The 72,089-nt window shown below is 35.4% G+C and overlaps 2 protein-coding genes and 3 pseudogenes across 4 annotated transcripts; 3 read left to right on the forward strand and 2 right to left on the reverse strand.

Moving 5' to 3' along the window:
* The first annotated feature begins 6,734 nt into the window (after positions 1 to 6,734).
* Positions 6,735 to 9,301, forward strand: LOC143578048 (uncharacterized). The gene is made up of 3 exons (XM_077061725.1): positions 6,735 to 6,947; positions 7,959 to 8,230; positions 8,317 to 9,301. Exons 1-3 carry the CDS (start codon positions 6,745 to 6,747, stop codon positions 9,261 to 9,263), a joined length of 1,422 nt encoding a protein of 473 aa, XP_076917840.1. The 5' UTR covers positions 6,735 to 6,744; the 3' UTR covers positions 9,264 to 9,301.
* A 2,808-nt stretch (positions 9,302 to 12,109) lies between these two features.
* Positions 12,110 to 15,241, reverse strand: LOC143578052 (1-aminocyclopropane-1-carboxylate oxidase 1-like). Its single transcript, XM_077061728.1, has 3 exons — positions 14,792 to 15,241; positions 13,770 to 13,993; positions 12,110 to 12,735 (listed from the first exon to the last, which is right to left on the reverse strand). The coding sequence occupies exons 1-3, from the start codon at positions 14,993 to 14,995 to the stop codon at positions 12,156 to 12,158; spliced, it is 1,008 nt and encodes a 335-aa protein (XP_076917843.1). The 5' UTR covers positions 14,996 to 15,241; the 3' UTR covers positions 12,110 to 12,155.
* Positions 15,242 to 20,960: 5,719 nt separating this feature from the next.
* On the forward strand, positions 20,961 to 31,188 carry LOC143578047 (K(+) efflux antiporter 4-like; annotated as a pseudogene). Its single transcript, XR_013143207.1, has 20 exons — positions 20,961 to 21,227; positions 23,135 to 23,178; positions 24,009 to 24,067; positions 24,210 to 24,291; positions 24,398 to 24,459; positions 24,547 to 24,622; positions 24,723 to 24,797; positions 25,178 to 25,249; positions 25,410 to 25,493; positions 25,803 to 25,871; positions 26,117 to 26,194; positions 26,933 to 27,021; positions 27,646 to 27,743; positions 27,836 to 27,889; positions 28,565 to 28,660; positions 28,915 to 29,103; positions 30,042 to 30,119; positions 30,468 to 30,512; positions 30,637 to 30,726; positions 31,059 to 31,188. The product of XR_013143207.1 is annotated as a K(+) efflux antiporter 4-like (transcript).
* Positions 31,189 to 31,193: 5 nt separating this feature from the next.
* LOC143578049 (K(+) efflux antiporter 4-like) lies at positions 31,194 to 41,440 on the forward strand (annotated as a pseudogene).
* A 789-nt stretch (positions 41,441 to 42,229) lies between these two features.
* On the reverse strand, positions 42,230 to 44,180 carry LOC143578055 (glucosamine 6-phosphate N-acetyltransferase pseudogene; annotated as a pseudogene). Its single transcript, XR_013143208.1, has 2 exons — positions 44,101 to 44,180; positions 42,230 to 42,755 (listed from the first exon to the last, which is right to left on the reverse strand). The product of XR_013143208.1 is annotated as a glucosamine 6-phosphate N-acetyltransferase pseudogene (transcript).
* Positions 44,181 to 72,089: the final 27,909 nt, after the last annotated feature.

Here is a 72,089-nt window from a genome sequence, read left to right on the forward strand (position 1 = left end):
CATAAGATCATGTGTGGTGGATGGAGCTAAGAATAAGATCGGGACCGTACAAGTCCCGGTCCCGAAAATCGGTTCGGGACCGGTACGAGACCGGGACGGTACCAGTATTTAAGGTAAAATTTCAGGAAATACCGGTCCCGTACCGTACCGGTACCGAAACTCAAAACGTTGGTACCGATTCGGTACCGACAGTACCAAATAGGTACCGATTTCGGTACCGGTACCAATCGGTACCAGTCCCGAATTTGCCCATCCTTAGATGGAGCCCTCTATGAAAGTGTTTTGTGTCATGTGACGCCACGTTACCATAGGAACATTTTACAACAAAGTGGTGTAATGGATGGAGCTCTTTCAAATAATTATCTTATTATTATACTAAAAAACAAATAAATAAAGCAACCAATTATCTTCCTCTCTACTACCCCTTTCAGCGTTATGTGGGAAGCGCCCCCCCACATCAAAACACCCCATGACGGCCCGGGGGTGGTGTTCCCGACGCTTAGGTTAGGGGGGGGTGAGGAAGCGTCCCACTACGCATGGTTTAAAAGAACTTTCTAATCGTTGCACAGTCTTATTCTTTCATCGTTAATTTTCAACAAATATACAACATTGAGTGATAACTCGGGTCGAGAGCCATCTTCGACATTATATATATTGTTTGAGTTGTAGCCAGCTTTCAAACTCAATCCCAAACATACTTGTAATCAGTGTTGCAAAAATCGCTAGTCGGTGGTCGGGCGGTGGGGTGGGGGCTAGCGATTAATCGGGATTAGTCGAGATTAATCGGGATTAATCGGATCAGACTTTAATGTATGCTTTTCAGTTTTATACATACGCACACACATTTTTATATGTAATTTTCAATTTTATACATACACAAACATATTTTGGCCGGAAATTGGCTGGAATCTCGCTAGAAACCACTAGTTTTTGCTGTAACTCGCCGAAAATAGTTGATATGGGTCGGAATCTCGCCGGAAACCACTGATTTTGGTCGGAATCTCGCCGGAAACCACTGATTTTGGTCGGAATCTCGCCGAAAGTCGTCGATTTTGGCCGGATTTGACCGTTAACCGATTAATTGGCCGACTAGCCCAAAATTAATCAGTGAAGTGGGGACTAGCGATTAATCGGTGACTAGTCGGGATTTTTGCAACACTGCTTGTAATATAGATTTCGGTTTTTCAACTAACCCCAAAATATTTTAGCACTCACTCCTAGAATTTTTAAAATTAGTTAGAAAAGTTCAATCAGTTGCACATGAGGAACCAAGTGAAAAGAAAAAAACGAATATCAAATTCGATTAATTACTTAGGGTCAGTTGCGAAGCTTGGATGGGAACATCGGGGGGGGGGGGGGGGGTTCTCAAAATGCATCAAAAAATCGTAAACTAGGGGGCGAGCTTAAATTTTATGTCGAAAGCGGGTAAATTTACACGACGTATAAAAATTTTCCAGCGAAAAACAGATAAATTTACACTATCACGCAATAAAACAGGGATTGGGGCAACCCCGGCTCTCACCCTGCTTCGCTCATGCTTAAGTTATTCTTCTTTAAATAGTTATTGAACGATATATTACTTTTTTATGGTTTTGATTACTTCAAAAAAAAAACTCATTATAGCTATTAGTAAACGGCCCTGCGCATTCGCTGCGGGTTTTACGTCTGAAGTGTATAGTTAATTAAATAAACATATGTATATACACACTTAACTCCATGAACACGCGTTGTGGCGTTCCATAAGCTGTATACATTAATAAAATACAAAGTTGGCATTGCATACTGTCAAATATAAGAAAATAAGAAAAATAACCCATAATACATACACCTTTAAAACTAACATTTATCCTAAGCCTTCAAAAACTTCAGCCTCTAGTGACTTCAAAATGCCCATATGAACTCAATTCTGCATTCAAAAGATCATCTTCAAGCTTTACCTTGAGTCAAATCAATGCTCATTGTTGCTCAAATCGATGGTAGCGACAGAGACATCGTTCTTGCTCATCGATTCGTACGGTGAGATTGAGTCGTGGATCGAGATAATGTAACGGATTGAAGTAAAGAGAAAAACAAACACCAGTGGATAAAACTTAATCCTTATGAATACTATCCATATATCATATCCATGATATATTTTATTTTCTTCTAGTGTTAACTTATGTTGCATCCTTATCGAGATAACTGTCACCTTCCATATGCATTATTAAATTATTAAAAGTAGATAACGTGGGTAAATGAGAACCACAAAACTATGAATAGTAAACTTTTGTGTGTAAACTAAGTCTTTACCTTTTAGTATATATATAATTATAATAGAAGAAATTATTATTTAATAAGACCAGCCTGGCCTGAATCTTAAATTTACATGTCAGATTTGATGTCATGAGATATCCGAGCACATAAAACAACCTTAATTATAGATTTAACCACAACTTTACTAACGATTCAAAATATTATCATACATATATTAATTCTCTTACGTTCATTTATCATAAAAATTATCATAACATATCCAAATAACCCATTAACAACGACTTTTTGAGTCACAAATTCATACAAATACAATGAACAACTCTACACTAGTCATATCCTAACGTCACAACTATAATATCATCCCATATATATATATATATATACTCATGCCTTCTTAAGATTAGCAAGACAATCTCCAGTGACCCCTTGAATCCACTCATCAAAGGCTTTCACTTCCCGATCCTCGGTCTTCAAATCCGCAAAGCACGTGTTACACGTATCAACATTGGTTGCTATAGCACTAACATCCACATTCGCCTTTGCAAGATCGTTGTTACGTATGCTTTCAATGCTTGTCTTGACACCATCAAACGCGCTGTCTAAATTTTCCTGACACTGAGTTTAACATGTTTGTGTTGGTTTGGCTATCGTGGGGTCCGCTAGTCGTTTTTGAACTACGGCCTTGAACTCGTTGATTTTACGTTCGACCCCTTTAAGTTGTTTGCTTGCAACTTTAGACCCCTCGGTCTCGGACGAAGCTGCTTTATTTTGTACGCCTATTTCAGGTAATGAAAGTTCGAAAAGTTCAGAAAGGGAAAGAGATATTGGGGCTTCGGCCGCGAGCCCGCTCTTGAAATTTGGGGATGGAGATGGGGATGAGGAAGAGGTGACGTCGTGACACGACGAAAAGACGAAAAGGGCAAAAATGAAAAGGAAAGTTAATGTTTGCCTTGTAAGGACCATTGTCTCTAATCAATGGTTTGTTTTGGGGTTGTGATTTTGAGACAATGGTATGAATGTCAAGGGGTTCCTTAAAATGATTTTAAGGATTGTGGATTCTTATTTATAGATGATGTTTTCATAAATGGAAATGTTATGGTTAAGGTTGTGAGGTGGTGGTTCTTTTTATTTTACACCATAAAAATAAAAAATAAAAAGTAAAAAAAGTAAATACAAAAAGGTCCAAGTTTATTATGTGCATTCACTTTATTAGCTCGGGTGCAAATGAGCTGAGACACTTATGAGCTATTAAATTAGCTCGTGTATAGATCTTGATCAAGCCGAGTCTATAAGGGCCTGTTATTTTTATAATTTTTATAATATATGTTCAATAATTATTAATTAACATGATGTATAATGTTATGAAAAACAACTAAACATTATATATATCAATCAATCAATCAATCATACCCAGTAAAATCCCACCGACAGCAGAGCTATAGGTAGGGTCTGGGGAGGGTGGGATGTAGGCACACCGTACCTCTATCCAAAGGAATAAAGAGGTGGCTTCCAGAGAGACCCTCGGCTCTAAGAACATGTGTATGAAGCAAAAGAAGGAAATCAAAGTTTAACAGTTATATAAAAAACTACTACTAATTATAATAATATTAATAATAAGGTCACAGTTTAACCGCAATATAAAAGCTAATAATAATTATAATAATAATAATATATGTAAGGGAAATACCATTATGGTATGTGACCTAAATAAGTTAAGTCTAAGCCCTAAGGTATTCAATTCTCTCTAAAAATCCTTAACTTTAATTCTACTTCTCCACGAATTCCTATCCTCAACCATGTCCTCGGAGAGGTTTAGGTCTATCAAATCATGCCTAATCCTCTCATCCCAAGTCAATTTCGGTCGTCCTCTACCCCTCCTCCCCTCTATAGTAATGTTTTCTACGGATCTAACAGGATTCGTCGTCTGTCTTCTCTTTACATGTCCAAACCATCTCAATCTCCATTCTCTTATCTTGTCTGCTATGTTCGCCACCCCTAATCTCTCGCGAAGCACAACGTTTCTTATTCTGTCTAGCCTTGTGTGCCCACACATCCAACGTAGCATTCTCATTTCTGCTACCTCCATCTTCCGCACTTGTGCCTTCTTAATGGCCCAACAATCTGTTCCATATAGCATTGCAGGTCTAACTGCCACCCTATAGAATTTTCCCTTCAGATTAGTCGGGAAACTCTTGTCGCATAATATACCTGTGGCTGCTTTCCATCTACACCATCCTACCTGAACTCGGTGGGTCACATCACTGTCTAATTCCCCATCGCTCTGTACAAATGATCCTAAATACTTGAACTTCGTTACCTGCGGGACCACCTGCCCTTCAATTGTGATGTGTGCGTCTTCACTGTCGTTTATCTCACCAAAATCACAGTGTAGGTACTCCGTCTTAGATCGGCTAATCTTTAAACCTTTTGTCTCTAAGGTTGTTCGCCACTCCTCAAGCCTCATGTTTAGATCTTGTTTTTTCTCAGCAAGTAACACAATATCGTCTGCGAACATCATGCACCACGGGAGAGTCCCTTGAATCGACTTTGACAACTCATCCAAGACTACTGCAAAAAGAAACGGGCTCAACGCTGACCCCTGGTGAAGACCTACCTCTACAGGAAAGAAATCAGTATCCCCCACTGGCGCACGGACACTTGTTTCACTCCTGGTATACATATCCATAATTATCTCTATGTATTTCCTGGGCACTCTTCTACCCTCCAAGCACTCCCAGAGCACCTGTCGTGGCACACTGTCGTAGGCCTTTTCTAGGTCAATAAACACCATATGTAGATCACGCTTCTTCTCCCTATACTTTTCCATTAATCTTCTTATAAGGTGTATTGCCTCTGTGGTGGAACGCCCCGGCATGAAGCCAAATTGGTTGACCGTAACCTGAGTTTCTCGTCTAAGTCTAACCTCAATCACTCTTTCCCATAGCTTCATAGTATGACTTAGTAGTTTGATTCCTCGGTAGTTACCACAACATTGGGCGTCTCCTTTGTTACCACAACTAAACATTATATATTATATAATATATAATATATAAAATTATAATTGAAAAGAATAAAAATAATTATAAATATATAAACATTAATTAATAAATAGTAAATGGGGCGAGCTCGAGCGTGAAAACTACTCACAGCCTGAGTTTGAGCTCGGCTCGTTTGCACCGCTTTATTCCTTTTGTTATAACCATCCTTGATGCTCATTTCTTTGTTGTTGATGTGGGCTAGACCACATAATCTTTGAAGTCGTTGGGACTTTGGTGGCTTGATGACCCGATTGCTTCTTCCGATGCTCATGTAACCCATTTCGTGCGAATTGGGTTGGGTCTGGTGCCTTGTGTTCATAACATAAAAAAAATATTCTCAATTTGAAATGATATTGAAAGTCATGTAACATGTTAATTGTTTCTTATTTTTCCCAAACTAGAAATAAGGGTGTAAATAACCATATAAACCCGTTAGAATGCGTATTAAAGTTATAGCATAGAGAGTAGAGACCACTAGTATCACCCATATGCATATGTGCATCATAAATCATAATTATATAAGTTAAATTAATTGTGTATCGTGTTGGAATCAAACCCGAAACTTTCTGGTTATACTGAGCGATATCAAAATCACACCTATATTTAAACTACAAAACAGAACCGACTTGTGTTCATAGGTCTAACACAACACGAACCCGGAAATTTGACATGACCCGAACACGAAAATCGTGTCATACATGTGAACCGACCCGAACATGACTCATTTAACTCAAAGTTTTTTTAGACATCAATAGTTTAATTATACATTTACGACAAAAATTACAAATTTATTTAAAAGAATTACATTTTAGTTATAAAATCTTGTGCTACTTCTCTTTATATTTTGTTTAAATTTGGATATAACTATATAAGATACCAACCAATTTATTTTATTCAATAAAACAGTTTTCTTTTAAAAATAAAAACAACCACTAGCTTAATCTAGTAGTAAAAGTTTATGACGGAAATATTAGTTGTTCAAAGAAAAAGTTATACAGATTAGCCCACAAACATACCGGATTGATTCAAACCCAACCCGTTTATCTAAACATGTATACATGCCAGTGTTGCAAAAATCCCGACTATAAACTGATTAATCCCGATTAATCGCTGGTCTCCACTCTCCGCATCACTGATTAATTGTGGGCTAGTCGACCCATTAATCATAATAAATCGGACTTAGTCTGCGTTTTCTGACGAGATTCCGTTCAGAATCGGCAGTTACCGATGAGAGTGTATATATATAACTGAAAACTGCATATAAAATGTGTGTGCATAAAACTGAAAACTATACATTAAAGTCCGATCTGATTAATTCTGATCGGTCCCGATTAATCGCTAATTCTCACTTCGTTATCCGACTAACGATTAGCAATTTCTACAAAATACCAAACCCAAAACCGTAAACTTTGTCGTGGTAGAAATTCACACCCGGGTTCATTCGGTAGAGAGAATGGAATCATGGGTTCCATTGATGAAGATATTCATCAACTCTGTTACCCCTGAAACTGAAGCAGCTTTATGGCTTCAATCTTCATTTAATTCAAATTCATCTTCAATTAATAATATCTCATTTGCTTCGTTTTTAGCTCTTCTAATGCAACCCATTGAAGCCAATGTTATTAATACTTCATCTTCAATCCCATCTAAACAAAGGTAAAATACCCAATTCCAGTTTATTATTATTATTATTATTATTATTATTATTATTATTATTATTATTATTATTATTATTATGCTAGAAATTTTGTGTTTTTAGACTTATTATTATTACTATTTTGTATATTATGCTAGAAATTTTGTTTTTTTAGACAATACTTAAAATATAAATTCTGGCCTGTTTGAATATTTTATTAAACTGGTTTTGTTGTAAAGTTTATTAATTTTTAATCTCATCTAAACAAAGGTAAAAGTAAAACCCTCAATTTTGTTGTAAAGTTTATTAATTTTTGACACAGTAATTAATTTATGTGAATTGTTGGGGGGGGGGGGGGGGGGGGGTTGTAAGATTAAACTGGGTTTTAGTGTTTGGGTTATGATTATATTTTGTGAACCGTTTGCCAGGAAGTTCGGTTATTTAATAAACGAACATGAACAATTGTTCATTTATTTTAACGCACGTTGTTCGTTCATTTATGTTCGTGAACGCCCGTTTACGCTTGTTTGTGTACATTCGTTTATGTTTGCTCGTTATGTTCGTTTGTTTACGTCATTTATGTTTTTTTAAATTTAAATAAATACACAAGTAATTATATTTATACAAATATAAAGGGGCTCGTTTGTTGGTATTATGATGGATATTTTGAGTGAATCATGTATATTTAAAAACACTAATTTAGAATTGTGATGTATTAGACGTGTTCTTTTGTGTTCTTTAACGCTAACTTATGTTCGTTTATGTTTTGTCAATTAAGTTAGTTTGTGTTTGTTCTTTTGTTTTTTTAGGTTCGTGAATTGTTCGTTTAGGTTTTAAACGAACGAACATGAACAATTTTTTTTTACAGATTATATGTTTGTGCTCGTGTTCGGTTAAAGTTATATGAATGAACACGAACATGCCCCCGTTCGTGTTCGTTCGTTTTGTTTACAAGCCTAGTTACAGAGCCTCAATTTGAAGTTTCGAGCAATTTGGGATCAAAACTCACATTCAAACACCTTAAATTTCAGGTTTATGTGGCTGCAAACATTACCAAACACAGTTCAGGCTCGGATTCTATCGTTTCTTACTTACGAGCACACAAAGTTTAACAAACAAGACTTATCTAAACTTGCACGCGAACTACTGTTTAATGCTACCGAGGTCGATTTTTGGGTTAAAAGAGCTGCAAACCAACTTTTTGATATTGTGTCGGACTCCAACTTCAAATGGGTTACTTCCTTGAATCTTGATTCCGAAGAAGAAAAGTTCGAAGAGAAGTCGGAATCGGAAGCATGCCCGCGTGGCTTAACGTTAATGACTCGATTCCCATTCTTCCATGGCTTCCGGTTTCGGTAGACGATATGAATATGAACACGAGATTGCCAGACGTCACACGTGAAGACAAAGACGATGAAGATTTAAACGTTGAAGATATCGAAGATGTTAAAGATGTAAACCTTGAAACGAGTGGCACTCGACACGAGTTCGTTAATCTTGAAAGTCGTTTAATCGACAATGAAATAAAAGAGTCGGCTTTGCGGTTAAAGACGAGAATACTTAACATGGAATCGAGTCTAAAAGCTGCTGAGTTGGCGGATGAGATTCGGGTTCTTGTTTTCGAAAAGAAAAAAGATTCTTTAATGGTTTTAAGTTTGATCGAACCGTGGAATGCAGATGATGAAATCATTCCAATATTATTATCTCGTCTTTCGGAAGGTAACGAGGGCGATTTCGTAATTACGTCCAACGTCTTATGCTCGGTTTTGCTTCCGAAGTTTTTTGAACTCGAAAAACCGGCTTCGCGCGTGTTATTATTAGCGACAATCGACTACTGCAAGGTGCATAATAAGCCTGCAAAGTATGCATTATTAATCCCGTTAATCCTTCACAAAGATGGTATTAACAACTCGATATGTGACGTGCTTACACGGATTATTAAAGAATGTTTACACCCTGCTCATGTTTCCGCCGTCTGTCAGAAGCTGCTTTGTGAAGAAACTACAAACGGGAACGAATACATATGTCTACCATGTTATCAACATCTGGTTTCTAAATCACTGGTATGGACCGAATCTTTGTTTAATCTGTTTCAGATTATCTTGAACCATGATGTTCGGTTGACTCAAGATTCGGTCAACCGACTCGTGGTTCATGTTCGAGAATCGGCTGCACGGTTCTCAAAGTCGTTAAAGTTTGCAAATTTCTTGTTGTGTTTTGTTAGTAAATGTGGTCCTTTGTTAGGGATTCATAAGGTGGCATTATCTGAAGCTGTTGGGAACACTTCTAGTTTTTTGACGAAATCTATATTATCGAAACTCGATAGTATTGATTGATTTTGATTACAATTTTGAATTGTTAATGGCGAAAGCTAGGTTCCTGAAGTTATTGCAATATTTAGCGAGTCTCGCGTATTTTTAGTTTTATTTTTTTGTGCAATTTTACATACATCTTATTAATTTTATAACACCATATTTACGCTTGAGGTGCGCACATATGATGTATATATGTGTGAACCCTCGGGTGGGCAAAAGTGAAATTGCACTAATTTTGACGTTATTTTACTAATCTCGTGAAAATAACGTTAAAAGTGACGGACGGTTAATCAGGCATCATGTAGTGGCGTTGATAGCTGAAAGATAAGGGTACATGCACCGATCAGCCGGTGTCCCGATGATTGAGTGCTATGTGCCTTATGTCTAAGGCTTGATGCAAAACTACTATCGAGCCGGGGGTCTCGCCGGAAGCAGCCTCTCTATCCCTATGGGGTAGAGGTAAGGCTGCCTACTTCTTACCCTCCTCAGACCCTACCATAGCTTTGCTATTGGTGGGATATACTGAGTACGATGATGATGATGATGATATTTACGCTTTCGAAACACTAGACATATCATACATGCATAATTCATATATACCCTTAGAAAACACTTAAAACAAAACAAATGCACCCAATATAATCACATGAGATACAAAGACTGCTCCCGCTGAGACCCTCGGACCCAAGAACATTTTTGTAAATTTATTTTTTTCTTATACGTTTACAGGTTTCGAACAACCATACTAAAGTACTAATAACGAAAGTTGTAAGCGACAATTAGCATGCAAATAAAAAGTAAACAATGATTAGTAAACTATATTAGCTACAGATAGAACCAACAAACGGGCACGAAAAGGAAGCACTAACCCCTACACTAGTTTCTATTCATTCCCCTAAAAAGGGCTTTACGCTCCCGAATTATGTTATAGAGAGGTGCAAGTCTAGCAAATTTTGTTTAATCTGCTCGTCCCACGTCATTTTGGGTCTACTTCTGCTCACCCCTCCACAGTGAGGGTTTCCAACGGTTTAACTAGAGTCGTCATTTGTCTTCTCTTCACATGCCTAAGGCCACCCGTAGTGGGCGCAAGAGTTGGGCGATTTTGGGCGAGAACACCCCCCCCCCCCCCGACGATTTTAGGGGCAATAGGGGGGGGAGGGGGGGTTATCGTCTGCGATGTGTGTGTGTATATATTATTATTATATATGTTTGTGTGTGGTATATATATATTAGGCTACAACACCATTACACCCCAAAAACAAATTCATACCCTTTGCTGACTGGACGCCACATGGCGCAAAACAGTCATTTTGTAGCCCCTCCACTAAACATAGCCTAAACCATCTGAACAACCCCTCACCCCACCCACAAAAATAAATAAATAAATAAATAATAACAATAATAATAATCTTATGTGAGATACATGTCACTCCCAATTTCTCTTGGAAAACCTCATTTTTATTCGGTCCAACTTTTTGTGCCCACATATCCACCTCAGCATCCTCATCTCTACTACCTCCATCTTTCATGCTTGAGTTTTCTTGACGATCGAACGACATCCGTCTAAATTTTCCTTTACTATTTTGATGTGACCTTCATATTTTTTTTCTGTTTTGAAAGGGTGAAAATGTATTTAAGAAATTTTAAAGGATGCATATGTAATTATCTCTATATTCTTATACTAACTTGTTGAAAGTTACTGAATTTAAAACATGTTGGGCACTGAAAAACAAACGAAAACGCAGTGTTGCTGCAAATTTGATACAGTTTTGTTTAGATCACATGCATCAGAAGAATAAAATAGAATAATGTCACGCCCCAACACCAGGGCGCGTGACTTTGGTTGGATTTACACATTCACTTAACACAACGGAAGACTTCTAAATCATTTCATAAACATTTTACTGATATAAACTTTAGTAAGCTTTAAATTACTTTAGGTTAAATTAATACATAACATAAGCTAGCACATCACACACACTAGATTACATTTAAATCATTCACTAACTTATACATGTCACACATTAGTTATTAGTTAGCTTGACCCTTTATGCAGTATGCACACACCATAGCCATTGACTAGTCAAACTGACCTCTAACCAAGTCAATTAACCAGGATTATATATAGGGGTGGCAAATATGACCCATTGGGTTGAATGGGTTGTATTCAAATGTATATAATGGGTCACACTGGGTCAAACTAAAAAAAGAATTTGATTGAAACGGGTCAAAACGAGAAATTTCTCCAGTTTTTTTTTATTGGAACAAGAAAAACGGAGGAAACTTTTTAGTACTTTTACTTTTTTAGTTTTTTATTTATATTTCGAGTTATGATTTTTTAATTATTTTTTTTAATTTTTATTGAGGGGTTTTTGAAATGGGTCAAAATGGGTTTGAGATTTAGAAAACCCCTCGTTAAAATATTCAAAAAAATAAATAAATAAAAAAATAACTCGAAATATAAATTAAAAACAAAAAAAGTAAAAGTACTAAAATTTTCCTCCGTTTTTCTTGTTCCATTAAAAAAAACTCGAGTTTTGACCCGTTTCAATCATTTCCTTTTTTTAGTTGACCCATTGTCACCCATTATATACATTTTAATACAACCCAACGGGCCACATTTGCCACCCCTAGATACAGGTTTACAAGTTCACCTCTAAGATGAAATAAACATAACCATAGGCTGTTTAAACGAGCAACCTCAAAACACCCGTGACATATATAAAGCGAGCCTGTGTATATTGAAATATGCTGGCAACTTTCTATGTATTATATTCTCAAACAACAAACATAAACATGAAGTAAAGGAAACATGTTAAAAACAAAAAAAACGCACGAGTAGTATCAGTAAAAGTTTACACCAAGTAAAACACACACAGTAGGAGACCATTGACTTTTATTTGTTATTGTTTATCAGTGACCGTTGACCATCGTCTTCATGGACTCAAATCTCGGCCCTTTATCGTCAAACTTAGTAGACGAGTAAAGTTTCAGATAATCTTGAAACGTATATTGACTCGGGTACAACAGTTTCTTAGCTGGCGAGATCACAGCATCGCCAGCTGGATTATAAAAGGTAGCAATCGAAAGCCTGCTTCCGTCTTTATCGGTCATAACTCGGTGAAGGGCACTTTTGTAAATTCCATTGCTCAAAACCTCCACTTGATCACCTGTGTTAATAAATATAGTATTATTCTTTGAAGGCGGAATGTTGACCCATTGACCGTCTTTGAAAAACTCAAGGCCCGGGACTTTATCGTCCTGGAGCAGCAGGATGATGCCGCCTGCGTCCGTGTGTTCACGCAGACCTCTAACGAGTTCTGGGTGAGGGCATTTTGGGTATTTTGCCACTTTTGTTCCGACTGCAGGACCTTTGCTTCCTGTAAATGATTCTTTGATGTGTTCTTTTTGTAGACCGAGATTTTCGCACATGAGTTCGGAAAGCTTTTCTGCTACCTTTATTAGTTGATCAATATACTCATCCACTGTTTTACTGCATTAAATAAATAAATAAATTATTTGTTGAAATTATGTTATTTTTTTCGTTTAGGAATATTGGTTTTAAATAATCCAAATTATGTCCTATTGGCAAATAACAGTATACTAAAGTTGTATTTTTTACTAACGGAGTTAACGATCAGTTAGTCTCTGCTTACGTGGCATGCCTAGTTGTTAAATAACATCTATGTGGCAACATTACGTGGCAATAATCATCTGTTTCTTTTTAAGAAAATTGGTTTTAAATAATCCCAACTATACCCTGTTGGCAAATAACAGTCCCAACTAAAGGTGTATTTTTTTCCTTACGGTCTGCTAGGCGTGCCGCGTAAGCAACAGACTAACGGAGTTAACCATCCGTTAGTAATAATCATCTGTTTCTTTTTAAGAAAATTGGTTTTAAATATGCCCTGTTGGCAAATAACAGTTCCCAACTAAAGGTGTATTTTTTTCCAACGATCCGCTAGGCGTGCCACGTAAGCAACAGACTAACGGAGTTAACCATTCATTAGACCCGGACCATTGGAAAAAAATACACTTTGGTTGTGACAGCCACCAGCCAAGTGTGAAGTTGGGAATTGGGACTGTTATTTGCCAATAGAACATAATTGAGATTATTTAAAACCAATTTTCCTTTTGTTTATCAAGAAAACAATGGTGGATCTAGGAATTCAAAGCAGGTATTTGGTACTATAACATTGTTTTTGTCGTAAAGTCAGGTAACGTGTCAAAAAATGTAAAACTTTGTTTAGTTTGAAACGGGTCGGGTCAGATTGACCTAAATAACCTTTTTTCATCCGAAAGTTTTGATTTTTTATATAAATGGTTAGTGCGTCAAATATGAATGTTTATAGTATATTACCGTAATAATAATCTTGTTATTTGAAAAACAAATGTTTTTAAGAGAGGTTTTATGCATTAAAAATCAGTTTTTGTTTTCTCTCTTAATAAATAACCAGTCTTAATAAGTTTGAAGCGACCCGTTTAAGACAAACGGGCCAAGTATGAGAAATGATATTGCAGACTCACCGAAGCTCCTCAGAAAGATCAGCACACTCGTTGATCTTGTTATCCGGACGATGCCAGATAAAAAAAGTGGTTTCCCAGTCGGTATTAGTTAATTTATTTTTATCTTCAACGGTTTTTACTATCTCCGAGCTGTAAAACTTTGGCTTCATGTTGTTTTCATAATGCTTGTTCACTAAGTTCTTAACCTTGTCCATCAGTTCCTTATCAACTCCATGGTTTTCAATCTGCATATCATAAAATATCATCAAAATTCAAAACATAAAAAAACTCGCAGCTCGCTCGAGATTGGCTCGTTTGTAAACGAGTTGAGCTTGGGCCAAGGTAAGCTCGGCTTGTTGCCTCGCTTGTTAGGCCCATTTAGCTGGCTCGTTTAAATTAAAGCCCACATTTTAATATACGATAAATTTTATTTTCATAGATTCTGCATTATTTGTTTATTAAAAAAATTACTTTTTTCTTTTTATATGCTTCCATATGTGTAAAAACATAAATTCTTTTTTTAGCAAAATGAGCTAGCTCGAGCTTTTTACGAGCTGAGCTGGAGCTAAACATTTCAGCTCGTAAAGATAAACAAGTTAAGCCAGTTCCGCTCGGTTTGTAAACGAGCCAAGCCTAATGTCACTCGACTTGCCTGATAAGTCCAGATAGGACGGAACCAGTCGGCCCTAATCATAAACGGGACAGATTGGCTGGCCCTAGTGCAACACTGGGCCTCGAAACGTGACACACCAAGCTAGCTTGGCTTTTAGCTTGTTTACAGATAAAATTATTTTTTTGTTTCTATATGTATCCATGTGTTTAAAAATATAAAGTATTTAATGAAAGAGTTGGCTTGACGAGCCTGAGCCCGCTCGTGATAAACATTTTAGCCCGTCTAGATAAACTAACCCAACCTGATCTGGCTCGACTCGACTTGTTTACAGATTCAAAACTACTGATTTTGTTTTTATATTATTCTCTCACAGCGACTTCTTATTTATTAAGAACGCGATAAACAGATAAACACCGAAAACAAATATTACCTGAAAAAAACCCCATTTCTCACAAGCATCATGGAGAAGTGCCATTGTTTTGCTTCTATCTTCACCATCCAACTTGCTAAAATCTATCATAGGAATCTCCATTGTATTTCTTAATATTCTCAAAATATATATTTTTTTCTTTTTTGATGTATGTTTTGGTGGTGAGTTACTGGTTAGTTTAGTTAGGTATTTATAGGCACCCATAGGTGGAACAAACTATTTTTTTAATCAATAATTTAATCATTATAACTAAAAACTGCAACTGCAAGGAAAGGTATTTGCAGATTTACAATGACCTGAATGTTGGGCAGTATTTAATGCGTATTCGGTTCATAGTCTTCGCTATTCGGATCCGGATACATTTGACTTTTCGGTCAACTTGTTTAAGTTCGACGAAAACAAGATTAGATTTGAAGTTAAATATCCAACTTTTAGATTCAAAGATCTTTCGAGTTGACTTGTTATTATGGATGGTGTAATATGTACTTTGCGATAACCAATAATATGTTGATAACCACATGATATAATTGTACATATTGCTTTATATGTGACACACACATGGCGGTTATGCAATTGCGTTTGCCTTTGTTTCTCTCCCAGTCGAGCGGTGGGGTAGGGACCATCAATTAATCGAGATTAACAGGGATTAATCGTAGAGTTTTTGAAAAATTATATATAAAAGTTCACCTAAATACTTCAAAGTTCAAATGGTATAGATCAAGCATATATAATTAAACGTAAATATAAAAAATCTATGAGAAAAACCAATAACTGGTGTTAATGGGTTAAATTCAACGTCCGATTGCCTTTCGAAAAAAAAAACAATTATATTTTTTTAAATATTCGATTTGGCCTGACTAAGTCTGACCACTAACTAATGAGACTAATTAGCTAAAATTCATCGGCCTAGGGCGCCTAGCAATTAATCCCAAATTAGCCTGTGTCTAGGCTTTCTTATTATCTTTTACGTATTATGATGTATAACTGTATTATACGGTTTGTGAATGTTAAACATATTACTGGTTTTGAAACACACTGTTAAATTTGAGTGGATGACTTTATTTACTTTGATTGTTCCTTTGGTCTAGGTGCTATGCCAGTTGATTATTCTTGCCTTTAAATAGTAATATTTGTACATCAACTATGGTTATAAATTATAATATTATGGTTTGTTTATGTGGGAAATTGAACTTTTACTCATAATTGATAGTCCAGTTTCATCAGTTTTGCAGAAAACTGGGTGCGGTTTTGACCTATATTTTACTCATAAGACTCAACCATTTTTTTTTAATTTAAAAACATATATAATAGAGGTTTCATTTTCCAATGGGCTGTTTTAGATGATGTGATGTGACATATTATATTCTAGTTATCACTTTCAATCATGGTGTTTTTATGCAAATCTTGCTTAGATTTTAACTCACTAAAAAAGTAGTTGTTCTTGTCTTGATTTAATGTACTGATCTTGGTTTTTAAATATAGTTATAAATAGTTAAGTTGATTAGGGGTGTGTGGTGCGATTTTGAGCTAAAACCAAACCAAAAACTAAAACTTCGGGTTTTGGATTTTGAAGCCATTCGGTTTTGGTTTCGCTTTTTCGGTTTTCATTTTGGTTTCGGTTTTTTTAATTTTTTTCATTTTAGCTTGAAGATTTTAGGCTTGAAAAGAAAGTTTTGGTCCAAAAAAATGAATTTAGGTATAACAATTTAGTTAAATGTTAACTAATAGACTATTATACATTTGGCTAAAAGTATTTGAGTTACATATTTATTAAATTTTTATAAATTACTTAAAATAAAATAAAATAAAATCTAGAAATTCGGTGTGGCGAATAGATAACGTTTGACGCGTGTGGCACTTTATCATAACATTTTAAAGTTAAACAAGTAGAGTTCAAAATGAGTATTTATATCCCTATTTATAAGCCAATGGTTGTCATTAGATTATGTGTCATGGTAGGGCTTTCAAGAAGGTTGACTGACTAAGCTCTTAAATTGGTGTAATGGTTTTAATGAAACATTTAATTAAAAGAAAAAAAAAGAGAAAAAAAATGAAAATATTTGATTGGTTGGTTTGTAAGTGGCCCCGCCTCAATTGTGTCTACTGTCTATCACCCGCCAATGCCTTGGCATTTGGCACTCTACCCCTTTGGCGCTCTCTTTGGCTTTGTATGTAATGGTGTTCATCAAGTTATAGGATGATATGATATGGATCACATGGTGATAACGCCCCTTAGAGTCATCACAATACATGGTCTTAACAGTGGTTTGCAACATCAAAATCTGGCGAACATTCCAAGTAATTTTCAAATTGTGTGATTATCTTTTTTCTTGCCGTAATAAAATTTTATTTTGTTACCAATTTCTTTACTTTTTTTTTTAATCTAAGAAGAGATGTAGACAACTAAACATGGGGCGTTATATTCATATTAGGTATAAAATAAATGAAATGTTGTAATATTTTTTTTTTTATTTCACACCAAATAGGTTATTTGTATACCAAGCGTGCCTATACAGTCGTATAGAATGCAAGCCGTATGTGTGCAGAATTTCGTCATTTTACATAGGAGAGTGTCAGGTTTCTGAAGCTTATACAACTCGTATAGGGGCTATATGGCCCGTATAGACTGAAAAAGTTGTCATCATGTCCCCTCCAGACATTAGTCAGTCATGTGATGACTATATGACTCGTATAACTCCTATATGACTGTATAAAGTTGTTCAGAAACCAGAGGGGTGGTGTTAAAATATAAAGACTCTTTTCTTTAGGACAAAACATGCACATTTTAAATGGAATATCAAATCTTTTGTCGGAATGACTAGTCCTTATTGGTAATCTAGTCAATCAAAGTCCCCATACAAAAACATTAACTTTTTTTTAAGAATGCTTCTATTCCATATAGTTCGTAGTGGCCGTCGTGAAGCATTTTCTTTTCTATAGATTTCCTTATATATTCTTTAATCACGTTTGATTTTCAAGCTCCAAAGACCATGAATCATTATTTTTATCAGCAACACGTTTAGAAATGACACAAATCATTCCTCTTCCACTCACCCTCTAATATTCGCGTGTTGATCCCAGACCAACATATTATTTTTCCCATCCTTGGCAAGACAATTTTATTCTTTTCTAGGGCATATAATCTTGGATAAATCAAGCTCAACGTATCTTTACTAATTTAATGATCCAACCAGAAATGAAAAGAATCTTTTATCATTTTAGTGTAAACTTTTCACGATTAGGTTCCATTCTCCCACACCTTTTGCCACTTTGTATTTGTTTAACACATGAAAAATATCGCTAGCATCTTCGTGAATCGAGTGAAAAATCCTTAAATATATTTCTGACAATTATAATTTATAAAATCTTCATTTCCACAACATATACTTTTATGTATTTTTTATTTTTCTTAAAAAGTATGTTGGGTATGTATCTTTCAAAACATAAAAATGGATACTACAAGTTTATTGGTTTATCTTAACATTATAAACATAAAAGTAATTTATGATAGATATGAACATTATCATGCAAATATACCTAAAAATAACTGAAATGATTTTCTATATAAAATTATGATGAAGTCACTTGACTCCATTAATCCTGTTGTATGTATGCCCATGATTTGAGACACCTACGCATTATTGGCACCTATTGGATGATGAACGAAATAATTGAGCAAAAAAAAAGATAATAATAACTTGGGTTTTAAAAGGAATACTAAACTTTGGTGGCAACCTTTTAGGTTTTTCGATAGTTACAAATTATATTCATTAATGTATACAATTTTTTTAAAAAAAAATTGTGAAAAGCTCGCATATAAGGAAAGCAAAGGGAACCTTCTAGCCAGGATAGAAGCCCGAACAACAAGAAGAAAGAAAACACAAACCGGAACCAAAACAGAAAAAGAAAAATAAACATGAAACAAAAAACTACAACGAGAAAATTTTAAAGTATAACCTAACCACAAGATTGACAATAATATAGTGTTTAGCATTGAGATTAGTTGTTTATTCACAGGTGGTAAACTGTGTTAAAGAAACAATTAGTGATGACGAATAAGAATAAAAGAGAGTTCTCTAACCATTAGAAGTTCTTAAATCATTAGTAACTTTGATTATGAATATGATTTTAAGTAGCTCTGTTACAGTCAATCTATCGAGAAAGTACTTACAATAAGATGCACCTTACCACTTAAGGTGTGGTCACGTTGTACGATATCCATCCCACCATTCTATAAACGTTTTCATACCAACCTTTAGAAAGAAAATATGGTTCGTGGCGATACGAAGAGCAAAGGGCGTCATATTGTGGTCATGTCTTGTGTGCATGTGCTATTTAACTATACCCTTCAGGGTCCTGCTAGCGCTAGCCTAAGAGAAAACTATAACCTTCAAGTGCTCCCACATTTAGACGACTTTATGTTTTTTCTCGACATCAATGTGGGACAAGTTCTCATTTATTCCCTTTCAATTAATTGAGCTCACTTCAAAAACACAACTTTGAGCAACAACATTTTATTCATTTTAGCCCCTTTTAGGCGAGGCGTGGTTCGTGGAAGCCCTCACATCATAAAACACAAACCAAAGAATAATATTTATATTAACAGAAATATAATATGAACAGGGAACATACACTTTTAATACTTAGTTAAACACCCCCCCTCCCCCACACCCCACACACACACACACTATTTTTTTCCATAGAAACTAAAGTCTGATTCATATTTACCACTGAAGTTATTTTATGTTTAAAAATTTCCCCGGCTACAAGATACAAGTTTCAGGTGAATACATTGAAGTTTCATGTATGGTTAGCAGTTTCACTCACGTGTTTATCTCCAGCTATAATAACTACTCTGCATATTGTAGCATGGAAAACAGACGTGTTTGTTTTAAGAAATCTGTGTCTAAGACAAATAAACATGTTCTCTTGTAAGAGTTATAAACACTCAACAGTATCCAGTCTCAGAATTCCGATGTTTTATTTTCGCACTCTATGTTTTATAAAAATAAATCGTATCTATTAAAGTGACTACATATTACTGATGTATTTCTCATAAATTAGGACATATAAAAATTCCATAAAATTAGGGATGTTAATGAGCCGAGCCATGCCCGAGCTCAGGCTCATTTTGACTTACAAGGGCTTGAGTTCGAGCTCAACTTGTTATGAGCTCTTTTCCTAAAGCTCGAGCTCGGCTCGTAAGTTGTTTTTTTAAGCTCGAGCTCGCCTCATTTATTAATTATTAACTAATTTATATTTTTTCAAAAATTATTTTGAAATATTTTTAGTAAAACCTTAAACAAGTTTAAACTCGGTTCGAGCTCGTTTAGTACCTTAAACAACCCAAAGCTAGGCTATAAAGTGTTAATACATAGAAATATTAAAGAGGTAAACTAAAAAAATACACAAGGCTTGAGCTTGAACTCAAAAAAGCTTGGCTCATACGTTTTTTATCGACTTGAGCTCGGGTAGCTCATGAGCAAGCTCTGCTCATTTGCACCCCTACGCTAAATTTGAGTTTATAAATTTGTAATTTTAATTTTATTACATTAAATTTGATTGTGTTTCACATAACCCCAACTAGAGATGCGGAAAAAAAACCGAACTCTGAATCGGAATCGGTTTTTTTTATACTTGGCTTTTTACTACCCGAACCCGTGCCCAAAATCTGACCCGATTTGTACTAGGTAATACCCGAAACTGGAACTGGACCCAGTTTGTACTCAATAATACCCAAAACAAGGTTTTTCAAATACCTGAAAAATACCCTAAAAAATTCAGCCCCGAAAAATAACCGAATCTATACCCAGAAAAATACACAAAAAAACCCTCTAAAACTGAATATAGAGTATTCAGATCCCCGGTTCCATACCTGACCCGAACCGGATGCATATGATATGGATTTTGAAGACATTTCCGAACCTGAACCCCACTCGGGTATGACCAATATCCGATAATTTGTGAACCTGATTCTTATCCGAAACCATATATTTGAAAAACCTGATTTTTTCGCCTCTAACCCCAACCCTTTACTTTACCTACACAACAGGGGCCAACCAAACCCTATACGTTGATTGTGAACAACTGTCTAATCTATCACTGTTGTCATAATAATATTATTAACACCCACTTCACCCCAACTAACGACAGCAAGCACTGTACTCCAGCGCACGTTTTCATCTATCCATCCGCCTCAACCACCACACAATGTTGCGAAAACAAGTTCTCCGTCAATTATTATTATTATTATTATTCGTCGCCGTCTGCTTTGCATGTTTACTTGCCGTTACAGATTCGGTTATTTTAAACGACGCCGTTAATGTGACGGTTACTGGATCATCAAAGGAAGAGAGTGTTGCAGATATGTTTGATCGTGCGCTTCAGAAGGAGTTTAACGAGAATGATGATGATGATGATGATCAACAGTCTGACGGTTAGTTAGTTAGTTAATTTTGATTTATTTAGTTTGAAACTGTTTGTTTGAGAATTAGAGGTTGATGTTGTGTTCGGTTAGGGCTTGGCTTGCAATTAGGTAGGTGCATTTAGGAATTGAGTGTTTATTTAGTTGAATTAGTAATGTTATTGTTGCTAGGAACTGTTAATCTGAGAATCAGACGCTATTGTGTTCATTTAAGGCTTCCGATTAGGTACATTTGCTATTGCTGCTAATTACTGAGACCGATGAGCAGTCTGACTGACGGTTAGTTAGTTAGTTAGTTAGTTAGATCTGGTTTTTGTTTAGGTTTTGTTTATTGTGGTTATGAATTAGTTTGAAATTGTTAATATGATGCGTATTGTGTTCAGTTATGAAATTAGGTTTTTACTTGAATTAATAATGTTATTGTTGCTAGGTTTAGTTGAAACTGTTAATCTGAGAATCAGTTGTTACTGTGTTCATTTAGAGCTTGCGATTAGGTAAAGTTATGCTATTGTTATGTTTGATCGCTCGCTTGAAATGGAGTTTACGGAGAACGATGGCAGTCTGACGGCTAGTTAGTTAGTTAGATCTGAAATTTGTTTCGGTTTAGTTTATTGTGGTTTATGAATCAGTTCGAAACTGTTAATTTGATAATTAGACGTTGATGTTGTGTTGTGTTTGGTTATGGCTTGCAGTTAGGTACATTGTGAAATTAAGTGTTTATTTACTCAAATTAATCATGCTATTGCTTCTAGTTTTAGTTGATTGTGATTTTTGATTTAGTTTGATATTGCAGACTGGATGATCATGCGTTCCTGATTTCTGACCTAATTAGGTACATTTAGAAATTGTGTCCTTTTTGCATAATTGATTTAGTTTGACATTATAGACTAGATGATGATATGCTTATTGAGTTGATTTAGGTCTTGCAGTTAGGTACATTTTGAAATTAAGTGTTTATTTAATCAACTTAATCATGCTAATGCTACTAGGTTTAGTGGATTGTGATCAAATAGATCTAAGGAAGATAGTGTGGTTGACATATTTGATTGCGCTTTTGAAAAGGAGTTTACCGAGAACGATGAACAGTCTGATTGTTAGTTAGATCTGAAAATCAGACGTTGATATGTAGACTGTGTTCAATTAGGGCATGCAATTAGGTACATTAAGAAATAAAGTCTTTATTTACTCAAATTAATCTTGTTATTGCTGCTAGGTTTAGTTGATTGTGAGTTATAATTTAGTTTGGCACTATAGACTAGATGATCATGCATTTCCAATTTCTTACCTAACCAGGTACATTCAGAAATTAAGTGCTTATTTAGTCTATTTAGTCATGCTATTGCTGCTAGGTCTAGTTGTTGATTGTGATTTCTGATTTAGTTTGAAACTGTTAACATGAGAATCAGATGTTTATATGCATATTGTGTTCAATTAGGGCATGCAATTAGGTACATTTTGAAATTAAGTGTTTATTTACTCAAATTAATCATGCTATTGCTTCTAGGTTTAGTTGATTGTGATTTCTAATCTAGTTTGACATTGTAGACTAGATGATCAGACATTTCTAAATTTTGAGCTAATTAGGACATCCAATTAGGTATGTTTACTGTTTAGGAATTGGGTTATTATTTACTCAAAACTAATCATGCTATTACTTTTAGGTTTAGTTGATTGTGATTTCTAATTTAGTTTGACATTGTAAACTAGATGATATGATATTCCTAATTTCTGACCTAATTAGGAGTTTAGGACACACAATTAGGTGCATTTGGGGCATGAAATCATTTTATTAATTTACTCACACTAGGAATTACATGTGTGAAATTATTTGAATTGTGAAATCTTACTTGTAAACCGGTGCTATGCAATATGCATGAATAAAATGTAACTTACTTTGCATTGTTATATGTCTTACTCAGCTACCGATCCTGGGAGCTTCAATAATAGTGTGGCAGGACAACAGGTATGTCACATTGTCATGTAATCTTTAGATTAGGGGGTTTTGTATGTAAGTTTCAAACTTGTTGGCTAGAAAAGCCCGTGGACATAAAATGCCATTGATTATCATCAAGTATCATTATATTTAGAGATAAAGATAACATGGTCCAGTTAGGTCTTATGTTCTGACATATCTTATGCACAACACCAACTATAGGGTTAAGAGGTGTACTAACTTGTCAGTTAGCTTTTACGTGTTTTAGAATTTAGAGACCCTTAAATGTTTCAGTTAGGTCTTATGTTGTGACATATCTTATGCACAACACCAACCATAGGGTTAAGAGGTGTACTAACTTGTCAGTTAGCTTTTACGTGTTTTAGAATTTAGATTTTAGAGACCCTTAAATGTTTAATTATTGTTGAATCTCACTGACATTAATGTGTATGTATCATATATGTCAAAGTTTGACCTTTGCTGAGATTTAAAGCTTTTAAAACATTTCATGATATTCTATGATTCATTTTTCCTGTGGGCACCTAATTGGCCGCTGCTTATTCATTATGAAAAAAGGGATTTACGTGAAATCCAAAGTTTTATACTTTTATTCATATACATAATTTTTTCACTTTGTACCAAATAAATACACTGACAATCGTATTCTGAAAATGTTAAATAAACAAAAAGGAATACGACCTGAGCTTCATCTAAGGATGATGCAACTTCAAAGTATTAACAAAATCTATATATATTTCTAATTGAAAACTCTCGGGTTGCATAATACTTGTATATTTTGTTTTCTAGGAACAGGGTCAGTAGTGTTTTGTCATAATTCTCTGACATGTTTGACATACCAGGCAGTTCTGGAAACTGTTGCTAGAGTGAAGTCAAAGAGAAATGAAACCAAAGAGGAGAAGCATGTTCTGCTCATTGTATTGACTTTCCTTAATGTATATAAACAAATTTACGCTATGCACAAATGTGATACATATAGCTCTTATGTAAGTTTGTTTTCAAAAGTCTAATATACATATTGTTTAAAATTACTTGTATTTTAGGTCATCATTTCAGCTTCATGATGTTTTCAATTTGGAAAATGAGAACCGTCCTGAAGATACACCACGACTGATAGATAGCAAGGTAATCTTTTATACTTTTAAGCACAGTGATTAGAGTGAAATGTTCTTTTCAGTTATATGTTTGCTTGTGCATGTGAATAGAATCTTATATTGCAATCTTTACTCAGAGCAATGTCTTTATCATGTCAAATCCCAAATCTAAGTATCCTGTGCTACAGTTAGACATTAGGTATGTCTCACTCCCGTCCAACCAAAACCCAAGTAGTTACAAAGTTTTCTGAAATTTCGTATCTAATTCTTATTTTATTATTAACAGATTGATATCTGATTTGGTGGTTGTCATTGTTTCTGCAACATGTGGTGGGATTGCATTTGCTTGTGCTGGGCAGCCGGTCTGTTAATTATTACATTATCTGTTAATTTATTAACGGGATCGTCCTATTTTTTTAAGTCATATTAAGCTAGAATCCATTTCTTTTTAAAACCATGCAGGTTATTACAGGATATTTGCTAGCAGGATCTTTGATTGGACCAGGTGGATTTAGCTTTGTTAATGAGCTGGTTCAGGTAATGTCCTGGATTGTTATAACTTATCAGATTAAATGACATTTTACGCCTCCCGAATTCGTCGAAATATACAAAACCTATTCCTGACATGACATGGCATAATTACTGTGCATGTTCCTGCTTTTTACTGTTTCGTTACGGTTTTGGTCATCTTACTCTGACCAGGGATCAATATGGAATGAAACAGTAAAATGAAGGACATGCAGTGTAATCATGTCACATTGGGGACGATTTTCATAAACTTTGTGAAACTAAGGGGATGAAAAATTGCAGTTTATTTTATTTATATATTTATATGAGCATCCTATTATGTTTCCATGGAATCTTGACATGTACTTCATGTTGATCTTAATCACTTGTGGATATATATAATTATGCAGGTGGAAACTTTTGCTCAGTTTGGTGTCATTTTTCTTCTTTTTGCATTGGGATTGGAGTTCTCAGCAGCAAAGGTTTCTCAACTTCCTACTTGTGTTTCTGCACGTACACGCAGAGATTAGGAATCACATAACTTGCATAAAGAAAAAGAAATGTTTAAAACTCTATATCTACAAATTCTTTTGTGTGTGTGACACCCTCTCATAATCAAGTTTTCACTTTTTTGTATTGTAGCTTCGTGTTGTCAGAACAGTTGCTATCCTAGGAGGTTTGCTCCAGATACTTCTTTTTATGTGTTTGGCTGGAGTAATTGCTGTGGTATGTATCTCTTTTATAAATTTCTCTGTTCTTTTTACAAGACTTTTTAATGACACAAAACGGAAAATTCTCTCATTTTAGGTCAATGCTCGTAACCTTGTTACATTTTTTATAATGTACATGGATAGTTATCGTATTTTTTTTTTTTCGTTATTCATCAAACAACACAAGGAATGAGAATAAAATTACAAAGTATCCAACTTTTTTCATTAAGGGCACATATTGTATTGAAACTAGTTTACAGGCCACCCAAATTTAATGCGATTTTAGCTAAAACAATCTGAATGACGAAAATGCCCTTTTTTGCAGTTATGTGGTGGTGAAGCTTCTGAAGGTGTATTTGTCGGGGCCTTTCTTTCCATGTCATCAACAGCAGTGGTAGGTATATATTTCACAATTGAATATTACAACTTACAAGTCATTTATGATTTTATTTAGTAGCATTATGATGCACAAGTTTGTTAATAAAAATCTTTCTTCCATATCATTTTCTTTTTTCAAATTTCTCTTTGTTAATCTTTATCAATCAGTCATGGGCACGAAGTAACAATCTCAACTTAGATTTATCATCTATCCTTTTTGTTTTTGGTGATGCTGACTCTCATTGTTTTGGTATACCACAGGTTTTGAAGTTTCTTATGGAAAAGAATAGTATTAGTACTCTGTATGGGCAAGTCACTGTTGGGACCCTAATTTTGCAAGTATGTTTTTTCTTTCTTATCTTGATCCACTTATAATTGGTTAAATCGGGTTATGCTTTATCTTAAAGGGTCAAACATGCTTTATAGCCTAAAAGGGAAACATACCAATTGCCGAATGGGTTGAACTGGGTCAATCAGGCTGAAAGTTAACATTTATGTCTAATACTCTAACGCACACGACCTCTTAAATGGCTTTATTTAACAAAATCTGACTAATAATGTAATAATATACTTGTAATTATACTTTACAAACTTGGGTGGTGTATGGTTTAGCCTGTAAGGAGCTTGATACATTATTGTCCATATTACTATTTTAGTTTTTTTGCAAATTTATCTTCCACCTATTTAAAAAAAGGGATAGTTACTAGTTTCTCATTTTCCTTTCTTTATCATATTGCAATTTAATGATATTTTACTATCTTAAATGCATTAAGGGTAAAAATGTAAAAAAGGCTTTCTGTTAACTAAAATTTGCATTAATTGCAAATATATAAATTTCTATATTGTTTATGAGCAAATAAAAGTGTTTTGGGTCAACCTGGCCTGATCCATTTCAACATGAATAAAGAATTACCCATTTGATGCAAACACATTGTGACCCGTTACCCCAACCGCCCAACCCACCTATTTTGCCACATCTACAACTGTGGATGACCTCTATTTTAAAAACAATTAGTGAAGATTACTAAACCTTTGAAATTATGTGAAACTTATTATTAATGTATCTTAATGTGACAGGATTGTGCAGTGGGTTTATTATTTGCACTACTTCCAATCCTTGGTGGCACTTCTGGAATTTTTGAAGGCCTCTTATCTATGACAAAGATGTAAGTAAATTAGCCTGAATCTCCATGAATATAATGAACTGATGATTATTTCCAGATTTTACTAAACACATGCATAACTGCAAATAAATATTGCATTTTTAGTTTTTAAACAGCTTCATCAGATAAAGCGAACAGATATAATATGGTGCACTATGCTTAAGTTAATCTTGATGAAGCACATATGAATTTTAATTGGACCTGGGTTTTTAACGCCTTTTCAGTTAACTTTTGTACCAGATACAAAACAAAATGGATTGGTTGGGTCTAACTGAAACATCTTTTGTTCTTGATTTTTAAAAATTCTGTAATAAATTATTTGTGTCATAGGGTTACAGAAAGTTATATTACGTCAACGATGATCTATCTTTTTTAATAAAACACTTTAGGAGGGTTTGCGCTTTAAAATACACATTGAATGAGTTTTTTTTTTTTAATTCTACATGTTTGACACATTAGAAATCAACTTATCCTGTATTGGCATTTTCTTTTTTATTATATAAAAACGTGTCAAAACGCCCCCCCCCCCCCACCCCCAACTAATTATATGTATATAAACTATAAAGTTACTTATATTTTATGAAGTCTCTCTTCGAATGTACATTCCCTAATGACTTCTGTTATCAGGTTGGTGACTTTAGTTTTATTTTTGGCTGTTTTATCGGGTATTCTCCCGCACTTGTATACCTTGGTTTTTCAATCTTATGATACGCCTCTCATCTCAGGTTATATCATCTATGTTCTGACACCGAAAATGATTAATATTGCCTTCATTATGTTTCATATGTTTTAATGTTACTTTGTTGACAATTTGCAGACCAATGAACTTTATCAGCTGGCATCTGTCGCTTTCTGCTTGATAGTTGCATCGGTTAGCTACTTAGCTCCACTGTTCTATTTACACTTTGGAATAATGTTTTTTAAAGGTGGAAATCATGACCAGTTTACTTATGAGTGCATTAATTTGTGTTGTGTTTTATTTCAAACGGGTCAAATGGGTCGAACGTGTTTTTAGCTAAAAGGGGAACGGGTCATACCTGCTCAAAGCCACTAACTGTAAATGAACTGAACAAATACGGAGTATCTTCGTGTTTGTTCGTAAAGAAAATGGTTATGTTCGTGTTAGTTCGTAAAGAAAATGGTTATGTTTGTGTTAGTTCGTTAAGGAAATTGACATGTTCGTGTTCATGTATAGTATAAATGAACAGTTCACGAACGTAAACGAATGAGCATAACTGAACATAGATGAATGGACATAATTGAGCTAATTAAAAGTAGGTGTGAACAAACTTTAACAAATGTAAACAAATGAACATAAATGAACGGAAACGAATGAACATATACGAATTTAAATAAACGAAAGTAAACAAACATAGATGAACAAACAAGACATATGTTCATGTCTTGACCCGTTACCTGACCTACCCGTGTCTACCTTGCAACCATAAATGCTTTTGCATCCTATTTGGCATAATTTCTTATACATACTGTCTGATGATACACTATATTGATAATATCAATAAAAAAACCTTATTTTTGATTTCAGTGTAGTGACAAGTTGGGTCTAAGCCTTGAACTGGGTAGCTTTGCTGCTGGAGTGATGATATCAACAACTGATCTTGCTCACCATACGCTTGAACAAGTAATATTCATTTTGTTTAACTTATTATATTCATTGGGCCTAACTTATTATATTCATTTTGTTTAATCCTTATCAAGAACCAAAATTGTAAAAAAATTATGTGGAAAGTAGCTGAAAATTGAGGCAACCTTGTAAAAATCATTGTTTGATAAAGGTGTCAAAATGGCGGGTTGGATAACGGACTAACGCTTTCAAATGAACAGTGAATAGTCTCATTGTTTCTGTTAATCTAAATAAATCATTTCTTGTTTTAGGTGGAACCGATTCGCAATTTCTTTGCTGCACTTTTCCTTGTGAGCATTGGGATGTTTATTCATGTTCAGTTTCTATGGATCCACATTGATATCTTACTAGCATCAGTTATACTGGTGGTCGTAATCAAGACCTTTGTAGTTGCCACTGTAGTCAAAGGATTTAGATACAATACCAAGACCGCTCTTCTTGTAAGTGTGTCTGCTACTTTTCTCATTTTTTTCCCCTAAGAGGTGGCCAAATGGTTCGGGTCGGGATACTGGTAAAAATGAATAGTTTTCTCTATGAATCAAAATGGGTCGGGTTGGGTTGATCATAGGCTTTTAAACGAACCAAATGAACATGAATTGAGCATGTTTGTGTTCTTTTAGTTAACTTTAACCAAACAAACAATCAAACATGAACAATTGAACAAACAGGATTTTCTTGTTCGTGTTCGTACATTAAGAAAATGAAAATGTTTGTGTTTGTATATGTTCGTTCGTCAATGATATAAATGAACGGTTCACGAACATAAACGCACGAACATAACTGAACATAGATGAACGAACATAACTGTGCTAAACCAATTAAAAATAAATGTGATCATGTGAACAACAATGTGTTGGGCCTAAAAAGTTATTAAAACCAAACTAATTCGTAATGAGCCTAAAAATCTAAATGAACATATTAAAGAACGTAAATTAGCAAAAATAAATGAATGTATAGAACGAATATAAATGAATTTAAATGAACGAATGTAAACGAACGTTCACGAACATAAATAAACAAACAAGACATATCTTCATGTTCATTTGTTTATTGAATAAACGAACGTAAACTAACTTCTTGGCGAGCAGTTCACTGAACGTTCGGTTCATTGACAGGCCTACCACTTATATTTAACGAGATTTAGGTTTGTTGTATTTTAAAAAATTACTCTTTGGAGACTTTTGGCCCGATCAGTTCGTTTACCATCTAGCTTAACTCTGATTTGAGCCGTAAGAGATAAAACGCAACTGAAATTGAAATTGATCGGAATTGCCAGCTCTACTTCAAATGGTTTCTGTTTTTCAATGTGTGTATAACTATATATATAGTATTTATCTTTATTTAAAAATGAGTGTCGGTTAATAATATCTTGATGTAGTTTGGAATGTCCCTTGCCCAAATTGGGGAATTTGCATTTGTTCTTTTAAGCCGTGCCTCCAATCTTCATCTAATTGAGGTAATATCTATGTTCAGCGTATTATGTACCACTTTTCGCTTAACACATTACTTAAAGGATGCATTTTTAAACCATTTGCTTCTGAATGAGTCAATTTGGACTGTGTTTCATCTCAATCGGGTCAAAGTAAGGCAGATTTCAAAATAACCTCCTAAATTATATTCAGTTATTATTAATATTACCATTTTTGTAATAAAAGAAGGGAAAACAGTGTTTATGGGTCAACCTGGACCGCTCTGTTTCACCCTCGCTATAATGACATGGCCCGTTTTAACCTTATGGTTTCAAAATTTGAACATAACATTGTGTTGTTACTGTGACTCAACTAGTCAACTGTCTGTTTAACAGGGAAAGTTGTATCTACTGCTTCTGGGCACAACAGCTCTCAGCTTGGTATGTAAATCATTATTCATTTCTTAAACATACCACAGGTTGACTTTTGAAGTCAATCTTTCAGTTTTTACGTTAAAAACAAAAACAAAAACAGTGGCATGATATTCTAAGTTATTTTATGCAGGTGACGACGCCGTTTCTTTTTAAACTGATTCCAGCCGTTGTACATCTTGGAGCATTATTGCGTTGGTTCACGCCCGATGTCCCCACAGAGGTAATGGTTCTTTCTCAAAGAAGTTTTCCAGGAAAATTATATAGGTTGTACACCACACCTTCATAATAATATTATACAATATAATAACGTGACAATTTCGGCTCTTTTTTAATCATATTTGACACTAATTGTATTTTAAAATATTTAAAATTTGGTAGAAAGTTTCTTGGGCCATCCTGACCTGACCCGTTTCTGCCACGTTTATTACACAGTCCACTTGACCCTCCCATTTAGACACCTGTATACCGTAACATTGTTCATCTACAGAAGTTATTGGTATATATTTTCTTATTATTTGCTAAAGTATGACTTTATAATTTTTTCCATTCCAGAAACTATTTAAAGGAGAACTGATGCGTTCAGACACCGCGAAACGTATTAGTGTAATCATCGACAACTCTCATGATTTATAACATCTCGTTAATTGTGAATTACAAAAGGATGTTACTCAAAACGGAAAGAGGTGAATGCAGACAGAGTTGACCGATCTTAAAGTCAAACCTGATCAACAGTCTGACGGTTAGTTAGTTAGTTAATTTTGATTTATTTAGTTTGAAACTGTTTGTTTGAGAATTAGAGGTTGATGTTGTGTTCGGTTAGGGCTTGGCTTGCAATTAGGTAGGTGCATTTAGGAATTGAGTGTTTATTTAGTTGAATTAGTAATGTTATTGTTGCTAGGAACTGTTAATCTGAGAATCAGACGCTATTGTGTTCATTTAAGGCTTCCGATTAGGTACATTTGCTATTGCTGCTAATTACTGAGACCGATGAGCAGTCTGACTGACGGTTAGTTAGTTAGTTAGTTAGTTAGATCTGGTTTTTGTTTAGGTTTAGTTTATTGTGGTTTATGAATTAGTTTGAAATTGTTAATATGATGCGTATTGTGTTCAGTTATGAAATTAGGTTTTTACTTGAATTAATAATGTTATTGTTGCTAGGTTTAGTTGAAACTGTTAATCTGAGAATCAGTTGTTACTGTGTTCATTTAGAGCTTGCGATTAGGTAAAGTTATGCTATTGTTATGTTTGATAGCTCGCTTGAAATGGAGTTTACGGAGAACGATGGCAGTCTGACGGCTAGTTAGTTAGTTAGATCTGAAATTTGTTTCGGTTTAGTTTATTGTGGTTTATGAATCAGTTCGAAACTGTTAATTTGATAATTAGACGTTGATGTTGTGTTGTGTTTGGTTATGGCTTGCAGTTAGGTACATTGTGAAATTAAGTGTTTATTTACTCAAATTAATCATGCTATTGCTTCTAGTTTTAGTTGATTGTGATTTTTGATTTAGTTTGATATTGCAGACTGGATGATCATGCGTTCCTGATTTCTGACCTAATTAGGTACATTTAGAAATTGTGTCCTTTTTGCATAATTGATTTAGTTTGACATTATAGACTAGATGATGATATGCTTATTGAGTTGATTTAGGTCTTGCAGTTAGGTACATTTTGAAATTAAGTGTTTATTTAATCAACTTAATCATGCTAATGCTACTAGGTTTAGTGGATTGTGATCAAATAGATCTAAGGAAGATAGTGTGGTTGACATATTTGATTGCGCTTTTGAAAAGGAGTTTACCGAGAACGATGAACAGTCTGATTGTTAGTTAGATCTGAAAATCAGACGTTGATATGTAGACTGTGTTCAATTAGGGCATGCAATTAGGTACATTAAGAAATAAAGTCTTTATTTACTCAAATTAATCTTGTTATTGCTGCTAGGTTTAGTTGATTGTGAGTTATAATTTAGTTTGGCACTATAGACTAGATGATCATGCATTTCCAATTTCTTACCTAACCAGGTACATTCAGAAATTAAGTGCTTATTTAGTCTATTTAGTCATGCTATTGCTGCTAGGTCTAGTTGTTGATTGTGATTTCTGATTTAGTTTGAAACTGTTAACATGAGAATCAGATGTTTATATGCATATTGTGTTCAATTAGGGCATGCAATTAGGTACATTTTGAAATTAAGTGTTTATTTACTCAAATTAATCATGCTATTGCTTCTAGGTTTAGTTGATTGTGATTTCTAATCTAGTTTGACATTGTAGACTAGATGATCAGACATTTCTAAATTTTGAGCTAATTAGGACATCCAATTAGGTATGTTTACTGTTTAGGAATTGGGTTATTATTTACTCAAAACTAATCATGCTATTACTTTTAGGTTTAGTTGATTGTGATTTCTAATTTAGTTTGACATTGTAAACTAGATGATATGATATTCCTAATTTCTGACTAATTAGGAGTTTAGGACACACAATTAGGTGCATTTGGGGCATGAAATCATTTTATTAATTTACTCACACTAGGAATTACATGTGTGAAATTATTTGAATTGTGAAATCTTACTTGTAAACCGGTGCTATGCAATATGCATGAATAAAATGTAACTTACTTTGCATTGTTATATGTCTTACTCAGCTACCGATCCTGGGAGCTTCAATAATAGTGTGGCAGGACAACAGGTATGTCACATTGTCATGTAATCTTTAGATTAGGGGGTTTTGTATGTAAGTTTCAAACTTGTTGGCTAGAAAAGCCCGTGGACATAAAATGCCATTGATTATCATCAAGTATCATTATATTTAGAGATAAAGATAACATGGTCCAGTTAGGTCTTATGTTCTGACATATCTTATGCACAACACCAACTATAGGGTTAAGAGGTGTACTAACTTGTCAGTTAGCTTTTACGTGTTTTAGAATTTAGAGACCCTTAAATGTTTCAGTTAGGTCTTATGTTGTGACATATCTTATGCACAACACCAACCATAGGGTTAAGAGGTGTACTAACTTGTCAGTTAGCTTTTACGTGTTTTAGAATTTAGATTTTAGAGACCCTTAAATGTTTAATTATTGTTGAATCTCACTGACATTAATGTGTATGTATCATATATGTCAAAGTTTGACCTTTGCTGAGATTTAAAGCTTTTAAAACATTTCATGATATTCTATGATTCATTTTTCCTGTGGGCACCTAATTGGCCGCTGCTTATTCATTATGAAAAAAGGGATTTACGTGAAATCCAAAGTTTTATACTTTTATTCATATACATAATTTTTTCACTTTGTACCAAATAAATACACTGACAATCGTATTCTGAAAATGTTAAATAAACAAAAAGGAATACGACCTGAGCTTCATCTAAGGATGATGCAACTTCAAAGTATTAACAAAATCTATATATATTTCTAATTGAAAACTCTCGGGTTGCATAATACTTGTATATTTTGTTTTCTAGGAACAGGGTCAGTAGTGTTTTGTCATAATTCTCTGACATGTTTGACATACCAGGCAGTTCTGGAAACTGTTGCTAGAGTGAAGTCAAAGAGAAATGAAACCAAAGAGGAGAAGCATGTTCTGCTCATTGTATTGACTTTCCTTAATGTATATAAACAAATTTACGCTATGCACAAATGTGATACATATAGCTCTTATGTAAGTTTGTTTTCAAAAGTCTAATATACATATTGTTTAAAATTACTTGTATTTTAGGTCATCATTTCAGCTTCATGATGTTTTCAATTTGGAAAATGAGAACCGTCCTGAAGATACACCACGACTGATAGATAGCAAGGTAATCTTTTATACTTTTAAGCACAGTGATTAGAGTGAAATGTTCTTTTCAGTTATATGTTTGCTTGTGCATGTGAATAGAATCTTATATTGCAATCTTTACTCAGAGCAATGTCTTTATCATGTCAAATCCCAAATCTAAGTATCCTGTGCTACAGTTAGACATTAGGTATGTCTCACTCCCGTCCAACCAAAACCCAAGTAGTTACAAAGTTTTCTGAAATTTCGTATCTAATTCTTATTTTATTATTAACAGATTGATATCTGATTTGGTGGTTGTCATTGTTTCTGCAACATGTGGTGGGATTGCATTTGCTTGTGCTGGGCAGCCGGTCTGTTAATTATTACATTATCTGTTAATTTATTAACGGGATCGTCCTATTTTTTTAAGTCATATTAAGCTAGAATCCATTTCTTTTTAAAACCATGCAGGTTATTACAGGATATTTGCTAGCAGGATCTTTGATTGGACCAGGTGGATTTAGCTTTGTTAATGAGCTGGTTCAGGTAATGTCCTGGATTGTTATAACTTATCAGATTAAATGACATTTTACGCCTCCCGAATTCGTCGAAATATACAAAACCTATTCCTGACATGACATGGCATAATTACTGTGCATGTTCCTGCTTTTTACTGTTTCGTTACGGTTTTGGTCATCTTACTCTGACCAGGGATCAATATGGAATGAAACAGTAAAATGAAGGACATGCAGTGTAATCATGTCACATTGGGGACGATTTTCATAAACTTTGTGAAACTAAGGGGATGAAAAATTGCAGTTTATTTTATTTATATATTTATATGAGCATCCTATTATGTTTCCATGGAATCTTGACATGTACTTCATGTTGATCTTAATCACTTGTGGATATATATAATTATGCAGGTGGAAACTTTTGCTCAGTTTGGTGTCATTTTTCTTCTTTTTGCATTGGGATTGGAGTTCTCAGCAGCAAAGGTTTCTCAACTTCCTACTTGTGTTTCTGCACGTACACGCAGAGATTAGGAATCACATAACTTGCATAAAGAAAAAGAAATGTTTAAAACTCTATATCTACAAATTCTTTTGTGTGTGTGACACCCTCTCATAATCAAGTTTTCACTTTTTTGTATTGTAGCTTCGTGTTGTCAGAACAGTTGCTATCCTAGGAGGTTTGCTCCAGATACTTCTTTTTATGTGTTTGGCTGGAGTAATTGCTGTGGTATGTATCTCTTTTATAAATTTCTCTGTTCTTTTTACAAGACTTTTTAATGACACAAAACGGAAAATTCTCTCATTTTAGGTCAATGCTCGTAACCTTGTTACATTTTTTATAATGTACATGGATAGTTATCGTATTTTTTTTTTTTCGTTATTCATCAAACAACACAAGGAATGAGAATAAAATTACAAAGTATCCAACTTTTTTCATTAAGGGCACATATTGTATTGAAACTAGTTTACAGGCCACCCAAATTTAATGCGATTTTAGCTAAAACAATCTGAATGACGAAAATGCCCTTTTTTGCAGTTATGTGGTGGTGAAGCTTCTGAAGGTGTATTTGTCGGGGCCTTTCTTTCCATGTCATCAACAGCAGTGGTAGGTATATATTTCACAATTGAATATTACAACTTACAAGTCATTTATGATTTTATTTAGTAGCATTATGATGCACAAGTTTGTTAATAAAAATCTTTCTTCCATATCATTTTCTTTTTTCAAATTTCTCTTTGTTAATCTTTATCAATCAGTCATGGGCACGAAGTAACAATCTCAACTTAGATTTATCATCTATCCTTTTTGTTTTTGGTGATGCTGACTCTCATTGTTTTGGTATACCACAGGTTTTGAAGTTTCTTATGGAAAAGAATAGTATTAGTACTCTGTATGGGCAAGTCACTGTTGGGACCCTAATTTTGCAAGTATGTTTTTTCTTTCTTATCTTGATCCACTTATAATTGGTTAAATCGGGTTATGCTTTATCTTAAAGGGTCAAACATGCTTTATAGCCTAAAAGGGAAACATACCAATTGCCGAATGGGTTGAACTGGGTCAATCAGGCTGAAAGTTAACATTTATGTCTAATACTCTAACGCACACGACCTCTTAAATGGCTTTATTTAACAAAATCTGACTAATAATGTAATAATATACTTGTAATTATACTTTACAAACTTGGGTGGTGTATGGTTTAGCCTGTAAGGAGCTTGATACATTATTGTCCATATTACTATTTTAGTTTTTTTGCAAATTTATCTTCCACCTATTTAAAAAAAGGGATAGTTACTAGTTTCTCATTTTCCTTTCTTTATCATATTGCAATTTAATGATATTTTACTATCTTAAATGCATTAAGGGTAAAAATGTAAAAAAGGCTTTCTGTTAACTAAAATTTGCATTAATTGCAAATATATAAATTTCTATATTGTTTATGAGCAAATAAAAGTGTTTTGGGTCAACCTGGCCTGATCCATTTCAACATGAATAAAGAATTACCCATTTGATGCAAACACATTGTGACCCGTTACCCCAACCGCCCAACCCACCTATTTTGCCACATCTACAACTGTGGATGACCTCTATTTTAAAAACAATTAGTGAAGATTACTAAACCTTTGAAATTATGTGAAACTTATTATTAATGTATCTTAATGTGACAGGATTGTGCAGTGGGTTTATTATTTGCACTACTTCCAATCCTTGGTGGCACTTCTGGAATTTTTGAAGGCCTCTTATCTATGACAAAGATGTAAGTAAATTAGCCTGAATCTCCATGAATATAATGAACTGATGATTATTTCCAGATTTTACTAAACACATGCATAACTGCAAATAAATATTGCATTTTTAGTTTTTTAAACAGCTTCATCAGATAAAGCGAACAGATATAATATGGTGCACTATGCTTAAGTTAATCTTGATGAAGCACATATGAATTTTAATTGGACCTGGGTTTTTAACGCCTTTTCAGTTAACTTTTGTACCAGATACAAAACAAAATGGATTGGTTGGGTCTAACTGAAACATCTTTTGTTCTTGATTTTTAAAAATTCTGTAATAAATTATTTGTGTCATAGGGTTACAGAAAGTTATATTACGTCAACGATGATCTATCTTTTTTAATAAAACACTTTAGGAGGGTTTGCGCTTTAAAATACACATTGAATGAGTTTTTTTTTTTAATTCTACATGTTTGACACATTAGAAATCAACTTATCCTGTATTGGCATTTTCTTTTTTATTATATAAAAACGTGTCAAAACGCCCCCCCCCCCCCCACCCCCAACTAATTATATGTATATAAACTATAAAGTTACTTATATTTTATGAAGTCTCTCTTCGAATGTACATTCCCTAATGACTTCTGTTATCAGGTTGGTGACTTTAGTTTTATTTTTGGCTGTTTTATCGGGTATTCTCCCGCACTTGTATACCTTGGTTTTTCAATCTTATGATACGCCTCTCATCTCAGGTTATATCATCTATGTTCTGACACCGAAAATGATTAATATTGCCTTCATTATGTTTCATATGTTTTAATGTTACTTTGTTGACAATTTGCAGACCAATGAACTTTATCAGCTGGCATCTGTCGCTTTCTGCTTGATAGTTGCATCGGTTAGCTACTTAGCTCCACTGTTCTATTTACACTTTGGAATAATGTTTTTTAAAGGTGGAAATCATGACCAGTTTACTTATGAGTGCATTAATTTGTGTTGTGTTTTATTTCAAACGGGTCAAATGGGTCGAACGTGTTTTTAGCTAAAAGGGGAACGGGTCATACCTGCTCAAAGCCACTAACTGTAAATGAACTGAACAAATACGGAGTATCTTCGTGTTTGTTCGTAAAGAAAATGGTTATGTTCGTGTTAGTTCGTAAAGAAAATGGTTATGTTTGTGTTAGTTCGTTAAGGAAATTGACATGTTCGTGTTCATGTATAGTATAAATGAACAGTTCACGAACGTAAACGAATGAGCATAACTGAACATAGATGAATGGACATAATTGAGCTAATTAAAAGTAGGTGTGAACAAACTTTAACAAATGTAAACAAATGAACATAAATGAACGGAAACGAATGAACATATACGAATTTAAATAAACGAAAGTAAACAAACATAGATGAACAAACAAGACATATGTTCATGTCTTGACCCGTTACCTGACCTACCCGTGTCTACCTTGCAACCATAAATGCTTTTGCATCCTATTTGGCATAATTTCTTATACATACTGTCTGATGATACACTATATTGATAATATCAATAAAAAAACCTTATTTTTGATTTCAGTGTAGTGACAAGTTGGGTCTAAGCCTTGAACTGGGTAGCTTTGCTGCTGGAGTGATGATATCAACAACTGATCTTGCTCACCATACGCTTGAACAAGTAATATTCATTTTGTTTAACTTATTATATTCATTGGGCCTAACTTATTATATTCATTTTGTTTAATCCTTATCAAGAACCAAAATTGTAAAAAAATTATGTGGAAAGTAGCTGAAAATTGAGGCAACCTTGTAAAAATCATTGTTTGATAAAGGTGTCAAAATGGCGGGTTGGATAACGGACTAACGCTTTCAAATGAACAGTGAATAGTCTCATTGTTTCTGTTAATCTAAATAAATCATTTCTTGTTTTAGGTGGAACCGATTCGCAATTTCTTTGCTGCACTTTTCCTTGTGAGCATTGGGATGCTTATTCATGTTCAGTTTCTATGGATCCACATTGATATCTTACTAGCATCAGTTATACTGGTGGTCGTAATCAAGACCTTTGTAGTTGCCACTGTAGTCAAAGGATTTAGATACAATACCAAGACCGCTCTTCTTGTAAGTGTGTCTGCTACTTTTCTCATTTTTTTCCCCTAAGAGGTGGCCAAATGGTTCGGGTCGGGATACTGGTAAAAATGAATAGTTTTCTCTATGAATCAAAATGGGTCGGGTTGGGTTGATCATAGGCTTTTAAACGAACCAAATGAACATGAATTGAGCATGTTTGTGTTCTTTTAGTTAACTTTAACCAAACAAACAATCAAACATGAACAATTGAACAAACAGGATTTTCTTGTTCGTGTTCGTACATTAAGAAAATGAAAATGTTTGTGTTTGTATATGTTCGTTCGTCAATGATATAAATGAACGGTTCACGAACATAAACGCACGAACATAACTGAACATAGATGAACGAACATAACTGTGCTAAACCAATTAAAAATAAATGTGATCATGTGAACAACAATGTGTTGGGCCTAAAAAGTTATTAAAACCAAACTAATTCGTAATGAGCCTAAAAATCTAAATGAACATATTAAAGAACGTAAATTAGCAAAAATAAATGAATGTATAGAACGAATATAAATGAATTTAAATGAACGAATGTAAACGAACGTTCACGAACATAAATAAACAAACAAGACATATCTTCATGTTCATTTGTTTATTGAATAAACGAACGTAAACTAACTTCTTGGCGAGCAGTTCACTGAACGTTCGGTTCATTGACAGGCCTACCACTTATATTTAACGAGATTTAGGTTTGTTGTATTTTAAAAAATTACTCTTTGGAGACTTTTGGCCCGATCAGTTCGTTTACCATCTAGCTTAACTCTGATTTGAGCCGTAAGAGATAAAACGCAACTGAAATTGAAATTGATCGGAATTGCCAGCTCTACTTCAAATGGTTTCTGTTTTTCAATGTGTGTATAACTATATATATAGTATTTATCTTTATTTAAAAATGAGTGTCGGTTAATAATATCTTGATGTAGTTTGGAATGTCCCTTGCCCAAATTGGGGAATTTGCATTTGTTCTTTTAAGCCGTGCCTCCAATCTTCATCTAATTGAGGTAATATCTATGTTCAGCGTATTATGTACCACTTTTCGCTTAACACATTACTTAAAGGATGCATTTTTAAACCATTTGCTTCTGAATGAGTCAATTTGGACTGTGTTTCATCTCAATCGGGTCAAAGTAAGGCAGATTTCAAAATAACCTCCTAAATTATATTCAGTTATTATTAATATTACCATTTTTGTAATAAAAGAAGGGAAAACAGTGTTTATGGGTCAACCTGGACCGCTCTGTTTCACCCTCGCTATAATGACATGGCCCGTTTTAACCTTATGGTTTCAAAATTTGAACATAACATTGTGTTGTTACTGTGACTCAACTAGTCAACTGTCTGTTTAACAGGGAAAGTTGTATCTACTGCTTCTGGGCACAACAGCTCTCAGCTTGGTATGTAAATCATTATTCATTTCTTAAACATACCACAGGTTGACTTTTGAAGTCAATCTTTCAGTTTTTACGTTAAAAACAAAAACAAAAACAGTGGCATGATATTCTAAGTTATTTTATGCAGGTGACGACGCCGTTTCTTTTTAAACTGATTCCAGCCGTTGTACATCTTGGAGCATTATTGCGTTGGTTCACGCCCGATGTCCCCACAGAGGTAATGGTTCTTTCTCAAAGAAGTTTTCCAGGAAAATTATATAGGTTGTACACCACACCTTCATAATAATATTATACAATATAATAACGTGACAATTTCGGCTCTTTTTTAATCATATTTGACACTAATTGTATTTTAAAATATTTAAAATTTGGTAGAAAGTTTCTTGGGCCATCCTGACCTGACCCGTTTCTGCCACGTTTATTACACAGTCCACTTGACCCTCCCATTTAGACACCTGTATACCGTAACATTGTTCATCTACAGAAGTTATTGGTATATATTTTCTTATTATTTGCTAAAGTATGACTTTATAATTTTTTCCATTCCAGAAACTATTTAAAGGAGAACTGATGCGTTCAGACACCGCAAAACGTATTAGTGTAATCATCGACAACTCTCATGATTTATAACATCTCGTTAATTGTGAATTACAAAAGGATGTTACTCAAAACGGAAAGAGGTGAATGCAGACAGAGTTGACCGATCTTAAAGTCAAACCTGAGGCTACCCCTCCTACAACCCTTTTTCTACCAGAGTGAAAATATAGCCATATGCGTTGACATAACCGAGCCTGTAGCACTATGTACATATGTAGATGTATCAGATGGTTCTGATTTCAGTTTGTTTACTTATGTAGAAATAGAAAGTGTCGGTTTTGTAATGTAGCTTGAGTGTGTTTTGTTTCAATCCATGAGAGTCGTATGTGATTAACGACATTGTAACAAATCTAACTTAAGTAGAATTAACATTTTTCAACTTGTTTACTACTCATGCATGTCATTAGTAACTTCCTAGTTCGAATCATTTGAAAAAACTGGATTGTTTTGTACAAGTCAAAATAGGTTGAACCATACAAAGCGTTTCTTGTTATAGTTTTACGCAATCGACTAGAGTGTCAAGATGGACAAGCTTGACAGGTAGTTTGACGAGTCAAAATACGTCCGAGTTGAAACGGATTTTAGCAAGTTATCTATGATAACAATAGCACCATTATTAAATAAACGTTTCGGTTTATCAAACTAACTCGTTCACAGTTAATATTGGTACTTGATTTCTACATAAATTCGCCACTTTGAAACGTTTAGATCCTGTAGTCGAGACAAGAACTTCACATACACACGACGTTTCTCTATATTCAACCAAATAGGTTGTACGCACAACCAAAAGCTTCATGTGATCTCTTTTGCATATCAGCGTTCTATAAATTCCTTGAGCAATGGACTAATTTTGACCAACACCATGAAGCGCCAGCTCAAAAGACCCTAACGAGTAGGACTGGCAATTCATTTTCTAACAGGTTTAACACGTTAGAAACGACACGCTTAACACAAGTATCAAACATGTATACAACTCGTGTTTTTTAAAACCAATCAGACAGAAATTCATGAAAGTACTATTTTAACAATGCATAATCTCTAACTTCTGCAATCATACTTAAAGTAGTTGTACCTTGTATAAGTCAACAAAAGTCAACAACATTGTCATAAAACAGTAAGTCAAAAGTCAAAATACTTAATCATTTGAATCTCCTTCTGTTTAAACCCACACTTCTCATAAAAAGCTCTATTATCCTCACTGCAATCAAGAATCACCTTATAACAACCCGTCAACCGCGCATGTTCCACTAAAAAACCCGCGACTTTTTTCCCTAACCGCATCCCTCTCGCACCCGAATCCACCACCACATCTTCAATATGCCCAACTTTCCCACAACTCCTTATAAACTTCTTCTCGATAAACACACTTCCCGTTGCAACTATTTTGAATAACTTCACATCTTCAATCACGCATATGACGTGATCGTCGCCGTAGGACTTGAGTTCTTCGAAGCGGGTTTGGAACTCTTCGTCTGTTACGGTTTCGCAGACGGTGAGCTGTTGCAGTAGTTCCATGAATCCCTTGTTCTTGTCGGTTATTTCCAGTTTTCGAACTTGGTATCTTTGGTCATCACTAGAAGCAGTGTTGGTTTCCATCTTTGTTGATTATGGTTATCACAGATTACAAACTCTGCAAAAAAAAAATAATTGCAGCAAGTTTGTCGATTTTTGAGCTAAAATGGGAGTAAACGAGCTAAGGCGCTCGTGAATTACTCAAGATTGGCTTGCTAAAAGCTCGAACGAACAGTGTTTAAACGAGTCCAAGCACAAGCTGGCTAGTGAACCTAAATGAGCCAATAATTTTTATTTAATATATATTTATAAAATAATTATTATATATATAAAACTATGAAAAATTATAATTAAAATATATATAAAACATACTTATAAGCGTATATAAATTAACTAACAGATAACAAATGAACCGAGCTCAAGCTCGAGCTTGAGTATAAAAAGAAGCTTGTTTAAATTATTGCAGCAAGTTTATATATTTTCAAGCTAAAATGGTTTGTTTTGTTTGCCCATTAGCATTACAAATTACTCGCTATGACTAAGGCAGTAAATGAGGCAAGCCGCTCATGAGCAACTCAATATTGCCTTGCTAAAAGCTCAAATCAAGCCGAGCTTAAACGAGTCGGAGCAAAAGCTGGCTCGCTATAAAAATATATAAAACCTACAATAAAAATAACTGTTTTATATTTCATTTAGGACGGAGGCAATCTTCAGTATGACTAAGTGGTGTCGTAGGTCGGCTTGTGACCGATCCCGGTTTGGAACCCCCAGAGAGTTTCTCCAGAAGGGCATAACCCCTGGTTCCCGGGTCCTCACCGCGTCCTCAGAGGAACCTTCCTCCCATGATGCCATTTGACACCGGTTGCGCAACTACAGGAGTCGAAACCCTCTGGCGTAACACAGGCGGGAAAAAACCCCTTTTATAATTATAATTTATATAACTTTTATTTAATATGTATTTATAAATAATTATTTTATATATAAAACTATGATAAAAAATAACTAAATACTACATATTATATATTATTATTATGTTCTATATAAAAATTGTAATTAAAAAATATATGTATATACCTGAATTATAAATGTATATAATTAATAGATAATAAATGAGCCAAGCTCGAGTATAAAAACAAGCTTGTTTAAATGAGCTTTACTTATCAAGCTCAAGCTGGCTCACAAGGCTAAACAAGCTTATTATTTATATAACTCTTATTTAATATATTAAATATTTATTTATAATAATAATTACATAAAAATTATGATAAAAGCAATTGATACTGATTCTGATGAATATGAGATCTTACAGTCGGATCGAAGGTATAAACCCTAATTTTACGTAAATCAATTTATATAGAAATTAAAACCCCTAATTTCAGATACATTATGCATAATAATAATAATAATAATAATAATAATAATAATAATAATAATAATCAGTAAAGAAAATCGGATGAACGAACCTTGATGTTAAAACTTGTAGATTTGAACGAGCTACTGATCACAGATGGTATCTACCAAACTGAACTTTTGGTGAATTGTTCGTGAACGGTTTCGTTTATGTTTGTTTATTCGTTTATGAACAAGAATAAAAATTTTGTGTCTGTTTAATTAAATGATCGAGCATGAACCCATGTTTCGTTCGTTCAGTTATGTTTGTGAACGCTCGTTTGTGTCGGTTTATTAATGTCCGTTTACATACTAATAGAAAATAATTAAAATACTATATTGAAGAATCATTTATCTAATATTTTTATATTTATTAATTTGTGTTTATTTATGTTTGTTTGTGTTTATTTGCATTTATTCATTTATGTTTGTTTATTTTTGTTCAGTTACATTCATTTATTTTCATGAATTGTTCTTTTAAATTTAAACAAACACGAATATAAAAAAATATGTATTCATGTTCATTCGGTTAGTTTATAGGCCTATTTGGTGCCCTCCTCTTCCACTTGTATAGTGGTTTAACAACAATTTGGTGGTGATGTGGCACAACGTGACCCCCCCCACCTAGGGGTGTTCTTCGGGTTCGTTTTTCGGTTCGGGTTCTTTGGGTTTCAAAGTTTTAAATCTTGACCCGAAACCCAACCCGAATCTCTCACGGGTTTTTCGGGTTCGGGTTTTTTCGGGTCAGGTTAATTGGGTTTCGAGTATCCGAGAAAACAAGATAAAAAACAAAAAAAAAATTAAAAAACTACAACGCTAAATTTAAAACAACATATTATTATTTGCTTGTAAGAAAATAATCAAACAATTGTTGGTACATGTATGTCAGTAGTTCATAGTCTAACGTTTGTAATCGAGTCTGTAATGTAATTATGTTTTTGATTATGTTTATGTTTTTGTAACAAGCGAAGTTGTCAACAAGTTCGCTCAGGCGAACTTGTTGAACAAGCGAAGTTAAGGACAACTTCGCCTGAGGCGAAGTTGTCGTGCTTATATAAACTGTTCACTGTAACAGTTTATAAGTGTTCGTGAGTTCGAGAGTTCGTGAGTTCGAGAGTTCGTGAGTTCGAGAGTTCGAGTGTTCGTGAGTTCGAGTGTACGAGAGTTCGAGAGTTCGTGAGTTCGCGAGTTTTGTTAGGGTTACGTGTTTACAAGTCAGAGTCTGTAATAGTGACCGCGTGTCACGTGTTCGTGTTATCAATATAACGTGTTTCGGTTATTGCTCGTGTGTTTGATTTATACGTATTCTACGCTCGTATATAACTACGCAGGGATTCCGCACCTGCGCAGATAGCGACATCCCGTGTACGATCCGTCCAGGAACCTACAATTGGTATCAGAGCCATCGGCTCGATTGTGAGGTTCGGGATTTCACGCGGGTGTAGAAAACGTCTCGTTTGACCTATTCACGGGACGAGTTTTTGTTCGTATTGAGTTCTAATCACTATATACAGTCATTTTCAAGCCTTTACAACGACCGGAAACTGCAGAATCGTCGATATCAGATCTGAATATTTTCAGTGTTCATCGGGCGAAGTTACTGTTCTTCAGGCGAAGTTGCCGTCACTGAAAGTAGGGTTTCGACGAAGATATAAGGTTTAGCGAAGTTATTCACAACTTCGCCTGCCTCATAAGTTCGCCTTAGCGAAGTTATCCTCAACTTCGCTGACCTGCTAAGTTCGCTTGCCTTAAGCGAAGTTATTCTCAATTTCGCCGAGTCACAGGAATTTAAGAATTTTTCCAGCGAAGTTATCACTTAAGCGAAGTTATTTTTAACTTCGCCTTTAGTACTGTTTGGACAAATTTTTGAATTTTTTTTTGGGTTTTTGAGAAGATGTCGCAAATTAACATCTCTGAATTGGTGAAAATGGAAGTCGAAGCGGGGTCAGCCACTAAGGCCCCAAGGCTGTTAAAAGGAACCGACTTTGTTGCATGGAAGGATCGGTTTATCCAGTATATTAAATATCAGGATGCAAAGATGTGGGTGTGCATCCAGGATGGATATATCCCACCGACCATGGTGTACGAAGGTCGTGATGTGGTTAAGAAGTATAGTAAGATGGATGAAGAGGAGAAGAAGATGTACGAAGCCGAAAGCAAGGCTTACGCAGCTATCACTATGGCTCTTCCACAGGAGATCCTTCATACTTTCAGAAAGTATACATCGGCTCGAGAGCTTTGGGATGCTCTTGAAAATAGATTCGAAGGGAACGTAGGCATTCGTGCCTCGAAGATTAAACTGTTGAAGACTCAGTTCTCTGTCTTCAAATATTTGAAGAACGAATCTCTGGATGATATTATCACTCGATATTATCATCTTATGACAGAGCTAAACAACTATTCGATTGCTTACAGAGAATAGGAGATAGTTGAAAAGCTTCTCGATGCTCTCCCACCAAAGTGGGAAATGTACACAGTTCTGATGAGGGAAGACAGAGACTTTCCTAATTGTGATTTGGAAACTGCAGTTAACAAGCTCAGAACCTTTGAGCTTAATATGGTACGTAAAGAGACACCAACAGATCAGATTCAAGACCCTGGTATGTATGGTGCCAAACTTAACTCAGGCTCAAGTTCGAAGCCTGAATCTGCTGCTTACTACTCCAAAGGAGAGTCAGGTTCTAACTCTTCTCAGGAAGGAAACGTTTCAGTAAACATGAACGGTGATGTTTGCTTCGTTGCTGGAGGTTCTAGTGCTTCAAAACCTCAAACATCCAACAGTAGTTTCTCACCCAATGCCTCAAGCAATAACTATTCCAAGATGCCAATGAGTGTCAAATCTGCTGAAGAGCAGTTTGCAGTCTATGCATCTTTTATTGCTTCATATGAGAACTACATACAAGGGAAGATAGTGGACCCTGCTGTTTTGGATGAGGATTATGACCAGATCGATGCTGATGATCTGGAGGAGATGGATTTGCAATGGCAAATGGCCATGATAGTGAGGCGAGTCAAGCGTTTCATGAATAAGACAGGGAGAAAGTTTGTTGGTGGTAGGCCCGGATTCGACAAGTCTAAAGTGAGGTGCTATAACTGTCAACAGTATGGGCACTTTGCTAAAGAATGCAGAAACGAGAGAGTTGAACGGGGTCAAGGCCGGTCTGCACAGCCTACTGGGATTAGTAGAGAAGTCAATGCCATGTTATCTAGAGAAGCCGGTGAATACAACTGGAACCTGCATGCGAATGAAACTGGTGAGCAGGCGAATATGGCTAAGGTAGAAAATGAAGATTGTGAGAAGATGACTGGAGAGGAGAAAGCTGCTGGAGAGGAGAAAGCTGCTGGTGAGGAGAAAGCTTTCATGGCAGATAACGATGGTCAACCCTCCAAGGTAAGTCCTAAACCTGTTTGTAAAAAATGTGAGAATTTGTCTGAGCAACTTGCGACCATAACTGATCAGTATGTTCGTTTAGATGCTGAATTTAAAAATCTTAAAGAAGATCATCATTTTACTAAGGCAAGAGAAAACAGTTATAAAGTTAAAATAAAAGCATGTGAAAAAGATGTCAAAAGCTTAAAAACTAAACTTGCTGAAAAAATTGATGTAATTGACCTAAGTTATGAGGTATTAGAAGAAAAAACTAAACTTATTGCTGAACGTGAAAAGCAGATTGCTGACCACCAGGTAAAAGTGGTGGAACTGAACCGAAAACTCGAGCAGTTCCGAAATTCCTCAGCTATTCTAGATCACCTCGTTAGTGATCAAGGTACCTCTCTAAAGAGAGGAGGAATTGGTTATCACGAGGTGCCACCACCTTATAACCACAACTACACTTTCAACCCTAGTGTACAGAAATCTGCTGAGTTTGAAGTTCCTCAGACAGTTCCCATCAAGGTTACATGTAAAGAACCAACTGTTAGTGATGGCGAAACGAGTTCGCTTGTTTCTAGTGTAAATATTTCTGTTACGAGTCCAGTCTCATCGGATTCGGATAAGTTGTCCGAATCTGGTAAGACGAAGGAGAAGGTAGTGTTACCCTCGGGTGGAGATAAAGATAAAACTTCTAAAAAGAGTACTCCACTCAATCCGTACGTCCCACCTTATGTGAGACGAAAGGCTGGTAACACTGCCTCTACATCCAAACCAACATTTGAAAAGAAAATGGAGTTTAGATGTTGTTTTCGATGTAATAAAATAGGACATCTTGTTGCAGATTGCCCTCTGACGCCGAGATACAGAGGTGTGAGGCCTAATAAAACTGAGAATAAGCATCAGTTTGATACTGCTAAAAATGAAAACTTTTCAAAATGCCAAAATGTAACTAATTCAAGTTTTCATAAAAACAAACCTCAGTTTTTCAACCAAACCACAAGATATAACACTTTCAATTCACATAGGTTTGGAAGGCATCACACTCAATCTTCAAGGAGATTTCCTAACAGGACTTACAGGAATTATCCTGATGCTAACTTTGGAAAGCCAGGGTTCGGGACGTATCGATCCAAGACCAATTGGTCTTGGGTCCAAAGATTCTAATTCTCTGTTTTATTGTGCAGGAACAGTTGAACAGGGCTGCCCACAGTATTTGGATTGTAGATAGCGGCTGTTCCCGGCACATGACGGGCAACAAACACTTGTTGCAAGACTTAAAACCTGTTCAGGGAGCGAGAGTTAGTTTTGCTGGTGAAAGCGGAGGAAGAATTACTGGTAGAGGTACAGTGTCAAATGGAAGGATGACACTTGAGAATGTGAATTTTGTGGAGGAATTGAAGCACAATCTGCTGAGTGTGTCGCAGATTTGTGATAAAGATTACACTGTCCATTTCACGAAGAATGAAGCGATCGTGTTGAAGCCTGGTTTCCAGATACCAGACGAGTGGATAGTAATGAAAGCTCCACGTGAAACAAATACATATGTGATGGATATGAGGTCTACTGAAATGGCCACGGGAGAATCTTGTTTAATGACGAAAGCAAGCGAAACAGAATCTGAATTGTGGCACAGGAGAATGGGGCACATTCATCTTCGGAAGATGAACTTCATTGTCAAGAATGGGCTTGTGATGGGCGTTCCCTTAAAAAGTTTTAACTTTGAAGACAAATGTATAGCATGCAAGAAGGGAAAGCAACACAAGAAATCCCATCTCACCAAGAAGGTCAACTCTATTGCCGGTACTCTAGAACTACTTCACATGGATCTCTTCGGTCCCGTGAATGTAAAAAGTCTAGGAGGTACCTCTTACTGCTTGGTGATCACTGATGACTACTCGCGATATTCGTGGGTATATTTTCTGAAATCGAAAGATGAGACGGCTCAAATGGTGAAGAATCTAATTACAAAAGTTGAGAACGTCATGAGTAAATCAGTTAAATACATCAGAAGTGACAATGGAACAGAGTTCAAGAACTTTGAAATGGAAATCTTCTGTCTTCAGAAAGGAATTGAACATCAATACAGCGCTCCGTATACTCCGCAACAGAATGGAGTGGCTGAAAGGAAGAACCGAACTTTAATTGAAGGAGCCAGAACTATGCTGGCAGATTCAAAACTTCCTGTGATATTCTGGGCTGAAGCAGTTGCTACAGCCTGTTATGTTCTGAATAGGGTGTTAACCGTTAAGAGACTTGGAAAAACTTGATACGAGCTTATGCATGGAAGGAAGCCCAACTTGAGCGGTCTTGAACCATTCGGGTCTCCTTGTTCGATTTTGAAGACTAATTCGAAATTTGGTGAAGTAGCCGATGAAGGAATCTTAGTCGGTTATGTTGTTGGGACTCCCAACAGACGGGTCTTCAATACGTCGACTTGCAAGGTGGAGGTGGTGTGTAACACCGACATTACTAGTTACCAATCGCCAAAACCAAGCAATGGACCTGCTGAGCTTTTCGACTATGTTAAGCTGTTTAAGTCATTTAACATCCCTAGTTTGGAAATTTCTGAAGAAGAAGAAAGAATTGCGTCGAAGATGATACTTGATGAGGAAGAGAATCTATTGCAACGACAGCTTATTGAAAGAAGTCAACCTTCCACATCAAACACTATTGATACCCCTGCTGCCTTACCTGAAGATGAGTTTATCAATCCATTTCACTCTCAGGCAGAAACAACCATTGATGAGATCTCTTCAAATTTGGAAGATAATTTGCATGTCGGTGCTGTTTCGACCACGAGAATTCACAGAGATCACCCATTGGAGAATATTATAGGTGATGTGTCCTCCAGTGTACAAACCAGAAGTAGCTTGAATGAGCACACCTGTGTTTATACAAGCATTAAAGAAACGGGTATAATGAACGAATGTTTGTACTCCTGCTTTATTAGCCAGATTGAACCGAAAAATTATCAAATGGCTCTTAAGGACAGCTCGTGGGTCGAGGCCATGCAAGAAGAGTTGGCTCAATTCGAGAAGATGGAAGTGTGGACTTTGGTTGAAAAACCAAGGCATGTGCATGCTATAGGCACAAAATGGGTGTTTAAGTGCAAGAGGGATGAAAAGGGGATTATCATTAGAAACAAGGCAAGGCTGGTTGTTAAAGGTTTTAATCAGCAAGAGGGTATTGATTACAATGAGGTGTTCGCTCCTGTCGCCCGGTTGGAAGCGATAAGATTGTTTTTGGCGTTTGCTGCGTTTAAAAAGATGAAAGTGTTTCAGTTGGACGTGAAGAGTGCGTTCCTCAATGGGAAAGTGGATGAGATTGTGTATGTTGAGCAACCTCCGGGTTTTCCTGACCCAGATTTCCCAGATCACGTATACAAGTTGAGCAAGGCGCTATATGGATTACATCAGGCACCTCGTGCCTGGTATTCAACGTTATCGGACTACTTGCTCGAGAATGGTTTTGAAAGGGGTTTAATTGACAGCACACTGTTCGTGAAGAGAGAAGGAAGCGACTTCCTACTAGTTCAAGTCTACGTGGATGACATCATATTTGCTGCATCAAGAGTCTCCATGTGTCAAGATTTTGAGGATGTCATGAAGAAAAGGTTCGAAATGAGTGCTATGGGTGAACTAACTTTCTTTCTAGGATTGCAGGTTGATCAGAAGAAGGACGGGATGTTCATTCATCAGACGAAGTACGTTCATGATGTGCTCAAGCGATTCAAGATGGAGGACAGTTCTCCATATGACACTCCAATCTGCGTCAATCACAAATTGGGCGCTGAATCAGATGGTGACGCAGATGTGGACCCAACTCTGTATCGGGCGATAATAGGTTCATTAATGTATTTAACTGCTTCTAGGCCTGATATAATGTTTGCTGTTTGTCTTTGTGCACGTTTTCAGGCAAATCCGAAAGAATCTCACTTGAAAGGTGCAAAGAGGATACTACGATATCTCAAGGGCAAGCCGAAGCTAGGGTTGTGGTACCCGAAGGGAGGAGACGTGGAACTAGTTGCTTATACTGATTCTGATTATGGAGGGTGCAATCAGAGTCGGAAGTCGACAACAGGAGGATGTCAGTTTCTCGGTGGAAGATTAGTTTCCTGGCAGTGCAAGAAACAGACGTCAGTTGCAATCTCAACATGTGAAGCTGAATATATGGCAGCATCCAACTGCTGTTCACAGGTTTTGTGGATTCAGCAACAATTGCGCGACTATGGTCTGAATTTCTTACTCACTCCTATTTTAATTGATAACACTGCAGCCATCTCAGTAATTAACAATCCCGTGAAACATAGTAAAACCAAACATATTGACATTCGTCATCATTTCATACGGGATTGTGCTGAGAAGAAACTGATTAAGATCGAAAAAGTCGATACGCTCGAGAATTTCGCTGATTTATTTACAAAAGCGTTTGATAAATCCAGATTTCAAAACCTAATAGAGCTAAACGGGATGATCAATCCCGAGTAACCATGCTTTTCTTTTGTGTCTTAAAAAAAAAAAAAATTCACTATTGCTTAAAATTAGTCGGTTACATCAGTTTGATGGACATATCCACGGATATGTTTTGGTCCTCGTTTCTACTTAGAAAATGAGGGTCGCCATTAACCAAATGACTGAAAGTGACCGGGGCAGTTATGATGTGTTTTCTTTCTGTCGCTGAAAATTAGTCGGTCATACATAGGTAGAAGGACACATACTTGTATGTGGTCGGTCCAGTTGATCCATTGAATCTTCAGGATTGCCGTTTACCTGAAGACTTTGATTTGATCGGGGTGACTGAAGTCAAAATTTTTTTGGGAAATGAAATTACTTTTCAAGTCTATTACTTCGTATGAAGTAAATGTGCTATGTTTAACAGGAAGTTGATCCAACCTTGGAAAATGATATATATACTGATTGTGTGTGCTTAACTAGTGAAGTTATTAGGCTTAAAAGACTATAGGACAGCCATTGTATGTCATGGTAATTTTTATGGTGCGTAAAAGTGTATGTGATATTAACTTAAATTACTCGATTTTACGTGGAAACTCCTTAAGAGTTTTGAATGTCTTCATGCATTTCTTTCCGAATGATAGGCAGAAAAGCGACTACCCAGTCATACACGAGCCCGTAAGTGTTCTGATTCCCGTGAAGAAAGCATTTCAAGACACTGCAGTGATCCAGATTCGGGACTTGCAGTGGTTTAGTACTCCGAAGTATATAAGTATGTGTGGATAAAAAAAAAAAAAAAAAAAAATTAAGTACTTATGAGTTATTGTAACAATCAAGACTTCTCAATTATGGAGTAAGAAGAGAACGGGAAGAAGACAACGAGTATCTACAAGTTAATCAGACACTATGGGTCGAAGTCAATTCGGGGTGACTAGGGTATAGCCAAATACGCTTTGAGAATAGATAGAAGGCTTCATTATCTCTGAGTTGTTTCCCACTTAAAATTTTGAGCTAAATTGAACCTTAATCCGTATCACAGAAACGATGAAAACCATTTAAGTTTTTTACATGCTTACAACCTGTTTCTCTATGTCATAATACGGCTAAACACGGATCTATATGACAGTCACGTAGTGAGTGTGATTCCTGTTAGGATCTTTTCTAAAAACATAGTGGTCCCTGACTAGACTGAAATTTGATCCCTTATTTCGTTAAATTTTTATAAGTTTTTCTATTTTTGTAGTTGTATTATTTTATAACTGGTTACTTAGACTTGATCATTTTTGTTTAACTCTTTATGAAACTTTCAAATGTTAATTGCAAAATGTTCAAACTTAAAGGGTTGATTCTGAAAATATAGGCGAAGTTGTTGAATCAGGCGAACTTATGCTTAACTTCGCCTAGGCGAAGTTATCCTTAACTTCGCCTGACCAACTCTGACCCTATATAAGTTGATTTTCAAACAGTAAACTTCATTTAAATATCAGCGAATTTGAGTTTTCCGGCGAACTTGAGAGCTCCGGCGAACTTGATTTTTATCTCCGATTTCGATCTTTGCTTCTAGTTTTTATTATCATTGAGGGTATGTGTTATCGATATCTCTCACAAACTTGTTTGTTTCTTGATCGTTTTTACCCGGTTCGAGACCTCGGGTCGTCGGACATTCAACATCGAAATCTTAAAAACTTGTGTTAACGTGTGCATGGACGTCCTTTTCAACTTCACATCCTTAATATCATGTGTATTGATGTTCTTGATCGTCGGATTTAGCCAACAACACCGGAATTCCGATGTTGGAATTCTAACAGTCGCCGTTAGGGTTTAGGCGAAGTTAGGGTTTTGGCGAAGTTATCCGCAACTTCGCCTGGTGCTTAATTTCGCTTGAGGCGAAGTTATGCACAACTTCGCCTGAAGCTTAATTTCGCCTAACACTTATCTTCGCCTGAGGCGATGTTGTGATAAGGCGAAGTTATCTTCTACTTCGCCTAAAGCAATTTGTTTAACAGTTATTTAGACTAACTTACAGATGAAGCGAAGTTGTACCCAACTTCGCCTCACCTTTAAGTTCGCCTATACAGTTTTAATCACAACTTCGCTCATGGTATAACGCGAACTTGTGAGTTGCTTAACAGTTATCTAATTTGGTTCGTTTAGTGCAGATATGGCTGCTGTTGGCGGTGCTGGTGGTGATGACGGTAATGATCAAAGACAGTTCTTTCCAGCACATAACCAGTACATCATGCTAGACCCAGACGCAAGTGGCGTGGATGACTACAGGGAAATAATCACATTTCTCCTGCGCTCAAGGATCTTCCATGCGATCACGAATACCCTGCCTATTTCACTACCTAACATTGAAGACTTTTGGCAGTCGGTAGAGTATGATTGCCGGGTTGATCCACCGGTGATGCGAGCAACCGTAAATGGTCACGTTGTGCAGTTCTCTTCAGAAGATATACGGTTGGCTTTGCAGTTTGGAGAAGAAACGAGGGATGACCTAACGGAGTTAGTCGCTCCTTTTCGTGATGGGGCATATCTCAGGATGGGTTATTCAGGTCCGTTGGGGGACACGCAGAGGAGAAAAGGATTTTTGCTAGATCAGTGGCGCTTCCTAATGTACGTCTTGATCGTGTGCATGTCTGGGAGGAAGGCAGGAACTGATGGAATGGGCGCGACGATGCAGTCTGCCATGACTGCCCTGACTTACAACAGAAGATATTCATTTAGTCAGATGATATTTTACGAGATTGATCGTCAGAGGAGGGCTGTGGCACGTGAGCGATTTATTATGTATCCTCGGTTCTTACAAATGATTCTCAATCATGTGGCTCCGTTGCTACCTCAGAGACGCCCTATTAGATACGTTGAATGCGTGACAAAGCGTATCTTTGCTCAGTGTCGCACTTCTAGCGCACGAAGCAAGCCTGAGCTGCGTCCCAGGCATACTCCACTGTTCGGGTATCTTGTCAACCCGGAGTATGTTCCTGCTGGTGGGGACGAGTTCAGAGACCCAAGACCACAACAGGCGGCAGCACCTCATGCTGTATCAGCTGCGCCTGCTGTGCCTGCTGCTGAAGACGTCGACCTTGATGCTGCCTTTAGCGGCCAAGGATTGTTTGATATGGATGTCGCGGGTTCTCAGGCTATGGATGTTACTAGAGTAGTTACTTCGGTAGCTGACTCCGATCTTGATGAGACATTTGCTGAAGCTAGACGATTGATGGTGTCTAGGGAGAGAACGATTAGGAAGAGGAAGAGAACGGTTGACGACGATGACGAGGAAGATGATGAAGAAGAAGCAGTTCAGCTAGTGCTCAGACGTTCAAGAAGAGAACGGACAGGTATGGGTTCGGGAGCTGGAGAAACTTCAAGGCTGGTACGTTTTGCTCCACCTGCCTTGTCTGGTATGTCTCTTATTCCTTCTACAGCACAGGTTACTGCCGTCCAGACGTCGACTCCAACAATTGTGTCTCTACCACCTCAATCGCTTACTCCATCGGTGGTAGTAGCACGATTTGTTGAGTCTACAGTCACTACTACTGCAGGGTTACCAAGTGTACCACCTGCGGTCACTTCTGCTGCTGATGTCCCGCCAACTCCAACGCCTACTTCAGACTCCGAAAGGATAGCTTCACTAGAGCAGATCGTAGCTGAGCAGTCCAAGACTATTCAAAGCCTAGTGGAAGCAAACCAACTACAGGCCTCCCTCCTGGTCGAGCATGGGAAGATCATCGATGCTATGAAAGCGTTCTTGGCATCTCAGGGGGAGATGAGCTGTAGGGGAGATGAGTTGAGGACAAAACGGAGAGAAGTGTTGATCAGTTTCTATAATCGATGATATAATGTAAACAAGGAAATATGTAATACCTGTTAATCCAGTGATGTTTGAGATTGACATCTTCTTAGTCTGATCGAGTTCCCCTTTAGGGTGTATGGTTAGGATGGAGATTAGGTGTTCTTAATGAACACGATTTGAGGGAGAGAGGTAGGGGATGATTCTTATGGTGTTATTATTCATCATTAGTTATTAACCTCTCTAATAAGCTCTCTATATATACACCCAAGGGGAAACCCTATTAATGTTAGTAAGGGTAATTCCGTCCATCAAGGATTTACCAGTTATAAACATAAGGTTATTTAGGTCAATGATCAATAATAAGATAAATAATTATAAGGGCCATATATAAAATATATATAAAATATATATTTATTCTAACATTCTCCCACTTGGCCTAGTAATTATTTATTATGAGCATTTGATTAGTCTGATCAGAGGTTAATACTCATTTTAGTTCTAAACCCAAATTGCAGCAGAGAAATACAGTCGTTGAATCAATATTCGACTCAGGACCCCCATTAATCATACTACAACTCAAATTTAAAACCTAACTTTAGGATCAAATTGACAAATAAGCCCTTACCGTTGATTTGTATAATTAGTGTCTATACGTCTTTAGGCATGCATGAACGTATTTAGAGACAAAACAAATTTTCAACGTATGAGGAAAAATTAATAATTAATCATTCATAGTACGATACGCAGTTGCGCTTGGTCGTTGGTAAAACCCGTCTCTATTATTGGCCATTTAGGAGACTTATGGGTGACAGACCTTTAATTAGTGGATCCATAAGCATATCATGAATGCATTCGATACAAAAGTTTAGTTTCCTCTATTTGTTCTTAAGTCATAAGCGAACAATAATTTAGACTTGTATCGAATTCTAATGCAGCTCCGCTTGAACTGTTACTGTTCAAGAAATAAGGGTAGCTGACTTTATCACAATAAGTCTTCAATATTGGATTTATATGAAGTTAATAAATTATGAGTCAACTGATAAAGTTTTCCAACAACATTTAGTGACACGTTGCGTTATGATCAGCAACATATTATGTCATTATAACTTAGGTCGTTGTTATCAGTTAGTTAGGACTCCTTCATGAGATAGTAATGTCTGCTGACATAAGGATATACCCAGAAGTTGACAAAGTTAGAATATTAGTAGTCAACCGTTTTTTAGTTCTCACTTCTTCTTCTTTAAATTATTGTGTCTCGTTTCTTAGAGATATTGTGATATTTTATCAGATGCTTCACAATAGAAATAATTAGTCTAGTGTTTAGCAATGTGACCAATATCTAAACGAGTATAGATTTGAACCTTCTTAAGGCATCTAATTAATGATGCATAAGGAAATAATCTCATTTATCCTATTAGCCTCTAAAGGAGAGCAATATTGTATGTTACAAGTGTAAGGACCCGTTTCATGTAAAACATATAAAACTAATGAGTCTATCTCGGTGTATTTTGATAACTATTAAATAAGAGGTATCTCCGAGATTGATTAGGTCAAGATATGCGTTAACAATACTTTGACTCATGTAACATATACTTGTCAAAAGAATGTCATCTATATAAGGACAAGTTTACATTAGTTGCTCCCACTCATCTTGAGGTAGGTAAATCAATCCACTTAGTTCTTGATGAAGAGAGTTGCATTATGATTTCATTATTGATTCTTGCATCAACCCATATATGGATTTTATTGACTTACAAACTAAGTGTTCTTAACCTTCAGTTTAGAACTTACAGGTTATTTTACGAACATGTAGGCCAGTGTTAGGGAAAGTTGTTTTAATGTTCATGTAATGTAGCTCTAAATTATTATAAGCTACTAGAACAGTGATGATCCTCAAAGTAACCTTTTGTAAGACAAGGAACTAGGTTCTTTGATAATTTATTCCCTCTTGAGTATACCTTTATCAATCAATCATACCTTTAGTGTATTAACGTTATTCATTCAGATTTAGTTTAGTAATGACTACCTTTTAGGTAATTCAACCAAATCCCAAACGTTATACTATTTTAGAAGATTGATTGATACTAATGGTTTAATTAGAAGAGGTAGGATCATTAAACCTTCCAAAATCCATTTAATCTTTAGTCAGGTAGGGTACATAATCATCAAAGTTAGTAGGCCTTTGAGACCTAGATGACATCCTGAGTTGATTATTGGGTTTATAAGGAGTTTCATATTTTCAGGTATATTAGGAGCAATATTAGTTTCTAAGTATGTAAGAGTTGGTGCAGTATGGTGTACAAGAGGTGTAATCGGAGTTAAAGTAAGCGAAAATCTCTCCCCCCGCGTCTTGTACTTAGCCAAGTTATGATAAGGACTTTTACTGCTCCTACTGACCTTAGAAATATGTAAGAATTCAGCATGCATAGGGTCAACATCAGAAGACCAATAAATTCTAATTGAGGATTATATTAATTAGTCTTGGTAAGAAATCTAAGTTTTCCCATATTTAGGTATCCAACAAAATTTGTTAGGAGTAGCATTAAATGTTAAGGAGACAAGATATAATGGAGCAGTGTCTTATACAAGGGATGTTTTATGAGGTAGATTAAGTTGTTTCTCCCCCATCTCTTGCATATAAGGACACTCAGTGCTCCCACTGATCTTTTAGGCCTCTAAAACTCCATACAAGTTTTGGCGATTCATGTCATAGGAAACTTTCATACAGTTTAGACTTGATTTCCTTATTGTCCATATTTCATAAGAAATTTTAAGGACATATTTAGAAGGAATACTGATAAGTATATATGAATTGATTTCTTTAAAGAACTTGTCCAGTAGGAAACAGATTAGATACAAGTTGATATTCTTCTAAGCTCCACTAATAGCAGTGAATTTTAACTTATGGTGGACCTCACTTACTCCCTTTATCCAGTTTATATTTAGGGCATTTAACACATGCTTTCAAATCACTAAGAATGAGATTTAATGGCAATTCATCCTTTGTCAACCGAGTCATGATTTCTCATGAAAATTTTGGTCTTAATGGATGAAGTACGTAAGTCTCATTTATCTTTTGTTAAATTCTCATTTCTATGATAACAAAAGGTTGTGAAATTTGTAGCATCGCTTAGTTTTATCTTATAAGGTTTCTATTCAGATAATAACGACCGATAATATGATAGTTTTAGTTAGTAGTGACTTTGTTTTGGTCATTTAAAACCTTATAACTGTCAAAATGTAGCTTTAGTATTGATACTAAATTCTGAGTAAACTCTAGAATGTTTAAGGTATCATAAAGCTTAATACAAAACAGCTTTTATGGTTCTTACAACCTTAACATTAAATGAGTCACTGACTCTCATCTTAATTATTATCGATTTCTGATAAGGAAACGTATAAAACTAAACTCAACTAACATGTGTTAATAGGGATATTAATATTAGTGGAGTTAAATATCATTAATTGGTAACTACCTTTCTTAGCCAACTGTTCCCTTGAGGTATGGATAGTCTCTTTGCTCGTGCCTAGTCTAATGGCATGATTTTGCAGTGAGACTTTCCCTTTGAGAACTTAGAGCTGGAAGCAGTACTTGTATTTTGTTTCAAGACTTTAGAACTATCCTCTTTTAAGGTTTAGTGGTAATAAGGTGAATAACATTTGATTTTCAATTTTAGGCATTCCTTTTCCTGTACATATATTGCTAGCAACACACTCAGTTTCCTTTAGTACTTCTGAGTGTTATAGTTGATTCTTAAGGCATCTAATTGTACTGGTGGAAAAGTAATACACTGAAAAGACTTCATTAAGTTCCATGTATAAGCTCTCAGTTTATGGGTCATGGAATTAAATATTAGGATGTATTCACAAATGCCAATTAACCTTTTTATTTAGAATTAGAGTGTTTTGCATGCATCTTAGGAATTGTTTTGATTCTATTATTTCCATAGAAAAAAAAACGTTAGTCTTAGGAATTTTAGAATCCGTAATTGCTCACCTGATAGGAATCATGTAAGGAGTTCTTGATTATCATAAGAGACATATTTATTTATCCCACTGATTATGCTCAAGTGTTTTTCTGTAATACTTTTATCAGAATGAGCAGTAAGAATTTCAAGTCTTTAAGGATAATCAAGACTCAAAAGGGCAAATTTTATAAGACCCTTTTAGAAGCAAAACTCTTCTTAGGTTTTGTAATAAGAGTGGATGATTTAGGTTTGAGATTCAAACTTTATAGAAGAATTTTAGAGTGATTTATGTTATGGGTAATCTAATAAGGCAGACTGAAATTAGGATCATTAATGAAGGATCATTAATGTAAGGATCATTATGAAGATGTGATAATTTTAAGTATAACACCAAAATTAATTTTATTATACTTAAATAAAATAGATCACCGTTGGGCAGAAAATGTATTATTTAAGTATAAAATTCTTGTGCGAAAATAATTGTAACAAATCACCGTTGGGCAGAATTGGAACAATCAAGTTGTTATGCACAAGGTAAGTTTGCAATACATAAATGTAACAAATCACCGTTGGGCAGAATTGAGACATTTAAGGTATTTAAGGCAAAGTTAATGTCATTTGAGTATCTAGCAATTTTAGGATACTCATCTTTTAGATGACTATGCTTAGTTAGACTAAAACAACTTTGTTAAGCTACCACATCACCATTGGGCAGAAGTGAACTCATGAAGTGTTGTTTAAGTTAAGCAAAACTAAAGTCATGCGAATGTCTGATAATGTTAGGACATACACTTTTAAGTGACATACTTAATTAGACTTAAATAAAAATATTAGGTTACACATCACCGTTGGGCAGAAGTGAACTATAAGTGTTATTTAAGTTAAGTAATTTAACGGAGCAGGGCCCCTTAATCAGTTAGGTTATATATAAGGGTTTCTGATCATTTCGCAACATGTAAGATATAAGTAAAGTTGCGATTTCTTCGAAGTGATGTTGCGAATTTGGTTAGGGGATTTTAGATGTTGCGAACAGTGCAGTCATAAGTAATGTTGCGATTGATGTTTTATAAGAGATGTTGCGAATGATGTTGTTATGATAGATGTTGCGAATGGAGTTGTTGTGATGTAATCAGCATTGTTGCGATTTAAAGCACTCGCAACATAATTGTTGCGATTAAGAGTACTCGCAACATCCTGTGATTTTATGGGCTGATCGCAACATCAATAGGTAATACTCGTAACATCTTGCAAAATTAGCTCGTCGCAACATCTTAAGTAATACGCAACATCTTAAGGTTCGCAACATTAGTGACTTTTCGCAACATATGTCCCTTCGCAACATTCTGTGATGCTAGGTTCTGATCGCAACATAATTAGTGGACATTCGCAACATGTTACTCGCAAGATAATATGTAATTCTCGCAACATCATGCGATTTCGCAACATTTCATTTGTTGCGATTAGAGTCCAGTTGTTGCGAATAGATGCCTTGATTCGCAACATTAGCAGAATTCGAAAAGAATAATCAACCTGATAACCTTTTCCTAATTTTAAGGGATTTGGGAGATTCTGTTATAAAGTTTTAGATTATCTCAAAATTTAATAAGATTTCAAAATTATATCTTTTATCTTATTTAAAAGATTTTGAAATTAAACTTAGAGATAATATTATCTCTTTAAAGTTTTAGATTATCTCTAATTTTAATAAGATTTCAAAATTATATCTTTTATTTTATATTAAAGATTTTGAAATTAAACTTAGAGATAATATTATTTCTTTAAAGTTTTAGATTATCTCTAATTTTAATAAGATTTCAAAATTATATCTTTTATTTTATTTAAAAGATTTTGAAATTAAACTTAGAGATAATATTATCTCTTTAACAGATTTCATTTTCCCAAGTTAATCCTAATTAAGGTTAGTTTTCGAAAATTATGATGTTCTTCAAGAACATCTTCGAAAAAAAAAAAGAACAGTTTCAAGAATTTTACGAAACTGTTTTCGATTATATTATCAGATTTAATACTGGAATCGAAATCTGAAAGTTTTGTAAAACAGATTTCGAAAATAATCAGGTTTTTATAATGAACAGGTTTTAATCAGACCTAACAATTCGTTAGAAGTAATACGAACATCAGATCCAATCAGTTTTATGATGATGATCAAAACCGTAAACATAAGGGTTTTAATCAAAAACTCGTTTCCTATTTTAATTTCAGTTTTTATGGACATCGAAGAAACTGATTAATCAACATCATGCTCTGATACCACATGTTGATCAGTTTCTATAATCGATGATATAATGTAAACAAGGAAATATGTAATACCTGTTAATCCAGTGATGTTTGAGATTGACATCTTCTTAGTCTGATCGAGTTCCCCTTTAGGGTGTATGGTTAGGATGGAGATTAGGTGTTCTTGATGAACACGATTTGAGGGAGAGAGGTAGGGGATGATTCTTATGGTGTTATTATTCATCATTAGTTATTAACCTCTCTAATAAGCTCTCTATATATACACCCAAGGGGAAACCCTATTAATGTTAGTAAGGGTAATTCCGTCCATCAAGGATTTACCAGTTATAAACATAAGGTTATTTAGGTCAATGATCAATAATAAGATAAATAATTATAAGAGCCATATATAAAATATATATAAAATATATATTTATTCTAACAAGAAGATCATGACGATGATCCCAATGCACCGGAAGGTGCAGGTGGTGAGCTGCCAAGAACTTCTATAGCTCTTGGTACTTCCACAGCTGAGGGGGAGTCTACAAGCGCAGCTGGTGATGATGTAATCGACGCGTTGAAAGAGCTAGATGATGATGATGATTTTATGCTTGAAGAAGATGTGCTGCCGAGTGATGAGATTGAGAAGATCGGTGAGCAAATTATTGTTGAAAACGTGATAGAAGAAGGGGAGATAGTAAATGAAGAGATTGAACACGAGATTCCAGAGGTTGAGATGCCCGATATGGGTGATGAGACGATTGTGGAAGATACTGAATGGGAAGAGCAGCCGAATTGGAAGGAAGGTTGTGCTCAATGGTTCGTAAAGACGAAGAAACCGGCGGTCCCTAAAATGTTCAAAAAGAGTTACAATATTAAGGGATACGCTGAAGCAAAGAAAGGTATTATCTGCTGGATATATGATGAGCAGCTGCGGCTCTTCGTAATCAAAAGATATGATGGGATTCAGTACTTCAGGAGAACTTTGAGATCGTTAAACACACTGCCTGAATGTGAGGTTAAAGACTTAGCCAGATTGGGGTTGATAAATCGAAGTGACAATAACATGGCTAGAGTCATCGGAAAGATCGTATGGAAAGAGAGCATTAAGGAGAAGAAGTTTGAGCTACTGAAACCACAAAAGGGGAAACTTGTCGAAGACAAGGATAGAGGTTTGAGAGCTGATGGAAAGCCTTGGATGGTTATGAAGTATAAACCTATCCGGTGCCTTAAAGAAGTACCGATGAAGCTTATGCCCAAGGACGTGCTCAAAGACCTAAAATGGTGGTTCGTGGATTGTGAAACAGCGGAGGCGGTAATGGAAGATGAGGATGAACAAGAAGTGCTTAGGGTTTACGACCCGATGCATCTTGTTAATCTATCGCAAGCTGATCTGAAGATGCTCAACGAAAAGAAGATCTTCTACATTCCTGCTTGGAAGGATCAAGCAAGGAAATATCAAAGGGTGGTGTCGGTATGTGTTAGAGAAGGAGCACACGCGTAAAGCTACAAGATTACAAGACTCAAGCTTTGAAGATCAAGATATGAAGCTACTGCCAAGGGGGAGTCTGTTGGTACATGTATGTCAGTAGTTCATAGTCTAACGTTTGTAATCGAGTCTGTAATGTAATTATGTTTTTGATTATGTTTATGTTTTTGTAACAAGCGAAGTTGTCAACAAGTTCGCTCAGGCGAACTTGTTGAACAAGCGAAGTTAAGGACAACTTCGCCTGAGGCGAAGTTGTCGTGCTTATATAAACTGTTCACTGTAACAGTTTGTAAGTGTTCGTGAGTTCGAGAGTTCGTGAGTTCGAGAGTTCGAGTGTTCGTGAGTTCGAGTGTACGAGAGTTCGAGAGTTCAAGAGTTCGTGAGTTCGCTAGTTTTGTTAGGGTTACGTGTTTACAAGTCAGAGTCTGTAATAGTGACCGCGTGTCACGTGTTCGTGTTATCAATATAACGTGTTTCGGTTATTGCTCGTGTGTTTGATTTATACGTATTCTACGCTCGTATCTAACTACGCAGGGATTCCGCACCTGCGCAGATAGCGACATCCCGTGTACGATCCGTCCAGGAACCTACAACAATAAACCAACGTAATTTGATAAAACAATCCAAAAGAAAAGTAAAACTAACTCGAACCATAATTATCTTCAATCGAGTGTGATTTGGTTTTTCGATTACGATTGCTATTAGTAATAAAAGGAAAACATAAATTAACAATAAACAATCGATCTTTAATAGTTGTAATGACAACAATCGATTAGAACCGGATTTTGATAATGTTAGTGGCTAAAACTAAGCCTATTATACATAAAAATAAATTTAATTTCAAAACTAAAAGTTTATTCGGGTTATGCGGGTTGACCCGAAACTTATAAATCAAACCCGAGAACCAACCTGAATTACTTCGGTTCAGGTTCGGGTTAGTCTTTTTTTGGGTTCGGGTTTTTCGGGTCGGGTTAGTTCGGGTTCGGGTACGTGTTTTTTCATGTTGGTTTTCGGGTAAAAGTGACAGCCCTACCCCCACCCCCCACCATCCCCCTCCCCCCCCCCCCAAAAAAAAAAACGACCACACACACCTCCACTACCATGGTATTAGAGCATCTATAACAACAAACTCATACAAACCGACACATCATCGCCACATCCAATTCCAATTTTTTTTCTCAAAAATCGCACTTTTTTTCTCACAACAACAAACATCCACAAACTCAATTAAAAAAATATTAAAACTATATATATATATATATTGTGTATATATGTGTATGTGAGGAAGAGAGAGAAAGTGGGGCCACATGTGAAGTCCTTTGTAAGGTTTTAGACAATGACTTGATCTACTAATTAGGCCAACAATGGTGGAGTTTGTTTTATGATTGTCCGCCATGTTGTCAGGTAGATTCAAACAATGGGAAACGTTGTCAGGTAGATTCAAACAATGGGAAACCCCTCTTGTTGTAGATGCTCTTACGGTATGAAAAAACTTTCATGTTTGGTCATGCTTCATTCAAAAACAAAGTACACCTGACCAAACAGTGCCAAAACGAAGGAACTATGGAACCGAACCACATCGAACCTTTGTATAACATTTGTTATTGGATTTGTGGCACAGACACATTATTTTTGCTAAAAATACTAGGTTTAAATTCATTAATAAGTGGTTAACAAAAATACTAAAACAGTTTTGAACCCAATTACAAACTTATATGTAAAACCAAAATTGAACGGTTTAAAAACCAGAATTTTACATTTGGTTCTCATTGAACCCAAACGGACTCACTCGCTCATAATATTACTTTGTTGAAAACCGGATGAAGTTTTACCCTAATTAGTTTAATGAAAAAAGAAGCCTAGCCTAGGACATAATAATAAACTAAAACAAAGTAACATATATAACATTCGTGCCGTGGTCTAGGATAACGTTCTTACCCCCTACTAATTAGTTTAATTTATTTAATGACAAAATATCAAAAGCCAAAACCATATAAAGTGGTGGGGCACTTTACTGGTTCATGCGTGATGATACAATAAACAAGACAGTAATACTTTCTTTGGATTTATCTACACAAAAATTTAAAGGTATGAATATGAATACGGTAATCGAAATTTTAGACTGGGTGTTATTGAAGAATGTCTATGCATATCTTCACATCATCGCCGTTTCTCTGAGGACAATGTATGGGTAATAATAGACCATAAAAAATGGGTAATGAGAATCAACAAGTGGGAAGTATATATGGATCATGATCATTGTCGGAACAAGTATGATGTTGTACACTCTTGGATCATGACAAGCAGTGGTCGTTGCTACGGTGATGGTGGTGGTACTCGTGTGCCTAGTGATGGGAGCTATACTCCTACTCCTGCATATGTCAAGAGCCTCGTATCTTCCCATCTCCATGAAAAGGTTCGATATATATAATTGTCTTTTCTTTTTAAGTTATAACGTACACGTATATATGCATTAATCCTAGTAGAATCCCACCAACAACGCCCGTAATACAAATTCGTTGTTTGTATATACGTGCAGGGGCAGGGAGATAATAAAAGCCATACCGAGGGTAACATACGAAAAAGGAAGAAGAGGGCCTGAAGGCCTTAAACAATGGCTCAAGTGCTGGACGATTTTGAACGGAGAGAGCTAGACAACTGCCAACGAGAAGCACTGCAAAGACTTAAGAAGTAAAAACAATGTTCAATTTTGATTTTTGCAATAGACCTAGCGTTTTGAACTTTTGAAACTATATATAATTTTGATTTTTGATTGATGAATGATAGGACGGATTCTTCCATGTATGTTACCGTGTTTCATTGTTTGTGCGATTTGATTATTTGAAAGACTAAAGGTTAAAAGTTTGATGTTTAGAAATTCAAATTAGCCTATGAATATATCTTTAATGTTTGTTTGTGTGATTTACTGATCATTTTAAAGGGGTAATTTTTGTAGAAACATAATCAAGTTTCAATTTTGTTTCTTGGTTATGTTTCTCTCCCGATTTTAAATGTTCAAAACTTTGATGTTTAGACTTTTGCAAGATGAACTACCAAGCATTTCATGCAAATCATCATGCTTGTGGCTCTCCTGCAAGTTAAGTATGCACAATAAAAATCTACACAAAGGTATGGTATTGAGTAGGATTAGCGCACACCTTACCTCTATCCCACGCTGCTCCAGAGAGACCCGACTCTAGAAAAATCATTTCTTTTTTTTAAATGATCATAATCTGATAATCTATTGTAAATTAGACTTCAATTGGGAATGATCAACCTCTATCCCACCGGATAAAGAGGCTGCTCCAGAGAGACCCCGGTTCTAAAAAATCTTTTCTTTTCTTTTTTTCCTAAATGACCATAATCATATAATCTTATTATAAATTAGACTTTAATTGGAAATGATCAACCTTTATCCCACCTTTATCCCACCGGATAAAGAGGCTGCTTTATGAAAACTCCGACTTCTGAATTTATTTTTAAATGATCATAACCTGATAATATATTAACAAATTAGACTCCAACCGTCACATGAGGGCAACAACCAACAAAATACCAACACCAAAACAACCAAGCAACCTATACCATGAAATAGAAAATTATATTAAATTTCTATAATATCGAATGTGAAAATGTGGAAAGTCAAATTAATTGTGGTTTTAACATGTAAGATTTTTGTTTGTCTCATAGTAACATGTGACATGACCCACTTTCATTTATTATAATAGATAGATAGATGTCATTAAATGTCGGTCACATTGGATTGCAACAGGCCCATTTCATACACCCTAATTGAAATTGAGGCTGATTAGAAGAAAATCAATTGGATGGTAAACATGCTAAATTTTAATACAAAATATTCAAAGCAATTATATTCAACAATATTAAATATCCTTGTTACTTGACTCATGCTATTGACAAAGGTGTATGCCCATGACCGTAAGGTTTTAGGTTTAAGTTTTAGAATAAAAAATAAAAATAGGGTTTCCAGGTTGGGCCAGGAGATTTTCGCACCTAAAGTGGGTTTCCTTATGTGGAGGTGGAGATGATCGCGTAGGTCGGCGGCCCGTGAGTGATCCAAATTACCGTTCAAATAAAAGAAAAACCTGACTCATGCTGTTAAAAAGAAATAAATGACTTTATGCCTCCTCACATCAAGAGAAACGAATGGAAACATATACTTCATACTTTGACTCATGCTATAAAAAAAGATTCCTTTTTATTTTTAAAGATAATGTTATATTATTTACTAAAGAACGATTACAACAAAGTGGCAAGTAAACGGGCAAGTATTGCGCCGCAACCCCATTTTGAATAGCAAATTCGATTATACTAAACACAAAGTTTTGGGTTTTAGATTCCTTTTAATGGTCAAGGAATCAGAAATAGAGCAGTTTGGCATTAATGCATTCTTAATAGAGTTGGGAAAGACGATGATATAGTGTTGAGCATGTTGAGGTTGGTCTTTTTGATTCTTTTAGATTTAGAATTGGTTGTAGGTTGTTTTTTTTTTTGTGTTATGTTCAATGATCGGGTATTTGTAACTTACTTGGAATACATAAACAAAACTAAATAATTCTACAGGTCGAATAAATGATCAAATCATTTTGACTGTTATGTAAATTAGGACATCGATATATACCACATGCTAGCTGGATTTATAACCATCACTAACAAGCCAAGCCTTCACATGGATTTTTAACCTAGCTGGATCAACTAATACCATAGTTAACCGGTTAACCACAACCAGCCTAATCGATTCTATCGTGCACTATCGGGTGCCAAAACCATAAACAACAAAATATCAAACACTACTCAATTAACAAAACCGTAAATGATAAAACCAACAATCTGTGTGCACAGTATCAAAACCAGATCTTTAAAAATCAATACTCCACAATCCATTTAAAACCAAGAAATCTATAGTTATAGAGAGACGCACACACTAGAACAAACTGGAATTATATTTCCTCCTTGCCTCCATCAGCCCCTCCTGCCTCCAGAACTGCTACCTCCAGCCTACATGTCACAAAAAAAATGTATATTCATTTGTTTGAATGTACAGTTTCAAGAAAAATATGACAAAATGAAACAAAAACAAAACCATTCTTCCTTGCTTCTTCATCATCTTGGGATGCATTTCAATGTAAGCACTTAATTTTCTAGCAGAAGGTATTACTAGTAATATAACATATTTCAGGAAAAAAAACATTAGCATACCTTGGGTTTCCATTTCCGGTTCCTCACATAATGTGGCGCCTCAACCGCAATGCTTTCGTTCCTTTCTGGGTCCATTGGATGATCAAGAGTTATATCACCGCCTACTGCAGTAATGGTTGGTATATGCAGTGTCTAAGATTCAAAAACATGTCAGCGTAACCATACGCGCTAAGCAAATACAGAGTATATCGCATTTTATACCCTAACGACATCCTTGTAAGCTTTTGAGATTGTTTGATGCCAAATAAAAGCCATCTCGATTAGATTTCTGTTGAAAAACTTGTGTGACACAATCAACTGGTTCTTCAGAATCACCCTTAGCAGCAGAGTGTGCACAAAGATTGGTCAGACGATCCAATCCAGCTACCCTTGATGTGACATTCGTCAATTTCGGGTTCTAATTGTATTCGTTTGTGTATTTGTTTATCACGTAAACCGACCCGATCTATATCCCTAACGTTTTCAAATATATGAAATATTGGATTTTTATGTTACCAAAACATTCTCATTTGTTTAATTTGAAAAACCCCTTTTACGGATTCGAAAACGGCTTTAAAACGAGCAAATTACATCAAAAACGAACTTCTGGACGCGAAATGAACCACGCTAGACGAGCTGGACCACCCCCACGGGCACGCCGCGCCGCGCGGCCAGGGGCAAAGAGGCCGTCACGCGGCGTCTAGCCAAGTCTGCACACTATTTCGGGTTTTGTTTGTTGTTTTGTGCCTTGCTTGTTTGTTTAACCAACCTATTTGCATGTAAACATAAAAGAGAACCTTGCAAAGGAGCTTTGACCCTTACCCTATATATACACACTCAGCTTCTTCATTTTACTCTTGCTATCGACGAAAACTGTTCAACCGGTATTAAATCGGTCGGACCGGAATTGTTTTTTCGGAAACCAAGATCATCGGTCGGGAGGGCAGGGTTTGAAACGCTGTCGTTCGATTTTCACCCGTCCCTTTTCATCAACTTGCATCATAATAACAACCATTGAAACAAGAAATATGTAAGTGATTGAGTGAGTAGGTTAGAAACTCAAGGGGGTGTTTGGCCTAGCTTTTATTTTTAAGCTTATGCTTATATATAAAATTAGCTTATAGCTTTTTTTCTATTATTTGATAAGCTCATTTTAAGTGTTTGGATTAGCTTATATTCTACAAGTTAATTATGTGTCTTAATAAGTTGTTAAATCCAACATTCTTTAATTTGTTAGAGTAATAATTACTAATCCACCACCATTTGAGGACAAATGAGTAATTTACACCCTTAAACAAAAAAGCTTTTATTAAATAAGCTAAAAAACCATCTTCAAATAAGCTTCTACAAATGAGCTTATATAAGCTTATAAGCAAAAGCTTAAAAAGCTAAGCCAAACACCAAGTTAAGCTTATTTTGTAAAAAAAAGCTAGAAAAGCTATAAGCTTGGTTAAAAAAGCTAGGCTAAACACCCCCTTGAAAGAAAGAATGGAGAATTTGACAAGTGAGAGTGCGGCGTCGGTATGTATGAGATATTTATATCGAGGGTTTGGTACATAGTTTCATTCTCAGCCCTTTAGGTATTAATCCTTTTCATTCCTATAGTATCAAATTTGTCCTTGGTGTTCTAGTATTTTGCAACTTGCTCCATCAACAATAACTTATTTTTCAAACAAAAACAACAACAATAAGAAGAAGAAGAAGAAGAAGAAGAAGAAGAAGGTATACATATTATTTAGAAATCCACCTACCTGTTTAACTTTTTGATAAAAAAACGACATCAAACACAAATTATGTGAAACTGTCAAAAGCTAACAACTGATCGAGTAAAACATTTGACTTGACCATAACTTGCTATTTTGATGTAGCCATAATTTAAATTCATGTCCTTGACATTGAAAAGTTATTAGGTGACGATTCCTCTTAAACCAACCAGTTGATTTAAGAGATTTTTATTTTGTTGATAATTCATTTGATACTTATTTAATTAATTTTTCTAACATGCTATCATCGTTCAAAATTTTAGACGTACGTTTTTGTATAACTTACGTTTTATTTAGCATCTCAATATCAAACGTCTAACCATTTTTTCTAACATGTTATCTCAATATCAAACGTCTACGCATTTTTCTAATATGTCATCGTTAACTTTTTCTAATAAATGCGTGTTTTTTATAGTGATTCTAAGGGTGAGGGGAGTGGGTAACGGAGCCGGTATAGTTAAGACCGCACGTGAGAAAAATCACACAGACAACCCACACCCTCTTTCTCACGTGAATGAGAGGCGGTGTTTATTTTCGGCTATTTAAGTAACTACACGTTCAACGGCTATATCCCAATGTCCACATACTTCACGTACGTGAGAAGAATCGTTTTTCAGTATAGATCAAAAGCCCTATGATTAATTTGGGTTTTGATTTCATTTGAATTCGATTGGATATGAGATTAGATTAGGGTTCATAAGTATCGAATTTGGGGATAACGCTGGACTGAAAGTGTTAGAAATTGAAACCACGGGTACGGAAAGTGTTAAAAACGGCAAACCACAGGGACAAAAACTGCAATTAACTCTACTTGTTATGCTTAAGTTGAAACTAGTGTGTGTGTTATACATGTACAATGTGTGTGTGTGTGTGTGTGTGTGTGTTATACATGTACAATGTGATAAAAGCTGTTAAAGAGTTGCTCCGGCTGTTTTTATTTTATTCATAGTTTTAATTTTGCTAAAAAAATTAATTATATCATTTTTTTTATTTTATTTTTTGTGGGGAGGGAGGGATAATCATATAATATAATATAAAGCAAACCAAACTGATCATGTCACTTGTCAACCTCTTAGCCACGCTAGAGCCTGAATACACGATGTTCTTTCTCTTATCTTAATGGGTCGGATCTTTGAGAATCCTATATATATATATATATGTATGTACAAGTATTTGAATAGGCAAGAAGGTGCCTAAGATATGAGTTTCTGTTGTCATTTATAATTAGAAGTACAAACATATTAATTAATATGCTACTCAAGTTCAATGTACTCTATTATTGCTAGTTTACAGTAGCCAATTAAGCTTTCCCGAGAATCCTACATGTCCACGTCCAGTTTAAAAACACCAAACACTGATTTTTTTACCAGGTTAAAAAACAATGTGAAACGCTCATTTTAAAACACTATAAAAAACTGAGTTTTTTTTAAATAATTTTATATAACAATACCCTATTCATATTAAAGATAAAAACGCTATTTATTATAGTGCATTAAATAATAATAATAATAATAACGAACCTCGATGTTGAAATTTGTATATTACAACAAACAATCGATCATAGATGTTAGAGAATCAAAGATGATTTAAAAGTAGATGAAGAAGTTGTTTGTTGTATTAGTTAGTATACACACACACTACTCGATACTTGTACATGTTGGGTTATGATCGGGCGGGTCAGTGACCTATTAGTGATAGGCGAAAAAAACCCATGGACCTGACCCGGTGTATCTGACTCAGAACTGGACCCAGTCCTACCCAACCCACAGGTACAAGTCATGTTTTAGTT

Source organism: Bidens hawaiensis, unplaced genomic scaffold (assembly GCF_021521415.1).
Source record: "Bidens hawaiensis isolate Kalapana, Puna unplaced genomic scaffold, B.hawaiensis_p1.1 tig00029007_1, whole genome shotgun sequence".
NCBI lineage: Eukaryota > Viridiplantae > Streptophyta > Magnoliopsida > Asterales > Asteraceae > Bidens > Bidens hawaiensis.

Excerpts from the sequence above, each read along its gene's own strand:
- LOC143578048 (XM_077061725.1), top strand. The coding sequence starts at position 6,745 with ATGGAATCATGGGTTCCATTGATGAAGATATTCATCAACTCTGTTACC. Across the intron at positions 6,948-7,958 it reads TCAATCCCATCTAAACAAAG|GTTTATGTGGCTGCAAACAT; the intron begins GTAAAATACCCA and ends CTTAAATTTCAG. Across the intron at positions 8,231-8,316 it reads GGAATCGGAAGCATGCCCGC|ACGTCACACGTGAAGACAAA; the intron begins GTGGCTTAACGT and ends CGAGATTGCCAG.
- LOC143578052 (XM_077061728.1), bottom strand. The coding sequence starts at position 14,995 with ATGGGTGCCTATAAATACCTAACTAAACTAACCAGTAACTCACCACCA. Across the intron at positions 13,994-14,791 it reads AGAAATGGGGTTTTTTTCAG|ATTGAAAACCATGGAGTTGA; the intron begins GTAATATTTGTT and ends TATGATATGCAG. Across the intron at positions 12,736-13,769 it reads GATCTTTCTGAGGAGCTTCG|TAAAACAGTGGATGAGTATA; the intron begins GTGAGTCTGCAA and ends TATTTAATGCAG.